This window comes from Callospermophilus lateralis, chromosome 8 (genome assembly GCF_048772815.1).
Source record: "Callospermophilus lateralis isolate mCalLat2 chromosome 8, mCalLat2.hap1, whole genome shotgun sequence".
In the NCBI taxonomy this organism is placed as follows: domain Eukaryota; kingdom Metazoa; phylum Chordata; class Mammalia; order Rodentia; family Sciuridae; genus Callospermophilus; species Callospermophilus lateralis.
Window position 1 is genome coordinate 39,984,126 of NC_135312.1, and position 72,089 is coordinate 40,056,214.

Here is a 72,089-nt window from a genome sequence, read left to right on the forward strand (position 1 = left end):
TAAAATGAAAAATGTGAATAAAAGAATAGAAATACAAAAATAAATAAAATTTCCTTTTGCGTTTTTAAATGTTTCATGTATAACCAATTGTCATTTGTCTTTTAACTAAAACAATACAGGTAAGTAGGTAAAAACATCTTTAGTGCCTACCACAGACATCCTAGTCAACTGGGTCATAGTTATTCAGTTGAATTATATCTCAATGTGTATATATGTTATATATGTATACTGGAATCTGAGTCAAAATGAAAAAACTTCTGTGACAAGTTGCTGGATATAAAGCAACATATGAGCTTTAGTAAATTCTGCTAAATATGTGCATTTACAGGAGTAATTTATTAGAATTATTTCTGCCTTCTTAAAAACCTAAACAGTATCACTGACAATACTTTTTAAAAGCTGCCCTCATTTTAAAATTGATAACTAAAACAAGAATTTCAAGGTCCTTTTTTCCCATTCTTTTGTGGTTGTTTTTGCTTTTGCAGCACCAGAAATAGAACCCATACATGCTAGCTAGGCAAGCACTCTACTGCTAAGCTACATCCACCCCATTTTCCTATTCTTTTTTCCAGCTATTTTGCAAGTTCATGAACACATTTTCTTTAAATGTACTATACAGTTCCTAAGTTTATACCATGTCAATTTAGTTATTTGATTCCTAGACATTTGTGTTGGTCATGGCTACTAAAGTTTTTGTGTGGTTTTATTCCATTCATTTGGTCATTTTAACAGACTTTACTAGTTTGATCAATTCCTTTAAAGTGAATTTATCTCTAAGTTCCAGCATTCCTTTTCCAATTCCACCTAGGTTGGCCTAAAATTTCAGTACATTCTTCAGAGACTAAATGCTGTGAATATTATAGTTTTGAACATAGAATAGTGTTGCAATCACATATTGCAATAGCATCAGTTAAAAACAACACTAACTAGACAAAGCAAGCAAATTTAAAAAATAAAAATAAAATCCTCTAGCTCAAATTAGGTCTCATTTGATCACTAAAAAAATCCCAATCAGCAAGAGCTTAATTTTATAAGACTAAATATACACAACCAATAATGCACCAAGTCACTTCAACTACTAGCCCATCTACATTACTTCTTCACAAGTACAAAGGCCAACAAATTTTTATCTACACCCCCATTTCCATTTTAAGTAAAATAGACCATGTCTGTCTGTCAGTGGTTTTAATTTGTTAATGATGAAAGAAAAAATAACACATATCTTTGAAATTCAATCTTTTATTTTTATCAATGCTGTTTTCATTTTTTTAAATGTTACTGGACTTAACCTGAATGTTATTAGAATTACCTAAAGCACAACTAAAAGGAATACTACTCTTGGTTCTGCATAATTGATTACCATCAGAAATTTCTGCTTATTCGAAAACTATTCCAAGCTCATTTAAGTGCACAGGAACAAATTCCTATATTCTCTTATTCAGCAGGTTTTTCTAAACTTGTCACATTTAAATTATAAAAGATAAATAGAAGTACACTTCTTTTGTTTTTAAAGTAGTCTCTTTTTGAAGGACATGGTAGTAGAAGAAAAATATTTAGAACAGTATTTTTCATTAAAAAAAATATCCAATATAATCATGGATAAGAATGTGTTAATGTGTAATGCCTGACCATTGTATAACTTTTATCTTTGCAAACCAGTGCAGGATAACAATGTAGTTATTTCTCTTCGCCAGTAGATTTGTTAACATCTTGCCTTCTAACCATGTATACCTTGCTTCTACTGCCATAAATGCTAAGCTTCTCAATAATACACTCTTCTAAGAGGATAGAACTCTATCAGCTTCAACAAAAGTTAAGAAATAGAACTTAAAATGGCTTTGATAACTTGAGGGAACACAAATTCCTGTTTATGAAGACTTTGTAGCAATGTAATAGGATTGTTTTAACTACCTAATTAAAATAAACTGTTACTAGAGAAGATCTTTAATTTTAGTACAACAGGTTTCTCGGAGAAGCAGAAGACTATAATCCTTCTAGACTTTAAATATACATAGTAATTAATATCAAGAGAAAGAACTGGAATTAGATCAAGACCCAGTAGAAGACATGATAGGAGATATATTGCCTCTCAATATGAGAGTAGACAAAATACCCATCTATCACTTATCTTGTTGAAGGCTGACAATACTATGTTTCTTTAAAAAACAACAAAGCAATAAATAGCTTAGTTGCAAAAAATTAAGAGTGCCCTGTGTGCTTAATTCATTGAAATATTTCTGAGATCAAGAACTACAAAAGCAATTTTGTCTTTTTCATAAAAGGAAAAAAAAATCTAGTTTGAGTTAAGAACACCATGTTTATGAAAGCAAGGGGAATGTAAAAAAATAGGTGACTTTAAGTATCTTAAAATATATTTTAAGTGTCTCATTAGAAAAAAATTTTAAAAAACCTAAACAGTATCACTGATAATACTTTTTAAAAGCTGCCCTCATTTTAAAATTGATAACTAAAATAAGAATTTCAAGTATTATATTTAATGTTTTCCTAATTTGTAAAATATGTTAAGTACATATAGGGAGTACCCAGCCACTTTCATTTTAAATGCAAAACCTGACAGTAACCCGAGTTTATGCTGACATTGAAAATGAGTCATAAAAAGCTAATCAATCATCACCATTAAATATGTATTTACTTTTAAATAGGTTTTAATAAGTAACAGGAATTACTGAAACTATCATTTCAAAACAAGATAACACCATGAAGCTTGGGGTATGGCTCAGCAGTATAATGCTTGCCTAACATGCATGAGGCCATAGGTCTGATTCACCATACCAAGAAAGAAAGAAAGTACAATGAGGTAGTCACAGCATCTTCTTGTTTTGGGAAATGAAAATAAAAGCAAAGAGACCAAGTCATTTGATGATCTTGTAGAACATCAGAAATGAAAGCCAGATCAGGATCAGCATCCTGACTTTGTTTTCAATATTAAGATAAGTCTTGCTTCAATTTGTCATCTTGGGGGAGATACTGGCCTCTATTATAGAATGAAATACACAGAATTATGATTAATAATATATACAATATTTAAGCTTTTCTTAAATTTCTATCTAAAAATCTTTGTAAATTTTCAGAACAAGATCACTCAAGATTTAAAGACATACTTCAAATCTCAACTTGTATAAAAAAGTATGTTCCTAAAACAACATGAAGTTGGCTATATCAATTAAAAGAAAAAGTTGATTTCCTTTTTAAAAAGGTTAAGTGTTTATACACAAACTACTGTGGGATGATTAATGGTATGGTTTAGGACTGGCCTATCCTTTCCTAAGCAAAACTAAACATAAATCACTTCCTTCAAAAACTGGTCTGAGAAGGAGTCTCTGGTTCATCCTATTTCCTTCTCTTTCCCTACCGGCCCCCAGCTCTCAGAAGTCTGGATATGATGTATTGAGAAGAAAAACACCAACTGCACCAATTAAGAAACTCCCTTTTTAAAAAATTCAAGTATCACTTCTGCAGAATTGAGGGTGTTTAGCCATTCATCACTTAATGTGACTCACTTTAATTGGTCTTCTAAACACCTAGCTAAGAATGCAAAAGAAATAACATGCTCACTGGGAGCTTTGGGTAAGAAAGACAAAAAGACAATTCTGAGCTATGTCCAGGTGCTTCAGAAGAACAGAAGAAAAGAGGGTCCAGGACTAGATGCTGGAGTTTGGTCAAAGACAGTTTCAAATACGTTGTAGTTTTGGATTTAGTACTACTGACCTAGAGCAAGCCAAAGCAAATATTCACAGTGAAACATCAGGCATGTAGCTAACGGGTATAATTGTGAGGCCAAATACCATGAAATTTCAAACAGTCTGAATACATATATAATGTTATATAATGTAGTAGTGTCTGAACTCATGCATCTATAGGTCCAACTGTACATATTGTCACTTAAAATCATTTTGCAGCCAGTGATTGAAATGGAAAAGATTTTTGAAATTCTATACTTAATATCATCAACTATGAATCTTATGTTAAAATATTTTTATTTTATTTTGAAAAATTACTATTGACAGAAGTCGAAGTCTTATATGGCTGGCCTATGTCTACTAATACAGAAGTTCTCTGTAAATAACACTGAAAACACAATCATAGGGAAAGGTTTGGCTCTTCTTGATTTGAAAGTATTCAATTACAAAACTAACTTTTCTAATAAGAAAAAGAAATAATTGTTTATGATTATTTAAGGTTTTATTAAATGTATTTTGTGGATTTTAGGCTCAAATTACAAGTTTATATTTTAAATGACTGAAATCTGGTCATTAAAGAGTCTTAATAAAGCATCTGATGATGGTTTTAGATAGGTAAGGTGACTTCTTGCCCATCTATGTAGTAAAATACAACAGGATTTGCAAAGTACATTATTGGAGGAAAAAAGAAAAGTTTCTATACAGGAATAGTGACTGCCTATAAAATGCAGGTGATGTATTTTAAAAGACCCTAAGTTGTTCACTTAACCTATATAAAATCTTTACATTGGATTTTCTGCCAATATCTTTTCCTGGCCAGTTTAGAAAGTACCTTTAATTCATATCTCACAAACTTTAAATCAGAAAACAAGAGCTGAAGAAAAAAATTGCCATTTTAAATATTTTCTTGGACTAATATTCATATAACATGGGCATCTCTGACATTTCTGATTTACAGTAACATGGGTACTTAAATTCATGATTCAAGAAAAAATAATATACTGGAGAATCCTTATGAAAATCCAAGCATGAAATTCTAACAGCTCAAAGTGGCTTATGGTAATGCAATATATTAAACATTTATGGTTCTTTTCTACACACACATTGGAAGTGTAATGCATATTCTCAGGGAATCTTTACAACAACTGACTTACCTTTCAATAAAACAGGAAAAGCTTTTTGAAATTCTATACTTAATATCATCAACTATGAAACTTATCTTATGTTAAAATATTCTTACAGGAATATAATTTTGAAAAATTATTATTGACAGAAGACTAATAATGGGAAGAAAAATATATCTAAATAAATAAGTTCTTTTTATAAAGCTGATTTCTACAGCATTATATGGATTTACACAATTTTAAACAGGGAACTCTGTGTTGCATAGTCTACACTGTCATTACATTTTTTTTGCTCTTTCTGAATCCTGAGGCAGATTTAGTATTATATGGAGATACAGTATTTTCCACACTGAAACCAGACAAATACTGGAGTTTTTGAATAGCGTTACTTTTAATTGCACTATAAAGTGGCAGGACACACTTCAGACACAAGTTAAATAGAAGTGGAAGTATTTGAATTCTTTGTACTTTGAGTTCTTCATAGGAAAAGTATTCTATAAATTCAAGTTGTTAAATTATGTGGGGGACAAGGCAAATAGATCATTCTCTGACCAAAAAAAAAAAAAAAAAAAAAAAAATAATAATAATAATCCTAGCTTTTAAGATAATTCCTAATGTCCAGTATAGTATATAGGATGCAAGATACTGGCATTTAACTATTCAAATTTATGTAGAAGTACAGTACTTTGGAGAAGTACAAAGAAATACCTTTTTTAAAAAATACAGGTATATAAATTAATGAAACCGTATTTAAAAGATTTAATACAAGGAAAAAAGGTATTGTATAGTGGTACCAATTCTTAATACAAATTATTAAGCATAGTTTATATAATTTCAAAAGTTATTCACATTATTGCTCGATACCACAGTTGCATGGAACAAACTCTTGACACACATTAAAACTTGTATAATTTCAGGCTTATAAAAACAAAAATTTACACATAGGCCATATAGATATCTAAAAAGTTTTTAAATGCATGGAGGCTATCTATAATCAAAAAGACAAAAAAAAGTATGTATGTGTGTAGTATATATTTAAAAATAATAAACTAATGATTCATGTCACAGTCGCTCTCAATCAAAAAAAGTAACATAACTGACTGAAAGTGAATGCACAGATAAAAACAGTACTAAATATGTCCTCCATTTCTTAGTAGGAACTTGTTCTAAATACCATTGGGATATTAAATAATAGCTTACTTTTAATCTAGAACTTTTGTTTTCCTTTCGAAACTCTTTAGAAACATATCCATTCTACAACTACATTTGATTGGGAGGAATATTTTTTCTTAGAAATTTTTAAAGGAGTACTGCCATAGTTTTGAATATAAGATATGGTGAACAATAAAAATAACCCAAGTAAGGCCATTATTAATATCATCTTGACCAAAAATATATGCAGATTGTGATGCTACTATATTTTGTGATCCTGAGCTCTAGTAACCATTAGATGCATGCATACCATTCATTGATTTGCCTATTCTAATAAAAATAATTTAATTCTGCCTTACTACCTTTGAAGACAGAAATATTTTCAAAACTTTTTGATAGGTCTTCATAATGTTAACAGATAGATCTGCTGTAAAAAGAATATTTAGGAATTATATGACAAAGGGTATGCTATGTTCCAAAGGCTATTAAAGAAAACTTATTATTTTAAAGTAATTTCTATGTTAAATTTTAAAAAGGAAGAAAAAATAATACAAAGAGTGTGCTTGTTAGAATAGATAAGTAGCGTCTTACAGAGGTGATTTTCTATGTTAAGAAATTTATAAATAAAGAATTGTGTGTACCTTGGTGATAAAATAAAAAAGGCTGGCCACTTTGTATGCTAAGTTCAAATGTATTTTTTTGAGAATACAAAAAGTAATCCTTGAAAATCAGAATACATAACAGAATAAAGCACAATAACTTAAGTATTAAACATCTGTATGAAACAACTTGCAAAGTTTGACAAATATGCACACACAGAACATGCGGTTATTTAAAAAAAACAACAAAAACGAAAACAAACAACAACAACAACAACAAAAAAAAAACACCACACAATTCTGTAGAACCAATGTTATGTCACCACCAGGAGAGCACCAAGCAAGGCACCATTGGAAAGACAACATACTTGGAAAGTCTCTATAAATAAACTAAATGCTAATCTGGTCGAAAAATTGGTGTCTTTGGTAAAAATTCTATGAGGATGACCTGTAAAGGAAGAAGAGAAAGTTTTAAAAGAACTAAAACAGTTTTTTATCTTAAAACTTCACTTTCATCACTTAAATTTTTTTGAAAATTCATTCACATATCAAAACTACAAATTTTCTTAAAGCAGACATTTATTTGACACCCCAGAACCTCATCATTGAGAATTTTTCTGAATTTCAGTTCTATGAAGAAGCAGGCAAGTAAGTGTAAAATAAGTCTGAGAAGGTAAGTAGAGGTGGTTGATACAGACAGTACCCCTGGCAAACTAGAGGAATGCACACACTTGCATGCACATTATGAATGAATGAGAAGACTGAGAATTACAGATGAAGTCTATTTAATTCTAGCAATTTATGAGGTATTAGCACTGCTGTTTACAAATGAGAAAATTGATAATCTTACAAGTTGTAACATTATGGACTATGGAGTAACTATTTGAATAAAAAGTTGTTTTAACTCCAAAGCCTTATCCTTTCTATTGTATTACGTGACTATAGTTGACCCAATATTTTCCTTCCGGCTTCTTCCCTTTTTCAACCCAATTCTGTAAGTTTTAGATGTTCTCATTTTACCACAGGATACTGGTCTTTCTACTTCTTTTAATTTTTTAAAGACCTTTTCTTCTTGAGTTAGCAAAATTAATTAAAATTTGGGGCTGGGGATATAGTTCAGTTGGTAGAGTGCTTGCCTTGCATGCATAAGGCACGGGGTTTCAATCTCCAGCACCATCAAAGGGGAAAAAAAAAAGATTAAAATGTATTTGTTTCAAAGGAACTTTTAATAGGAAACTAAAAGAAAAAAACAAAAGCAAAACACAACAATACAAATACATACAAGTTGATGACAGCTAATTTTTATTCTGAACTTGAGTCATCTTAAATTTTAATTTAACTCTCTCCCTTGCTCCATCTCTGAATGGACTAGTGCTGACTGAAAAGGCATTTAATCTGAACAATTTCCAAGTTTGGTGACCATGTCAATTATTTTTTTCAGAAATTATTATTTTTTGTGTGTGTCTTGATATGATCTCCAAATCTGAACACACTTACATGTTAATCCATTTGAATAGAAAACTTTGTATTCCCTTGAGTTCTACTGGTTTCTTTTCCAGGGTTTCCCTAAATTGCCCAGACTGGACTAAAACCTGGGATCCTCCCGCCTCAGCTTTGAACAGCTGAGATTATAAATGAATGAATCACAACCGACTGAATTATCATTAGTTTTTAAAAAACATATCCTACAAAACTCTTTTCGTTCACCAAGCACTCATAAAAATTGTGTACTTGTTTCTTCTAAATCATATCCCTCTATTTTATCTGAATAAAAAAAAATTAGTATAAAGTTGGTATTTTTTCTAGATTATCTCCAAAATTCAAAATACTTCAGGAAGAATTATTTTTCTTTTTAACTAATAAATGACATTTCTGTAAGTTATAGAAAAGCTGAGGGAAGGAAGGCTACGTGACAAAAAAGGCTTGAATTCCTTAGGTAAGGAGGCATTCACTCTCTTCTTACTGGATTATATGCTATTTTAACTTTTAAAACTTACCCTTAGGGACTTTTTTTTTAATATTTAGTTTTTAGTTTTTTTTTTTCCCCGGTGGACACAACATCTTTGTTTGTATGTGGTGCTGATGATTGAACCTGGGCCGCACACATGCCAGGCGAGTGCGCTACCGCTCGAGCCACATCCCCAGCCCCCTCAGGGACTTTTTGAAGCTATGTTATTTTTGCTTTTAGCTATAAAAATCACATTCTTTGTTAGCAATTTTTAATTTTTTTTTTTGTTGTACTACTCTCTAGATATCTTCTATGATAATACAATCATTTTAGAAATGCTTAATTATCTAAAAATTCAAGGTAAACTATTTTCCAAACAAAGCATAAAGTTCAGAATGTTTTAGAAGTTACTAAGTTATTTTAATTTTGGTTAATAAAAAAAAGTCATGAAATCTTTTAAAAAAAATTCATATACCCTACTTGAAAATTACAGCATTGGAAATAATAATTTTTTTTTTTAGTGCTGGGGATCAAACAAAGGCCTTGAGCATTTAGGTAAGTGCTCTTATCACTGATTTATATTCCAAGCTCAGGTATAATTTAGATGTTTTCTTTTCCAAAGTAAATTTAGAAATGTACAAAAATAATTAATGCCTCCAACTTAAGCTTACTTGTTTGGATTTACAGATGTAGCAAATATTTCTTACAAAATACCTTAAATCTCCTAAATATCTATTCCTCCCCACAAAATGTATACACAAAACCCTCTTACTATCTATAATAAAAAATATGACTAATATTTTCATAGGTCAACCTTAAAACAAGTTACTCAAATGTGCTTTTCTTATGATTATAAAGAAGTATCAAGTGTCTTTCTCATCATCATAAATTAACATGTTTGATATAATAGATAAAGAAAATCTACATTATTCTGTTCATTGAATAGAGCTAGTTTATGGGAAAAAAAAGACACTTAAAAATATCTTTTTTGTTCAAGGCTAGAAATGGGATTTGACGACATGTTAATGAAAGAACCGGAAAATGCTAATAGAGAAAAATGATTTTATGATAATTTCCAACTATTTAAACACTGTTTTAATCAATCTTTTATACACACATACAATCTATGATGGTTATATTGTTTCAAAGAAAAGACAAAATTCATCAGAAATGTTATAACAGGTACTTCACAAAGGCTGTGGTTTTAATTTTCAACAATTAACTCTTCCTTAGATCTTTTTCTTTTAATGTAATAACCTTTCCATATTTAAAATAAAACACTCAAGTCACTCAAGTTCAGGGAGAAAATAAATATTCATAATTTCCTATAGTTATTTTCAACTTTTCAAAAGGAAAACAATTGTCCAAGTAAATCAAGGAGTCATTTTAAAGTTCTAAAATAAATTGTATATACATTCAAAATTAACTATCTTTTAAAGAAAAAACATAGAATAATCAGCATCTCCTTTCCTGCTTACTTTTAAGATAATTTTCACAAAGCAATATTCTAATAACACTTTGAAAGATTCTCTAAAGGCCACTGAGGTATACTGGCAGTTAAAGTCTATAAAGGCTAAAGGTTTCTTAAGCTCCAATGACTTGGCTGAAAGGTTTTCTTCCATACTTGGAAACTTGATTAGCATTATATAAAAAAGCCATATCTGACTTGCTGCGTAACCAAAGTTGTGGTTATTCTTTATACAGCATTTAAAATTTCACACTCCATCAACACATGTTCAGGCTATTTTATCTTGGCAATTAATTTATTATTTTTCAGAACACAGTGAAGCCTTGTTTTCAAGTCATTCATAACTTTATAAATCAGGCTTGCACATGAAACCCATGCATCTGTGAAGCGTAGAAAATCCTTGCACTCAGGAGATTAAGCTCCTGACACCTTTGCTGATTAATAATCATGGAAAGAATAAGATCAGAAGCAAAATAAATGATCATTTAATAGAGAAACTCACAAAACAGCCCTTTAACTTACATATTCCATCATGTTATTCGTTTCACATTTCCTTTTGCTCAGTCTCCAGTGCAAGCACAGCTAGACAAGTAGGAGAGTAAAAGAAGAAAAATGAGCTCTATTTTATTGCAGCACACAGACTAACCCATTTGTCCACCTTTCATATTTTTAGTTCAACAAAAGCATCTGTTTCCATACTGTGCAATTCAGACCCCAACAGTACGAAGCTGCTCCCTGTGGTACTCACCTTGTGGTATAACCTATTGTTTTCCCATTCTAATAACTTCTCAATCGATCTTCGTGTCTGGAAGACAAATGAGGAAAAAGTTTACTCTTGACTGGTTTCAGAAAAACTTTGTTTTGCAGCTGCTTTTTGTGTGAAAAGGGGAGAAGTACATGACAGTGACTGAGTATAGGATGGCGTATACCACTATCAATGTTCTAGCATGAAATAGAAACCTGAACAGAAACAGTACTTTTTTAATAAACATACACTTTGGTTTATTTGCATATGTATTTTTTAACTGTTTCAAATTTACTAGCTTCTGATTTCAAAGTATCAATGTCTAAAAAATTATTTATCTGCCAAATGATATATGTTTAAGTTCTAAGTTCTTTCAAAAATATTTTTGCAATATTTAAATAGTAACAAAGGCCCTTAATACTTTAAAACAAGGATAATTTAAATATTAACTAACAAAATGCAAAAGCCCTTTAGGGTAAATCTTAAAATGAAATAACTGAACATTTTTAAAGAAAAAAACCCACCAAACTATAAAATTCAAACTAATTTTAACATCATACTTTAAAATAATGTCTACATCTTAAATAAATATTAATTATTCCAGTTAGAGTTTCTAAACAAAGTCAAAATTTTGTTCAAACCAATATAAAAGTAGTGTCTGGTAGTCAAACCAAATTCTTAATACATAGTACTCTTTAAAGAATCAACTGAGAAATTCATTTCACTTGATTGTTCCAGTATATATATGCAGCAGGAAATGTTTCTTGTTTGGAAGGATGAATAAAGGAGAGTATAATTCATGATGCCAGGTGTTAGGATGAGACTGACACAGCTGCAGGTGCAAAAGTGATAGTATTGCCACAAGGATCAACTGCAACTTGGTGCAGCTGCAGTTTTCTTAAGAAGGAAAAAAGCATCTACTGCTATTAATATGGTACAACTGTAAATAAATACTAATAATCAAATATGTAATGCCTGTCAAACAAGGATGAGCTAGGTGAAAATTTTTAGGATCAAGTTGATTTTGAATTTTAGTGTTACATAGTAAAAGATTAATACTTATTTAAATATTTATTGTAATCTAGTTCTAATATTACCTTTTAGCATGTTGAACATGCTAAAAACATACCAAAATCACGTAAGTGCCAATTATAATTCATAGCTACCAACGAATTACCACTACTTTCTTAAATTTTCCAAGCTTAGGCCATAGAAATCAGAAAATCAACTACCTTTCTGGGTGATAATACGCCAATGACTAATTTATTACATTACTTTTTTTGAACAGTCTTTTTGGCAAGAATTTTAAAGAAAAAAAAAGTGCCCTTGTTAACAATGATCAGCAGACCTCACTTGTTTCTTTGTAAAGATAGCCTTTTAGAGGCAGCTCTCCTTTTAAATGAAAATAGGGCAGCAGTTATGGTCACACTTTTTGTTAATTTAGTTGCCAGTCAGCCCCAAATCAAAAGAAAATAAGGCTGCAGAGTGTAATTAACATTCAGTTCAGTCGTTTTGTCCCTTGTCTAGCCCCCAAGCTTTGTTAAAATTGCCATCTGAATGCTGAAGGCTGTAGGGAAATCGATTTGATTCTAATCGCACCATGAAAAGAACATGATCTAACTGCTTTCAGCCCTCCGTAAATCTGTACTAGGTCTTTAGCACAATGCAACTTCCAATTTAAAAAGCACTGAATGTCTCGTCAATGACTTTGTGAAGAAAAAAGAACAAGGAGCAGACATAAAAATTCCAATAGTTGTTTAAGCATTAAAGTTCATTTGCATCACAGCGAACCTGAAAAGGGCTGACCTCTCAAACCGCCTCTCAGGTCTATGAAGTTGTAGCCTTGACAAGCTCACATTGACAGAGCTCATTGACTCTGAAAGGCTACTCTATCAATGGTGAAAAATGGCAATAGGTTCTACTATGAGCAGGCATCTGCCTGCCCACCCGCTGCTAAACCAATGGTAAAACCGATTCAAAACCTGAATCTACCTTGTAATCTTCCTTTCTAGGACCTTTTAATAATAGATTAAGATTACTATACAATTTGAGGTTTTACTTTTACTGATGGTTTAAAGGTTGGAGGGGGTGATGAAAGAAACAGGGTAGGGAGAGAGAACTAGCTTTCCAAGTCTATTGTTTTATATTAACACATTAAAAATAGAATCCAAAAGCTTAACACTACACTTTGCAAATATTTATTACTTAAAGAAAATAATATTGTTAGCATCATCTTATTGCATCAGAAATTTAAATCCATGAAAATCTACATATGAAAATGGAATTCTTTATGATGCATATATATATATACATACACATATACAAACACAATTTAAAACTTTAAAATATTTACTTTACATAACTTACATCAACTACCAGTATTTGAATAAAAAATAATTACATAATTACAAAGTATGAACCTAAAATTCCAAAATACTTATGTAGGAATTCTGAATTTATTCTTTGTCTCTAATTGAGAGTTTAACGATAAGGTTTGTTATAGTAATTGTGTCTTAAAATATTTAAGAAATCTAAACCAAACAAACCCTGCTATGCTACATTCTGAATAAGCATCTAAATATACAATATTTCTACACACTTGACAGTCTGAAGTAAAAGCTGTGAATTAGCACCATCTAATCTTGCTATAAGACTTCTTTCCTGCTTGACAGGTGAAAAAAAAAGGCACTTGCACGTGCAGCTTAATTAATCATTGCACTTGACATCTCAATGATTTACAGTGAGGAGCAGGTGAGAACATACAAAACCAGAAAGAACCCTTGATTTGAGTGGAACATTTCTTGCACACTAAGGTGACAAGTATGTAGATTCTAGCAGAGATTAAAAAATAAAAAAAAAAGAAAGAAAAGAAACTGTGCCACAAATTATTTGTTAGTAGCAACAAAAGCTCAAATTAAACGGAAAAAAAAAGCTGTAACTACTGAGAATGTTTAATACTCTGCAATTAATTTTAGTTAACAAAATCAAAATATATTTTCAAGATTAAATACAATACCAATTTGACAGATCATGAAAAAAATGACACTTAAGCATTTATAAAAGCAATTTCAAAGCTTTCAAACTTCAATTGCAGTCATTTAGAAATAAAAGTTAAGAGTTTATGTCCACAGAACTATCAGAGATCTATTTCTAATTTCAACATTGCCAAACTCTACCGTAACTAACTGGACAAGCAAACTTAATCATATAAAAACCTGTCCTGGAATTTAAATGTTTATATTGACCTCCAGGTTTCAAAATACAGCAAATTAAACCATTAGAAAAAAATATGTAGAGGCCTGCCAACAAAAAATACCAATAAAACATTATTTTTCTACGCCAGCTTTTAAAAATAAGTCATCTTAATTTTCTTTAAAGAATTTAGTGCTTGTGAAAAGCCCCGAATTGATAGTCATGGGAACTAAGGATCTTCTATTTAGCTGAAAGAACAGGGGAAAGGGCAGTGCAGGCTTCAGTACAAGGTTCCCTACAGTGGGCCTTAATCCTTTTCAGTGCTTACACCCTGGGGGTAAGAGGACAGGTTAGTGGTTCTTTACCAAGGAATCCTCAGTCCTTCTGCTTAAGATGATCAATAAGAAATCTAATTTTATGATGGATTCTTTAATTAAAAGTACCAGGACCACCAACTTACACCATGTAAGCAAAACAACTTTTTGTGAGAATGTCATGTCACTAACCTGGAAGAGGACAGCTTCAAGCATCTGGACTCCCACCCACCTCCCTTGAGAGTTCATTTTGAAGGCCCTGCCTTTTAAAACAGTAACAACATATTTCTTCATTTCAACATCTTGGTGGTTTTATTTTCCTTATTAGTGAGTTACTTCTAATATAGCCTCTTAAAATAACAAGAGATTAAAAAACATAATTCAATTAATAAATATACGTTAAATAGATTTAAATTGAGTAATAAGCAGTAGTACCATAAGGAGAAACATTTTGGCTTCTACTCTTGTTGTGCTTGGTTGCTTTGAAATGTTTGGTAAAACTGTGGGAATAAGCCCAAACATGAGAACTGCAAGAGAAGTCAAAGGATATGAACAATGCACAAAACAACTTACTTGGGTGGCTAATCAACAAGGTTAGATATGACATACCCTGTAAGTTCCAAAAAAGAATATAAAGTAAGCTTACAATAGTTTAAAAAAAAAAAAAAGTATGAAACACTGTGAAAACCTAAATTACTGAAATAGAAAATCAGGATTTCCTAAAAAACCTCAAATTTGATTATAAAATATTTTAACAATTTCATTTAACTAACTTTATAGATAAAGTTCACTACTTATAGGTTTATTTGAATTGGATTTATTCATAACATCAGAGAATGTCAAAGCCAAATTTCAAACGTTCAATTTCTTATTTAAAACAAATTTTGAATTTTAAACTTCTAAAAGTATAATTCATTAAGCTTTAACTAAAATGCTTTAAATGTATTCATAATCTTATTTTTAACTTTTAAATGTTTTTCAAATAAGAATTACACATATTTTTAGACTTCACTACAAACTGAAATTGTTAAAATAAGTGAAACAATTAATATTTTTAGTTATAAGTTATTAGAAGGAAAACATATGATTTGGAATGGATTATTTTAACTTTGGAGAACTAAAGAGAAAATTACTTGATTTACTTCTGTTTGTTCTGGATTAATGTTAAATCTTATATTCCAATTATGTGCAGAAAATTCTATGTCATATCTCAAAATTATGACATATGAAAAACTTGGATTACCAACCATATAACAAGAATATGTATTAATTGCTCAAAGGAATTTTTAACCAAATTCCCTTCCTCTACATAAAAGCTCCTTTTAAAAATTGTAATGTGAACACTGAATTTCAAATAATCTAGATATACTAAATTATCCACTAAAGTATCATTAGAATAAAGTTTTTAGTAATGTTTGTTAAAAAAGTAGTATTGTTGGGGCTGGGGATGTAGTTCAGGGGTACAACACTTGTGAAGCCTGAAGAAGTCCTGAGTTCCATCCCCATAATTGCAAAAAAGAAGAAGAAAAAGTACCTCTGTTAGAGATAAGCTAAACAACTGCTAACATTTGTGGATCAAAAATATCCTCGAGGCAGCACTGAGCCATCACTTATAGGTGCTAATCTTAAGTAATGTATGATTAAACTGAATTTCATCAAGAGTTTATGAGCTAGGCTAGTGAGTGGCTCATAACTTTTAAAATTACACCATTTTATAAATGATTAAAGTTAACAGACTCTTTCTCCAGAAAAAGAGGCACATATACAAAATGCTACACAAAATTTCAAGGGAGTGATCCACTAAATCCCAGTTACATTTAACAAAATACTAATAATGTTTCAGGAAACTAAAACTGAATTTCAACTGAAAGAAGAAAATTTAAAGAACTATTCATAAGACAAATTAATTTCACCAAATAAGTACTACTACAGGGACTTTTTGAAAAACTAAATATAATTTTTAAAGGATGAATCAGTGCTTAGGACCAAGAAGTAGAAAAGCAGTTTAAAAAAAAAAAAAAAATCAACTGTTCATTGATTAAAATAGACAACTGGAGAAATAAGAATGGATTAGGAATTATTGTTTATGGAACCTGATATGGGGTCTGACCCATGCTAGTATATTCCTTTTGTTACCTTATTTATTAACCTGCACAACAAAACCTATAAGGTAGATTGTATTACTTTCATTTTACATATAAGAACTGAACCTTAGAGAGGTCAAGAAACATTAAAGCTACATTAGAAAACAGTGGAGCTAGGATTTGAAAATTAATATGGCCTACAACCTCATACTTTTTCTGTGGTACCTATTACAGAGCTATTGAGTTTGTAAAGAATGTGTCAGATTTAACAGATGATCTTGAGACAAATAATATATCTATGGCATGCAAATTATTTAAGTCATCAACCAAATTATTACTTACCGACCCTAAAATTATGATTAATTAATATCCAAGAAAACAGAGAGTAAAGACAGATGGAAAAAACAGAGAATTTAAAAAGGGAAGTGAAATTTATAAAACATGAAATGGGTATCCTAGAATTGGAAAGCATAATATTTGGTAGTAAAAAATCTCACTGGACTAGTTAACAACAGATTGATGACAGGAAGATAGACAAATCTTCCTATAAACTACCACATCAATAATACCATGCTAGAGAACTGCAAGTCAGCCAGATTTGAGAAAAACACATTTTCTAAGAATTCTAACACATCTTTATGAAGTCCCACTGCCACCTCTGTACATTTAAGGCTCAAACTTCACTTTTATCAGTATCCTCTTTATAATGAGAATTTAGAAACACGTTTTTACCCTAATTAAAAACAAGTTCTCAGTGCTGTTCACACTAACGATCTCAATTTATATAAGAACCAGTTTTCTACCTTTCAAGGCTAGAATAGTCTTTAAAATTAAATAGCAATAAATGTATTCCTCTAGTTGTAAGAAATCTTGTATGAGACCACTTTTGCAAAGTGAATGAAATAAGGTTTCTTTACTGCAAGTGAAGAAGAGGCAAAAAAATAAAAAAAACAAAAAAACTTCACAACCTAAAGTAGGGTTACAGGAAAACTTAATTCTTCTTTTCATCTTTCCAACTTTGCATGGCACTTATTACATGTCATTTTTAATCACTCTGAGAGTAAATACATGTTTCAAAAAAAAATAAAAAAGAATGCAACATTAGTGAAAAAAGAGCTTTATCAGAAATCATGAGCGCGTATTTGCTAGGGAGTAGGAAGCAAAAAATTTTTCAAAGACAGGTCTGTTCGTTTTCATTTATTTTTTTTATAAGGCTTGAACAGGAAAAGCAATACATCAACTCTGAGATGTATAAAATCTTATTAAAATATACTTTTATCCCATATCCACTTTACCTGTTTTACAGTCTCTTTCCTTTATTGGTTGTAGCTTCAATAAATGCAAAAGATAGAAAAAAAATTGTAACAGTAAAGCTGTGAAAAACTAAATAGAGCATTTATCATTGGAAAATGACAAAACAATGCTTATATGCTATTGCCATTTATCAACTAGATAAATTTAGGTAAATTATAACCTAGTATTATGAACCTGAATTTTCTAACTTGAGAAATCTTTCGAATTGCTAAATTTCTCTAGTTTATAAACTGAGAAACCTCAAACAGGTTACTTGATTTTTGAGTCTTAAAATAGGAATAATATGAATGTCTCTACTCCTGGAATTTTGGGAAGTATACAATACAAATAAATTGGTTAACTCAATCCCTGAGATACAGAAAACACTCAATGATTACTAGATGCTACCATGATATTTACCACATAGGATTGTTGTGAAAATTAAAGGAGAATATATATTTTCTGCCTTGTAAGTATACAATGATTATTCTCCTCTTCATTTGCTTCTTGAAGTCTATTATTCCACTGTATGTCAATACAGATTTTACTTTTTAAGCAATATATTTTAAGTTATACAAATATCAGGAATTTAGTGATTTGAAGTAACTGGTATTATAAGCCATTACACCTTAAATTATATTACATGTAAATGTCAAAAATCTAAAATTATGTGATGGACTTTTTTAAATGTAAAACTAAGATATTTCTAATTTAAATACACAAACTTAGAATTCAAGTTGTTTTTTTTTCCCAGGTTTTCTTATTGAAAATTTCTGAAAATTGTATTTCAAATTGCTAAAACTATCACTTTACCATCAACTTTTAATGTATAAATGTATTAGAATAAACTTTTCCACTACAACAAAGACCAGGTGTTTCAGAACTTAATAAAAGCATGTAAAAGTCAAAAAAGAAGAGTAAAAGATTAAGATCATCAAAGCAAATTAAAATCCTTATAAATATATTTACTAAAATAAAGCAAATTGGATAGCATTCTTTTAAAAAAAGGTTAGCACTATATCTTCAATCAATAATAACAGTGTTACTAGAATATACTTCATTCATTATGCCTTGTTCATTAGAAATTTTTCAGGAGTCCTACTTCACTAAAATTTTGATAATATCCTTTCAAATGTGTTTTGCTTTATTTCATTATCTGCAATATGTTAGAGGCATTTTTCTTATCTAATTCTTCTTCTGAATGTTCAATGCCTTTCTCGTTTAGGATTCAGAATTAATGACTACAAATGTTCAAATCCCAAATATAGAGGAAATCAGTTTGAAAGTTCAGTACCATTAGTATAACTGCATATATTTTCAAATTCCTTCCATATACAAATATACTTAACTTTCTGCTTAGTTTCTCCTGGTTCACTTTCCCTTGACGTTCTTTAAGATTTTCAAAGCTACCTGCTGTTTCAAAGTAAAAAATAAATCACTACTCTTTACCTCTTCCATTAATTTTTTATTCCATCTAATTTTCTTTCTTCCCTTCCCTCCCTCTCTCCCTCTCTCTTTCTCTCCCTCTCTCTTTCTCTTTCTTTCTTTCTTTCACTGAAGATTGAACCCAAGAGTGTTTAACCACTTAGCCACATCCTTTTTTTACATTTTATTTAAAGACAGGGTCTGAGTTGCTAAGTGTCTTGCTAAATTGCTGAGGCTGGCTTTAAACTCACAATCGTCCTGCCTCAACCTCCCAAAGCTGCTGGGATTATAAGGATGTGCCACCATAATATTCTATAATATTCTCAGTGCTGGGGATTGAACCCTGATCTCACATGGGTAAGGTAAGTGGTCTACCACTGAACTACTCACTCAACCCTCTGCCGTTTAGATTCTCAACTCCTAATACACCTTAAACCAGAGTGACCTACAGTTATTGGATAAGTAGATTTGAGATTGAGAAAAGATATTCAGAAGTAACCCTAAGTATACTAAAACTTTAAGTAAAACAAGGACTTAAACTCTATTATACTATTTATTTGTATGCAAAAGAAAACTTTAAAAGTAAAAACAAGGTTAAGTTGATATTTAAACAGTGTGAAACTTTTTAGTTCTTTGTTGAGAAAAGATAAGGGCTAAAAGCACATATAAACAAAGTCTATAAAGTCAGGATATGATATATGCATATATAGAGAAACAAAAAGTGAAACAGTTACTTAGAACAGAAAACAATAAAAGCAAAATTCCTTAATATAATACACAATAAAATTATGAAACATGTTTCTTCAAAGAATGAGCCAGCCCAGGCACAGCGGCATATACCTATAATCCTAGCAAATCAGAAGGCTGAGGCAGGAGGCTCACAAGTTCAAGACCAGCCTCAACAACTTAGTGACACCCATCTAAAAATAAAAAATAAAAAGGCTGGGGATATAGCTCAGTAGTTAAGTACCCATGGGTTCAACCCCCAGCACCAAAAAAAAAAAAAAAAGAAGACATGGATATACATTATACGTTATCTAACCTCTAACACTATGAATTGGGCACAGCCCAGAAGCAAAGCATAAACAAAACTAAGCTTCTGCAAAGCAAATATCATAAAATCTATTTAATAAAGCTGAAACATTTTATTTATTTGTAAGCTTTTCAGGCTCTTACAAAGAACATGCTGAAAGGCTGAGGTTTACTGTTTTATTGTCTTCTAAGCACTAATTACAACTTAAAATTATTTTATACTTATTTTATTGCTTTTGCCTACCTTTTAAGTCCACAATAGAAACTACATAAACTCAGCATCAAAAACAGTACCAAGCCCACAGTGTTATTTCAGGAACATTCACTGAATTAATGAATAAATATAATCCAAGAGGCTTGAGTTGTATCTCAGTGGTAGAGTGCTTGCCCAACATGGGTAAGATCCTGAGTTTAATCCTCAGCACTGTTGCGGGTGATGTGGTGGTGAAGGGGACCCAAGAGAACAGTACACTAGCAGCATAAAGAACGCTTACCAATTTTATAGGAAAAATTCCTCCCTCCCTCCATCCTTCCTTCATGGTACTGGGGACTGAACCCAGGACCTCACACACACAAGGCAAGCACTCTACCATTAAGTTACATCCCCAGTCCTGAAATGACTGTATGAACTTAAGCTCAATAAACTATTACTTAAAAAAAAAATCAGGAAAATGGAAATAAACAACTGGGGTGAGGGGAATACTAAAATAAAAGAATTAAATCTAGCCACATCAATAATCAAAAGAAATGTAAAAAGTCTAAAATCCCTAATAAAAGGGTAGCAATTATCAGGCTAAATAAAAAGGAAACACCCAATTCTACTGGGTGTGGCGGTACATGCCTATAATCCCATCTACTTGAACAGCTGAGGTAGGAGAATCTTTACATTCAGGCCGGTCTAGGCAACTTAGCAAGACCCTGTCTAAAATAAAAAAGGGTTGAGGGTATAGCTGGGGGTATAGAGTTCTTGCCAAGCATAGGTAAGGCCCTAGATTCAAACCCGAGTACTGGGTGAAAAAACTAAAAACAAATAATAACCCCAAATTACCTATACAAAATGAACTTCAAATAAAAGGCACAAATAAGCTAAAAGGAGAGAAAAAGAAATACCATACAAACTTTAATGAAAGGAAAGTCGGAATGACTACATTAACATACATGAAATGGATTTCAGAGAAAAATAAAGGTCAATTCATAATGATTAAGCAATCTATGAAGTAGACCAAAAAAATCTGAAAAATTAGGAAGCAAGTTATAAAGTGTCAAAATATATAAATCACAAACTGAAAAAATAACTGATAAAATTAATGGAGAGAAAAATCAATAAAAATATCAATCTCCTCAAAAATCTAGGAATGAAACCACCATTCGATCTAGCTATCCTACTTCTCAGTATATATTCAAAGGATTTAAAATCACCATACTGCAATGACACAACCACATCAAAGTTTATAGCAGCTCAATTCACAATAGCTAAGCTAGAGCTAGAGCCAACTTTGAAGCCCTTCAACAGATGAATGGATAAAGAAAATGTGCTATATGTACACAATAGAGATTAGCCATTAAGCAAAATGACTTTATGACATTTCCAGTAAATGGATAAATCTGGACAACTATCATGCCAAGTGAAATGAGCCAGTCCCAAAAAGCCAAAGGCCAAACATTTTCAATGACATGTGGAAGCTAACCATAATAAGGGGACGAAAGGGGAAGAACAGATAGGTACTCAGTAGATTAGACAAAGGGGAATGAACAGAAGGGAGGGGGGATAGTTTTCCCATGTAAATATATGAATACACAATAATGAATCCCACTATTGTGTACATCTACAAGAATGGAATCCTAATTAGAATAAGATATATCGCATGCTTATATAATTACATCAAATGAATGCTACTGTCATGTACAACTAAAAAGGAAAAATTGAAAAAAAAATTAACATAGCTGACATTTATTTTTTTTAAAAATTTGAATAACAGGTAAATACACACTCTTTTTTTTTTCTCTCCTTTTCTTTGGGAGTAGGGTATACCAGCCTTCTTTTGTATTTTATTTAGAGACAAGGTCTCACTGAGTTGCTTAGCACCTTGGTTTTGTGCAGGCTAGCTGTGAACTCATGATCCCCCTGCCCAGCCTACCGAGCATATCTGGCTTAAATACCCATTCTTTTTAAGTATATATGGATCAATTATTAAGACAGTTTATATTCTTAGTAATAAAATAAGTTTCACTAAACTTAAAAAGATTCAAAACATATGAAACAGGTTATCTAATCATAATTAAAATAATGTAATAGAAATATCTCTAGAAATTTCCCAAAATATTGAGAAGTTAAATGCAATACTTCTAAATAATTCATTGTTCAAAGAACAAATCAAAGGCAAAGTACAAAGTAGAATGAATCAAATGAAAATTAAAACACAACATATTAAAATTTATGTGATACTAGTAACGTAGTACTCAGGAAGAAAATTTATAGTACTAAACACACTAGGGAAAAAAAAAAAAGGTCTCATATCAAGGTCCCTTATTTCTACCTTAAGATACTAGAAACAGAAGTATGAATCAAACCCAAAATAAGAAGAGAGAAGTGTACAATGAATCAAAATGCATTGTGCTGTCATATATACTTAATTAGAATGAACAAATAAATAGATAAATTTTTAAAAGAGAGGAAATAATAAAGGTCAAAGTAAAACCAATGAAATATAAACATGAAACTAATAGAAACAATCAGCAAAATCAAAAGCTGATATTTGAGAAGATCAATAAAATTAATAAACCTTTACTCAAATTGGTCAGAGAAAAAAAGAGAGAAGGGATCACTGGAGGATCACTGAATTTGCCTAAGCAAATTCATAGATATGATACTAAAAGCAGAATTCATTTTTTTAAAATGATAAAGTGAACTTTATCAAAATCAAAAACATTTGCTTTGTCAAAGACATTGTTAAGATTTTTTTAAAAAGACAGGATATGGCCTAGAAAAATACATTTGAACATAATCTGACAAAAGACTTGGATTCAGGGCTACATTCAAAACCCTTCAACAATCAATAAGGAATAACAATTTTTAAAATTAAAAACTGTTTTTCATTAGTTTTTATGGTGCTGGGGATGAACCGAGGGGCCTCTCGAATACTAGGTAAAGCACTGTACCGCTGAGTTACACCTTCAGCCCTCAACACTTTAAAAAGGAAGATGTACAAACAGCAAATAAGCACATGAAAAGGTGCTCAATATCATTAATTATGAGGGTAATGCAAATTAAAACCATAATAAAATGCCACCACTTACATGTCAGAATAACTAATATTTCTAAAACTAACATTACCAAGGTGTGGCAAGGATGCTGAGCAACTAGAACTCTCATCCATTACTGGTTAGACTGCAAAATGGTTTACTCACTTTGGAAAACAGTTTGGAAGTTTTTTAAAAAATTAAGCATACACTTACCATAAGACCCAGCAATCCTACTCTAAAAATAAAAAATCAGGTTCACACAAAAATATGTATTAAAAACATTCACATACAAAAATATGTATGTGAATGTTTTTAAGCAAGCTTTATTCAAATCAGCAAAAATTAGAAATAACCCAATGTCCGTCAAATGGTGAGCAGATAAAACAAAATATGATATATCCACAGAATGAAATGCTATTAGCAATAAAAAGGAAAAAACTAATACATAAAACAAAATAGATAAATTTCAAATGCACAATACTAAATAAAAGAAGCCAGATTCAAAAAGCTACATATATTTGCATAATTTTATTTATATAATATTCTAGAAAAAAATAAAACTGTAGGCATAAATCAGATTAGTGGAAACCAGGGCTTAAGAAGTGAAGAGGGTATGACTACAAAGGGAAAACACAAAGAACCTTTTGGAGAGCACTGTGATGTACTTTGATTATAGTAGTAGCTTTACCTAAAACTCTATGCATTTATCAAAAATGATAGAACCATACATCAAAAATAAGTTTTTCGGTATACTAAAAAATAATTTTCTTCCTTTTTTTCTTTTGTGATACTGGAGATCAAACCTAGGGCCTCCCACATGCTAGGCAAGCAGTGTACCACTACGATATATTTAATTTCCAGTGCAAAAAATAATTTTCAAAAATAAACTAAAGATCATTTTTTTTTAAAAAAAGGAAAAAACAGAAGGTTGTTAATAATAATGAAGTCAAACAATAATAATAATAATAGGATAAATTAAAGCCTCTGAAACAAGAACAAGTAATAAAGAGATAGCAGTAAGTTGAAGATGAGTTTCAAAGGAAAGACAGAAATTTAGTTACCAAAATTTGTGACAAATGTCAGAAAAATGAAAATGGTGACTTGAATATAAACTATACATTTGGTCCTGATTTGTCCTGGAATCTGAGATAATTCTAACTGTATAAGAGGATTCTACATCACAGATAAAGGAGAAAAGAGGCTCACAGACTAGTAATCGGGCAGGGCTTTAGACTTTTTTAAAATACTAGCACCTCTAAATGAAGGATCCTTTGTTTTCTGGGGTTTTTTAAAAATATTTTATTTAATTGTTAAACATTTACTTATTTGTTCTTTTTGTTTGTTTGTTTGTTTTTAATTTATAGCAGTACCTGGGATTGAACCCAGGAGCACTCTACCACTAATTATGTCCCTAGCCCTTTTAACTTTTTATTTTGAGACAGGGTCTTGCCAACTTGCTGATGCTGGAATCAAATTTACATTCTTCCTGCCTCAGCCCCCAGAGTCACTGGGTTTATAAACATGCATGACTGCACCTGGTTCAGGGGTTCTTGATACATAGTATCTAGATAGAATTCTGGAAGTTCAGGAAAGCAGATAGTATAAAAATTTATCTTCATTTTTAACCTCTAGCTATGTACTATATTTCCTTAGACTGTGAATATATAAAAACAACTATCTTGACTAAACAGGATTTTTGCCTTTATTACTCAAAGAAATCATAGTGTTCCTATTGTATGATGGTATCATGGATCTGCTACTATTTTCTTTTATATGCATTCTGAAAAAATAATTTTCAAAAACAGACCTAAGATAATTTTTAAAAATTCAATTTAGAATGTCTAATTATAACAGCAGAGATTAAAAACAAGGTCTCTGGAAAAAGTCATAAAAACCGGGCATTAAGGTAGGAATGAGTTTCAAAGGCAGGCAGAAATTAAGTTATTCAAATTGGTCACGAATGTTAGGAAAATGAAAACACTGAACTGAATAAAAGTGTGCCTTTGGACCTGATTTGTACTGGAGTCTAAGACTCATAAATTTATTATTATTATTTTGGTAGTAGGGATTTACCCCAGGGGCATTGAGCTACACCCCAAGCCCATTTTTTATTTTGAGACAATGTCTCTCTAAGTTGCTTAGGGACTCACTAAATTGCTGAGGCTGTCTTCGAACTTGCCAACCTCCTATCTCAGCCTCCTGAGTCACTGTAATTATAGACAGGCGCCACTGCACCCAGCTAAAGCATAAATTTATAAATCATATATTTACAAATCATATATATGAAGTTTTTTAGTACTTTGGTAATTACTCTGCTCCCATCTTACAAAGCTCCTCTTTCTTTTCTTTTCGTTCTTTCTTTTTGGCATATTAGGGATGAAATTCAATGGTGCTCTACCACCGAGCTACATTCCCCAGTCCTACATATTTTTTTTTATTTTGAGACAGGTTCTTACTAAGTTGCCCAGGCCAGCCTCCGTCTTCCAATCCTCCTGCCTCAGTGTCCCAAGTAGCTGGGATTACAGGTATGCAGCACTGCAACTGGCTCAAAATTTCTTTCTCCAGGTTCTCTAATATTCTACATATATCTATGAAGTTTCACTATCTCCATGGTTATATAACAGTTTACACCCAAGACAAGGAAATGCACAGCTTTTTTTTTAGAGCAATAGTTATATTTCTTTATTCTCATTAGATAGTAGAGTGTATGTAAGTAGATACAGATATATAGATTTATAGATAAATATATGCAAGTGCTCTACCACTGAGCTACATCCCCAGTCTTCCATGTAAAATTAAATCCATCAAATAAATGTTCCATCTAGTCATACATATATAAAAAGAGAGACCTGACACTGAATACTATAGGGCTAAATGAAAAGTACTTTCTGAAACTACAGATAGAACTAGTCTAAAAAAACCACATCTAGGGGCTGGGGGATGTGGCTCAAGTGGTGGCGCGCTCGCCTGGCATCGTGCAGCCCGGGTTCAATCCTCAGCACCACATACAAACAAAGATGTTGTGTCCGCCAAAAACTGAAAAATAAATATTAAAAAAAATTTTTTTCTCTCTCTCTCTCTTAAAAAAAAAAAAAAAACCACATCTACCTTATGCACAAAAAGAAATTTAATAAAGGTATCTCAAAAAGGATTTTAAGTTGATAATGTGTGGGGAAGTGTAAAATGTTTACTTTTGTCTCCTAAATACACTACACACTCATTGAGATATCTTGCATTATTGATTTAAAAAGTGAAAAACACAGGATCCGAAACCAAAACCAAAATAGCTAGACCTTAAAGGTTTCTACAGTAATACACTCCTCTGGTTCTTTGGGTTAAATAACAGCAATTATCAACCAAGTGAGATACAGCAGTTATTTAAACAATGCAAATGTTTAAATGGTAGAGGGGAAAGTAAGGGGATCTAAGGGCAGCAATTCAACTGTGGATCAAACTACCAGAGAGAAAAAAAGAGTTTTCTGCAGTCTAGAGATATCTAATGAGAACTATGAAAAAGAGAAATGTTCTTAGAGATAAGTAAATATTATAAATATAAAAGAAAATATTTACAAAAGTAATTTTCTTATAAAGGCATTATTTCCTTCCCATCAATAAAATGTACTAGTTAAAAAAAAAAAAAAAAACTTCAGATACACCTCTTATTTTATAACAGAAATCAAAGGCCAAATAGAATTTGCTATTCCATATTTCCTTACCATTATTTGGTGACAAAATGAAATGTGTAAATACAGAACAATTTAATTTCAACTGAATACTATTTCATTTGAATGGGGCACTTTACCATTGAGCATATACCATTTAAAAAGTTTTTTAACAAAAACATACAATATATTCAATCTATACTAATTTGCCCTATATCCATTAACCTCTTAGGAATCTTTTATTATAAGCTGTCAAATTACTGAGTTTTTATATGATTTTTTTTCTGATTGCATAGTCACTACATGTTCATTACAGAAAACTTACAATAACAAAAGAATTCCCCATAATCTTACCAACTACAAATAACCACTAATTATTTTATTTCTTCTGAGTACTAGCTTACTTAGTAAAAATGCTACTAATCAATACTTTTTGCCCACTTGTTTTCAGTTGTTCAGCTAAGAGCTTTATAAACACTATTTTATTATTATAACAATCTTATTCAAGTAATAGGTGAATATTATCATTACAGTTTTTTTTCAACTACAGTTTAAAGTGGTTAGGAAATATGTCCATAGTCACAGAGATAAGTGGTAGAGTTGAACCCAGCATCTTTGATCACTATACAATATCATCATTGATATAGATGATAACATATTCTTCTCTTTTTCCTAAGTAATTTCCTATATTATAAAAATTATAATTTTAGATGGCTATCCAATATCATTTGAATATATAATAATTTACTTAACCACTCCTCTATTAGATCAGATTATTTCTGTATAATATTTGTAAATGTGATCCATTAAATAGAAAAAATAAAAACTAGGATTGGGGATGTAGCTCCCAGGTAAAGTTCTTGCCTAGGAAGCATGAAGCTCTGGGTTCAATCCCTAGTACCATCAAAAAATAAAATAAAAACTAGGTACATGCAAGACTTGTTTGATTAGTTTAAACTTAAAATTAAATATATGATTCAACTTACTCTTTTACTGAGGCATATAACTGGCCACATACTGCAACCTAATGTGCAGCAGCAACAAAGGCAGCCACAAAGTAGCCAACGTACATTAACAGGAAGGTTCTTCTTAAGACAACTGTTAACTCTGTTGATGCTGGCTTTAAATTCTTCAGGAGCTACCTAAAGAAAGAGTTTAAGAAATAACAACATCGAAATATTAACAAACATGTCTCATACGTTTTGTCTAATTTTCTAGGAAAAACTTTTGTTTTGAAACATCTAAACAGGAAATAAATAATTGAGCCACTCACTTTTCCAGTTAATGAAGAAGGGAATTCTGATTCAAATTTGTTGCTCAGTCCAAATCTATTTTTTAAAAAAATAAGAAGAAAATGTTATTATCTATCACTGTTATAAAAAAATAAAAAATGTAAACATTTAGACTAGCTCTGTGGCAGAGGCTTGTAATCCCAGAAATTTGGAGGCTGAGGCAAGAAGATCACAAGTTTTTTGTGGTACTGGGGATTGAACTCAGCCTGATCACTTAAAAAGACTATCTCAAAATAAAAATAAAGAGGGCTGTATGCTGGGGTTGTGGCTCAGTGGTAGAGCAATCAACTGGCATGTGTGAGGCACTGGGTGCAATCCTCAGCACCATATAAAAATAAATACAGTAAATGTACTATGTCCATCTACAACTAAAGAAAAAAAAATTAAAAAAAATAAATAAATAAAGAGGGCAGGCAGCAGGGCAGGGAGGGGGAACCTAGATCAGTGATATAGTACCCTGAGTTCAATCCCCAGTACCACAAAAAATAAATATTTAACTTAAAGATCAGAAACATCAATAGAATGTAGATTAATATATATACAAGTTAGAGTCAAATGAAAGAATAAGACACAAGAGCTTCATAATAATCAATTTATGAAATTTAATAAGCAATTATTTGTCAATGAATCAAAACTTTCATATAATAATATGAGACTGAATGTTACCTAATCAGCAGTATATAAGTAAAAGAATAGATGATTCATTTAATTTGAGCTACCACCTCCTCCTTAAAAACTTCAAAGCATTTTTTTTGGGGGGGGTGCTAGGGATTAAACCCAGGGGAACTTAACTACTGAGCAACATCTCTAGCCCTTTTTATTTTTTATTTTGAGACAGGGTCTCCCTAAGTTGCTTAAGGACTCACTAAGTTACTGAGGCTGGCCATGAACTTGCAATCCTCCTGCCTCAGCCTCTCGAGCCTCTGGGATTACAAGTGTGCACCACAAAACATATTACCTTTATAGACATGATAGCCAATTTTCTAATTTTGAATGTTAGTGGTAGAAATAAGCCATGGTTTTGAAGGTTAATAGGTGTCCTTGGTAGACACAAGTAATAAGAGAAGAAAAAAAGTGGGAAGGAGGAATAGAAGAGCGAAAGGAGAGAAAATATAAATAAAAACAAAGTAGGGCTTGACAAAATGCTACCGAGAATTATCTTAGGTGACACTCAATACCTACTTGATTGTCAGTGTATTAAATGGTATGAAAGAAAACCCAGACACCTCCTCTATTGCCATCTATTCCTATTACCTGAAAGATCATTCCTTGAATTTGGACTAAAATACTACATGGCTTTAGAAGTGATAAACGATTTTCAAAGATTACAAAAAAATAATAAACTTAACACACTATGATCTTACCTATTAGAAATATACTAATACTTAGAGAAAAGGGCATTCAAATTACAAATACTGAACATCTTCTATGAGATATGTCCTGATGATCCTATAATGGGAAGTTTTTAGAACTTTTTTTTTTAAAGAAATAATGTACAAGGTCAATTTACTTTTATATAATTTAATTTTTAGGGGGCTGAGATGTGGCTCAAGCGGTAGCGCACTCGCCTGGCATGCGTGCGGCCCGGGTTCAATCCTCAGCACCACATACAAACAAAGATGTGTGTCCGCCGAGAACTAAAAAATAAATATTAAAAAAAAATTCTCTCTCTTTAAAAATAAAAAAAAATTAAAGTTCATGCACACTCGTACATTGCTCATGGGACTGCAAACTGGTGCAGCCAATTTGGAGAGCAGTATGGAGATTCCTTGAAAAGCTAGGAATGGAACCACCATTTGACCCAGCTATTCCCCTTCTCGGACTATACCCAAAAGACCTAAAAAGAGCATACTACAGGGACACAGCTACATCAATGTTCATAGCAGCACAATTCACAATAGCTAGACTGGGAACCAACCCAGATGCCCTTCAACAGATGAATGGATTAAGAAATTGTGGCATTTATTCACAATGGAATATTACTCAGCAGTAAAAAATAACTAAATCATGGCATTTGCAGGGAAATGGATGGCACTAGAGCAAATTATGTTAAGCGAAGTTAGCCAATCCCTAAAAAATAAATGCCGAATGTCTTCGCTGATATAAGGGACATGACTCAAAACAGAGTAGGAAGAAAGAGCATGAGAAGAAGATTACCATGAAATAAGGAAAGAGGAGGAAGGGAAAGGGAGGGAGAAGGGGAAATGCACAGAAGACGGAAGGAGACCCTCATGGGTTCACAAAATACATATACGATGGTGTGAGGGGGAAGGAAAGGGGGAAAGAGAGAGAGAGAGAGAGAGAGAGAGAGAGGGAAGTGTTACAGTAGTGTGGGTAGACAAGAGGGATGGGAGGGGAGGAGAGGGGAGTGGGGCATAGGGAGGGCAGCAGAATACAACTGACACTAGGATTGCTGTATGTATACACATGGATGTATAACCAATGTGATTCTGCAATCTGTACACGTGGGAAAATGACAATTCATACCCTATTTGAATCAAATGTATGATATGTCAAGATCATTGTATTATCTTGAACAACTAATAAAAATAAATTTAAAAAAAAGTTCATGCAAAACACTAGGCAAAGCTTTGAATGTAACTTGGCGTTTATGTAGAAATTAATTCTTGAAATAGGCTTGTTTTATTCATATTCCACATACTTCCAGTTCACTATGTCCTCCTTCCTACAATCTACAGCCATAACTCAAAGTGTAAACTAAGCTGTTACCTTGCTTTCTCATTTCATCCAATTCAGCCTTTCCCTTTCCTGATAGAGCCTCCCTTTTAAAATCTCCTTTATTCTTTCCTTTGGAACTCCTAATCTGCTGTTATGCTGCTACCAGTATACCTCCTTATATCTTCTCTTCATCAAAAGAAGATCAACAGAAAAGGAAACAGATCAGGGGAGGGAGGAGGGGAGGGAGGAGGGAAGGGAAAATACTGGAGAATGATATTGGCCAAATTATATTGTTATATTGTGTGTATATATGAACAGGTAACAACAAATTCCATCATCAGGAGCCAGGCACTACATGCCTGTAAATCGAGCAACTGAGGAGGCTGAGGCAGGAAGATCACGAGTTGCCAGCCTCAGTAACTCAGTGAGGCCCTAAGCAACTCAGCAAGACCTTGTCTCTAACAAAATGCAAAAAAGGGTTGGGGATGTGGTTCAATGGTTAAGCGCCCCTGGATTCAATCTCTGGTACAAAAAAAAAAAAAAAAAAATTCCACAATTATGTGCCTCTACAATACACCAATAAAAAAAAAATGTGGGGGAAAAATGCCTCTTTCCTTAGGAATTCTCAACTGTAACACATTCCTAACTTAATGAATTATGAAGAAATTAAGCTCCATCTAATTCAGCAGCTTACACACTGTAATATAGTCCGGATACTGTTATCATTGGGACTGTGTCACCTGAAATTTTGAACTGTAAAATTCTATTACTACTATTAAACATTCCGTGTCTTCCATCCTTACACCAAGGTTTTTGGGTCTCTGATTATAACTTTTTTTTTTTTTTTTTTTTGCTGCTGGGGATTGAACCCAGGGCCTGTGCATGTGAAGCAAGCACTCTAGTGAGCTATATCTCAAGTGAGCTATATCTCCAGCCCCTCTGGTTATAGCTTACTGCTTTTCACCCCTTGAAATCTCCCAATGGCTCCATTTCCTTCCCTATGTGTCAGAACTATATACTCAATCATTTTCATATGTTGTTGGTTGTTTTGTTGTTGTTGTTGTTTTACAAAACTTTTAATTGTTTTGACCATACTCCAACAAATATCCATTATCATCTTTACAGTATCTTCTGACAACCCAGGTTCAATTAAACTGTTTACTTTCTTCACTTCAATTCTCACTGCCTGGAGCTACTAGGAAAAAAAAAAAATCACCCTAACTTATAAATATATTATTTCTAATTTCAGTATTATTGCCTAAGCAATATTTTTTCTGTTCTATTAAATTACCTTACCCATATTCCATGGTTGTTGTTCCTCTTCATGTACTCAGCTTTATCCTCACAACTCACAGTTTTTGCAGATAACCATACTGGTTAACTCCAAGTGGGAAAAAAAAAATCACTGAATATAAACTGCTTTAGCTTCCCTCCTTTTAACTTTTAGATTTAGCCACATGTCTTCTATATCTTTCTCCCTCTCTCTTTGGGTACTGGGTAACCCAGATGCTTTTACCACTGAGCCCCAGCCTTTTTAAAATTTTATTCTGAGACAGGATCTTGCTAAGTTGCCCAAGTTGGCCTCGAACTTCTGATCCTTCTGCTTCAGACTCCCAAAGTAGCTAAAGGCTTGCTACCAACTATCTTCATGAGTTGCTTAGGGCCTCACTGAGTTGCTGAGGCTGGCTTTGTACTTGTGATCCTCCTGCCTCAGCCTCCCCAGTTGCTGGATTTACAGCAACTATTTTCTCAAAGCTAACTATTTGCTCCTGATTGCATATCCTCTGCAATCCCTGTCTTTGTACACATAGACTAAAAACCTGCATAAGTCCACATGGCCTGAATGTTTTATAGGGATTTTCTTCTCCCTCAATGTATGATAACATCTATCTCTTGTTCTCTCTCAGAGTCTTGAAAGAGTTCTTTACGTCCACTATCTTTAACTCAGATTCCATTCATTATGCAAACTATAACAATCCAGGCTTTCAACTGCATCTTTACTGATGAAACTGATCTCATCAGAGCAGTTAAAAAACAACTCTTTTCAACAAGTCTTCTTTTACAGTATGCTTTCTCCTAGTAAAGAGCCTAGGCATCAGAAAGTCTTATTTGGCAAGGCATCGACAACTATTCCTTTGCTATATCTTTCATCTTTGCCGAAGCAATACTATCAGTCAAGTTTTTACAAGATCATTGTTTTTTATTAAACTGATATGAAAATCCATACTGCATGTTTGATAATAACTGTAAAATATCATCTTTGATGGTTTTGATTTTCTATAGATTGCTAAAGGTTTTTTTTTTTTCTTTTTCTTCTTTTTCTTTGTGGTGTGGGATTGAACATGGGGTTGCTTTACCACAAGCTACATTCTCAGCCCTTTTTAATTTTAACTTTGATCTCACTAAATTGCCCAAGTTAGGGACTGGAATTGTGACTCAGAGTTAGAGCGCTCACCTAGCATGCGTGAGGCACTGGGTTCGATCCTCAGCACCACATAAATATAAAATAAAGACACTGTATCCACCTATAACTAAAAAATAAATATTAAAAAAAATTGCCCAAGTTAGTCCCAAACTGGAAAAGTAGCTGGAAAAGCAAGTGAGCACCATCTTGCCTGGCATAAATTGCCTAGTTTTATACCACCTTAAGCTCTGACTTTTTTTATTTTTTAAAAAATTCAGCAGGAAGCAGATTTAGAATGGAATTAAGATGAACGTTTAAGTTTAAATTAACAGCTTTACAAATTACTCCTTCAAATGGTTAAAAAAAAAAAAGTAACTTAATTAGAAGATAAATGTACAATTGACCTGGGACTATATTCAAAAAGCCAAATTTTATCCCATAAAGTGATAATTTGATGTGTTGAGTGAAGTGTAATAATTCCAACACTGGGTAGAAAAGTGAATCTCAACTCTAATAATCTAACATTCCATTAATCCAAAAAGCTGGAAGTAGCACTTAATTTAAAAACATACAATTCAAGGTAGGCAGTATCTTAATTCAGTTATCTGCAAAGACTAATAATAAGAAAAATAAAATTTAAAAAAATTTTTATTTTGGCAAGAAGGTCTCAAGATGGAAAATTTCATGCATTATATCAATAAAACTATAAATTATCACCACCATTCCAGAAATTAATTTGACATTAAAAATTGTTATACTTTTGTCACAGTAAATTCTCTTTTAGAAATGTAAACCAAAAAATAATGTGAAATATGGGTAAACATTTATTCATAAACAATTCAGTGAAATTTTATTCACAAAAATATTTACTCAGAACACTATAGTAGATAAATATCTCCATAAAAGAAGACAACACCTAAAAATGAAACCTTCAAACTAATATCACGAAAATTACAAAACTGTAGCTTAGCACAATCTCAATTATTTAAAAAATACAAAGGGCTTAGGATGTTCTCAGTTCATTGTAAAGTGTCCCTGGGTTCTATCCCCAGTACTGCAAAAAAAAAAAAAAAAAAAAAAAAAGAATGAGGGCGGGGATTATAAATTGCTATAATCTTCAACAGTACAATCTAATAGTGTATAGAAAAAATATTTAAAAATATTCCCAGGGTCTGGGCACAGTGGCACATTCCTGTAACCCAGCAACTTGGGAGGCTGAGACAGGAGGATCATGAATTCAAAACCAACCTCAGCAACTTACCGAGGCCCTAAGCAACTCAGTGAGACCCTGTCTCATATTTAAAAAAAAAAAAAAAGTGCTGGTGATGTAGCTCAGTGGTTAAGGTCCCTGGGTTCAATCCTCAGTACAAAAAAAAAAAAAAAAAATTCTAGGCTGGGGATGAAGCTAAGTGGTTAAGGTCCCTGGATTCAATCCTCAGTACTTAAAAAAAAAAAAAAAAAACCTAGGCTGGGGATGTAGCTCAGTGGTAAGCACTTGCCTAGCAAATATACCAGGTTTCAACCCAGTACCGTAAAATAAGAAACAATAATCCATAAACACATATAACATATGCTTACCTTTAATAGTGTGTGTGTGTGTGTGTGTATGTGTGTGTATATATATATACACATATATAATGCTTATCTTCTGACCCAGTGATAATTATTGTTATTATTGGCAGTGTTGGGTATCAAATGGGTCCTTGCAAATGTTAGACACAGTCTACCATTGAGCTACATTCCCCAGCCCAGTTGACCCAATAATTCTACTTCTAGAACTACATCACAAGAAAAAACACAGTGGTACAGATATGTGAAATATTCTACTGTTTTGGGGAGGTTATTAAAGAACTTTTGTTTCATTTGTTGTTTCACAATTTTTTAAAACAGGACCTATTTTTAAGTAATGGTAACTGTTGCTAAATAAATACATTAAATGTATTTTTGTAATAAGTATTACAATCACAGTTTTTCTTCTATAAGAATTTTTAATTTTGTATAACTAGGCACTTAATCATAAGTGAAATAGGGACGCTTAGGTTCACTAATCAAGTCTTCTGAAATGCCACTCAATCTTTTCCATAATGCAGGTTCACATAATCACTAGCCCTTTTTATAGTTTTTAACTTTTATGTTCCTTATGTTTCCTCAGATTATATCTTTTACAATTCATTACTGCACTATCATTTTGAATTAAGAACATATTTTAAAGTTGTGAATTTTGACTTAAATACAGAAAAATAAGAATCTAACTGCTTCAACTTGTTTCACCCTTAACAAAAAGATGTGTTCAGTATTTATTTTCCTTTCTTCTGAGTTGTAGTGCTGTTGTTAACAATGAATATTTTAAAACTACAGAAATGTCTTTCAATTATATAAATTATATCAATCTGAAAAAAAAATAGTATAGCTCAAAACCATGTTTATAAGATAGAAGCCCATTACTGTGAATGCCTAACTAGGATCTCCCTACACTCTGGCTAGTTAGACCACAAGTGGCATTTGCTTTAGGAACAGCTAATCCCTGGGTTGGCTAGTAGCACATGGGATGGCAGGGGCCAACAGGGCTGCCCCACAGACAACCTAACTAACTCAATCAGATCTCTCTCGAGGTATCTGCAAGACAAATAGTTGGAAACATGGATAGAGACTAAGTTTAAATTAAAGTCAAAATACAGTACAGCCATGAATAAGTGAAGTCAATAATAAATGGAAACCAATAGTAAGCAGAAACTATGAGGTATAGGGGAAAGAGGTCTGTCAGTTCACAATGCAACAGCAGAAGCTGGAACTGAAAGTAGGTGAATCACTGTGACAACAGCACTAGAGTAGGGAGCAAGGGACACATGGTGTTGACAAAATGACAGAATAACTAGATCACCAGAGCAGTACTAAATCCAAAACAATAATTTTTCGGTCTCCTGGAGCCTGGCTGTAAAATGGCAATGTCTCCTAACTTCTTTAGTCCCCAGGCATTCTTATAATAAATTTCCACTGCTTAAGGCCAATAAGGCGGTTCTGTTCTTTGAAATCTAAAAGACCCTAATACTTTTTAAGAACCCATAATGATGCTCCAAATGAAATATTAGATAAAAAATGTAAAAAACAAAATATTAGTATCACGATTTTTTAATAAAAATCTTTACATGCAAAAACAAAAATTTAATCCATCAAAATATGAACAGTAGTTAATCCTAGGTAATGGAATTAAGGATACTGTATTTTTTATATTTTCATGTTGTTACAATTTCCCTAATAATATATATTAGTATTCAAATAAAAAAAAGTTTCTAGAAAAAAATAAAATTAGAACAACCAGGATATATAATATGACCTTTTCCTCTTGGTGATTATAGGTTATTATTTTATTTTCCACTTCACTGGAATACAACTTCTCAATTTCTAAATACTTTGTTTTCTGTTTTGTTTTTGTTAATGCTGAGAATTGAATTCAGGGATTCACACATGCTAAACAAGCAATCTGCCACTGAGCTACATACATCCCCAATTCCTTTTTAAATTTTATTTTGAGATAGGGTCTCACAAAGTGTGGCCTCAAACTTTCAATCCTCCTTTTCAATCAGGATTAAAACCTGAAGTAAAAAAAAACCAAACACTTTAGATGACTAAAGTGTTTGGTTTTTAGTCACAATAAAGAAATGTATGTGTAAATGACATATCTAGATTTAAAGACAATTCTAGTTTCAAAGTATACTTCAGGGTTTTTTGAGAATATTTTGAAGACTATCTACATTAAGTATATTATAAGGAAAAAATTAATTTTTAGTTCCACAACAGCAGAATTTCATAATCTGACAGCTAGAAGAGACCACAGCTATCTGTGTCTAAACATTCTATTTTAGAGATGAAAACTGATGCAGAAGAGACAATAACTTAAAAGAGTTTCATGATCAATTAATAAATGAGATCGAGGCTAGGGTCCTACTCTTGAAACTAATAGCTTTCTCTATAAGAATAGAAAATGCTAATCCACTTGAAATAGAACATTCTAAATTTAGAAACTGAGAATGGGGGGGGGTCTTCTTTTTCTATCAACAGATGTTATAAAATTAAAATTAATGCACAAATTACACTGAAGTTCTGATAGGATCTAAGAAAAAATCTCTTTTTGACCTTTCACATTTATACCTAACATGCTAAGATATATGAGACTTTGTTACAATGTTCATGTTAAAATGAGAATACTTAGCTTTGTTGGTTTGGTTCAATAAAATAAAAGAAGTAATTAAGCAAACAGACTGTAATCATACTACATAGATTAAAATAATCCACATACATTCATGTACTTCCAAAACACTTCCATATACTATGTATCACTCTAATCAAATTTTTACCTTTTCTGAGCCTCAGTTTTCCTACTTATCCACTAGTAATTATACTGCTAAACTCACAAACTGAGTTCATATAAAGCACCAAAAATATGTGACGTATATCTTAGCTGCTTTTATTACTATAAAACAATGTTTTTTTATTGTGGTGATCATCGTTTTAGTAAAATGGGTAATACTATCATTTAATAACCACTATGAATAACCCAATAAATTAGAGAATGTCCAGATCTCAATGACTTTACAAGTATCATCAAATAGCTTCCAAATAAAATTGCCAATGATCAAATTGGTTAACGTTAACTGCAAAGATTTTCTAACTTTTTAGCAAATAGGATACACAAGGGAGATGTGGGTTTCAAGAAAACCACATAATACCAAAGAGTTGACAGCTAATATGGGGAAGCTTTTGGCTAGGAATCCAGGCAGGCAACACAGAAAATGAAAAGCACAAAGAGGCATTGTGGTGAAGTTAGAACAACAACAAAGAACAACTGAATTCAAAAATCTAGGTTTAAATATCAACTAGATATTATTTTATGAAGTGTATCTTCCTTCTGGTTTTATTTGCCTCAGATAAGGCAAAAGACTTCTATCAGTCATAGATGGCCCAAAAGTCAAATGCTATCCCAAGTGGGCATAGTAGCACATGCCTGAAATGCCAGCAACTCAGAAAGCTGAGGCAAGATGATCTCAAGTTCAAGGCCAGCCTCAGCAACTTAAGGAGACTCTATCTCAAAATTTAAAAATTAGAAGACTGAGGATGTAATTTAGTGATAAAGCAACCTTGTGTTCAATCCCCAATACTAAAAAAAATTTTAAAACACACACTTTCCCAAAGTTGGTTTTTTATTTGCTTGTGTGTGTGCCTGCATGTGTGCGTGTATCTCAGTAATAAGAATCAAATCCAGAGCTTGTGCTAATTCCCAACCCCGCTCCAAAAAAAAAAAAAAAAATTAGCAACGCTTTCTAGGTTCATTTCCTAGATGAGACAGCTGCTATAAAACCATAAAATTTTAAAATTTCCATTCTTGTCCAAAAAGGTTATTCAAAGTTTTTCTCTTTATAAGAGATGTTTATCAGAAGCTCATACTATAACAAGTCTGGCTCATCTCAACTTCTAACAGTGGAAGCACTATGAAAAAAGAAAAAGGTAGCAAAGAGTAAGGGGAAGGTGGATGAGGTGGAATTCTAAATAGGGAGGCAGGTAAGACTCATTTACAAAGATAGTGGAAAAAAATTTGAAGATGATGAAGGACCTACCCTCTAGATATCCTGGGAGAGTGTTCAGGAATGTGGACAGCCAGTACAAAGACTGAATCAGAAATATGCCAGGGGCTGGAGATGTGGCTCAAGTGGTAGCGCGCTCGCCTGGCATGCGTGCGGCCCGGGTTCGATCCTCAGCACCACATGCAAACAAAGATGTTGTGTCTGCCAATAACTTACTAACTAAATAAATAAATATTTAAAAAAAAAAAAAGAAAGAAATATGCCTGGAGTAACTCATGGAATAAAAAGAAAACCAATATGACTAATGTAGGGTAAACAAGTGGAAGAGGAGTCAGAGAAGTAACCATGGGCCATGATGGATCTTAGAGACTATTAAAAGGACTCCAAAGGAGATAAGGAGACTTTGGAATGCTGATACAGAAAATAGACATAATCTGATTTATATTTTAATAGAATCACTAAGGCTCAAGTACCAAGAAATCCATAAACAGGAGAGGCAAAGGTGGCAACAGGGGAAAGTATTAAGTATAAGGCAGAAGAAAGAAACAATGGCAATTCACACCAATGGTGTGTCAAAAAGGGGTCAAATTTTGCAGACAGAGCCAACAATTTCTTGAAAGAAGGAAATGTAGAGAGAGACATCAAGGCTATGCCAAAAAGAAAAAAAAAAAGGTCTAAATAAATAGGACTCTGGGTCTGCCATCAACTGAAAATAAAAAGGTTGCAGTTGAAGGGGTGGGAGGGAAAGAGAAGGGGCAGGAAGTTAGCAAGGATAGAGGAATGTGACAGACATCATTGTCCAGGGTACACATATGAAGACACGAATTGGTGTCAACATACTTTGTGTACAACTAGAGATGTGAAAAGTTGTGCTGTATATGTGTAATAAGAATTGTAATGCATGGGGCTGGGGTTGTGGCTCAGTGGTAGAGCACTTGCCTAGCACATGCGAAGCGCTGGGTTCAATTCTCAGCACCACATAAAAATAAAAATAAAATAAAGGCATATGTCCAACAACAACTTAAAAAAAAAAGAACTGTAATGCATTCCACTGTCACTTATTTTTTTAAATCAATAAAAAAATAAATGAATAAACAAAGGTTGCAGTTGAAGCTGATAAGAAAGGAAGATTACAAATCAGTTTTATATATTATGAATTCTGACACGCTCAACCTGTAACAAGTCTGGATTCACAGAACTTTATCTTCCATGGATATGAAAAGACCTATGAATATATGAACTAGAAACTTTGGACTCAGACTGAATATATGAGTTATACAGATGGTAAATAAAAACAGTACTTAGTTCCATTTGCTGAACTCTAAGTTCAATGGAATTAGATTTCTAGCTATTTTTGGAGATTACTATGGTATGGATCTGGTAATGTCCCCCAAAGTCTCATGTTGAAAGCATGATCCCTATTACAACAAGGTTCAAAGGTGGGGTTATTAGGCAATTATTGGATCATGAGGCTCTAACCTCATCAGTGAATTAATCTATTTGATTATTCCACTGATAACCTGAATGAACTATTTGGGTGTGGGACCTGGTTGGAGGAAGTAAGTCACTGGGGGTGTAACCTGGAAAGATTTATTTCTCCCCAGCCTCTTCTTCACCTCCATACCCCCTCCCCGCCACTCCGCCACTTCCTGGATGTCAAAAGCTGATCAGCTTTCCTTCATCAATCCCTTTTGCAATGATAATCTACCCTCACATCAGGCCCCCCAAAATGGAGCAGGCTGACCATGGACTCAAATCTATGAAACAATGAGCCAAAATAAATATTTTCTCCTCTAAGTTATTCTTGTCAGGTATTTTGATGACCACAAAAAAAAAAAAAAAAAAAAAAAAAAAAGCTGGCTAACAAAAATGTAATACAACAACTATGAAAGAAATAAACGGATTTTGATGCCTATAAATCATGCTTTAAATTTATCTGTCTGTCTTAATATATGTCTGGCTATCAATGTAGTTCAAGAACTAAAGGATAGAACTGAAAGTGTACTCTTTCCACCCAGAAGACACATGCCCCTGCAGTTTTATATATATGTATTTTTTTCAACTATATAGATATAGAGATATGTCTTAGAATTAGTCTAAAAATTTTAATTCTGTGACCACACTTTGAACAATGTTTGAGTTCATTCAGCTCTCTGAAAACACAGTATAATTCATGAAAATGTTTTATAATATTCTAGCATTAGCATTTTATTATTTTTTTTATTTCTTTTTTTTATGGATTGAACCTAGGGGTGCTCAGGATGCTGAGAAAGGATCATAAGGTTTGGGCCAGCCTCGTGGACTTAGCAAAACCATGACTCAAAATAAAAAAATAAAAAATGGGAGCCGAGGATGTAGCTTAGTGGTGGAACACCCCTGAATCAATTATCAGTATCACCATAAAGAAATAAACTAATAATAAAAAAGGTATGGGGACATAGCTAAGTGGTAGAGTGTCCTGGGTTCAATTCCCAGTACCCCTCCCCGACAGAAATGAAATAAAAAGACTTACTTGAAGACCTATAATATTCTAGACACCACATTAAATAGTGGAGAAAAATAAAGACCAATAAACACCATCCCTGCCCTCAAAGAATTTTACAGCTTGTGGAAAAATATCAAGAAGACCCTCAAAAATCTCAGAACAGACAGGAAGACTGTAAGTTTGATTACAAACTAAAATAAAAAGAAATGGAGGTGTAGCTCGGTGGTAGAGTGCTTACTTGGCATGCTTGAGGCCATGGGTTCCATCACCAGCATGATATATACATCAAAAAAAAAAAAATCTCAAAACAAGAATTTTTATCTTTAAAAATGGAACATGCCTAGCAGAGTGCTATAGTACAGGCCTGAAATTCCAGCACTTGGCAGGCTAAGGCAGGAGGATAGTTTGAATTCAAGACCAGCTTGGGCAACACAGAAAGATCCCACCTCAAAAAAATACTTACTTAAAATATTTATAAAGAAAATGGAATATGTCTCACCTATTATGGTGGGTGGGAGAAAGAGGTAGGAATTATGACATTTTAATAAATCATTTAATTGCAGCAATTTTGTAATTTGGACAAACCATGTTGAATTCCTATGGCTAACCACAGAATCTAGTAGCAGTCTTGAGATAATTATAAATTTCAAGACAGACAATATTTTATTACCTTTATCATTTGAAAGGTCAAAAAACAAGTGTTCTTACAATGTCTATATAAACGTCATGCTGCACCCCAAAACAGTTTCCAAACTTTTTCATTTCAAGTCACATTATTCAAAGTCTTCAATTTTCCTCATCTCACTAGCTGAGATGAAAACAAGAAAAGGGTGGTATCCCACAGCCATTAATAAAAGCTGGTGCTGAAAAATGAGGAATTACTTTTGGAGAGGGGAAGAAGATTATACCTCAGAAGTACATGAAGATATGATAATATAGTAAAATTAGAAGAGTATAACATTGGAAACAAACCTCTACAAAATAACTCTACAACACAATTTAAGTTAGAAGTCATAGATTATAAATACTTTAGGAAAGCCCAAGTTTGAATTTGATATGGATATCTATAAGGAAGATGGGAGAGAATAATGGCAGTCATAATGACAACTTGGCTAGAAAATACTGGCCTCAAATTACTTTTCAATATCTAACTCTTAGATTAGCACATCACTTAGAGTTATCATACTTATGAAAAATCAAAAGTCTTCAATAAATGATCAATATATTTTATACAAATTTTTTCTGAGAAATAAAAAAACTCCATAATTTAAAAATACTAGCTAGTATGGCCAACAATATCTAATAAGTTAGTCATTTTTTTCCCTCATTTTCATTACATAATATTAGAAGCCATGGAAAGAAAAATCTATTTTTTAACTGAATTGCCAGTTCAAGCCTTTTAAGTTACATGTAAACAAATATTATTAAATATTATTAAATCTACATTTCCTTTCATTCCATTACCACTTTTCTTCAAAATATGCCTTTACACCAGATTTTTCCCTTCTGCTAAATACAATCTAATAATGAAGAAAAATGTTACCCATATCCAGAAGAATGTCAAGAAAGAACACTGCTCACAATAAGAGTAAAATTAAGTGTCTAATTTGGGGTCATATGAAAATATTGTATTAAAATCCACTTCAAAGCAGACTTTGTTCACAAAAATTAGACATTTTGTATCCTATGCCCCTAAAATCTGATTATGCTTCAAAACTAAGCTGGACCTGCCTATGTAGTACAAAATGAAAGATAACTTACTTTTTCACATCATCCCATGACATGCCAATTATGTCATACAAGAATACAATGATTTCTAAAATAAAACCAGGATTAATACTAGAATATATTAAAGTAGAAAAAAATGAAGAAATATTCAACTACTCAGTCCAATCTATAAAAAATATAGAGACAGATTTATACCCTTCCAGAATGACCTGAATTAGATGACTTAGTTTACACTATCATTTACTTTCAAGTTGGTAAGGGAAGACTGCTCTGATCAGTGACTTAGTTAAAAGGTTGGGGGATTATAGTCTTACTAGAACTTGTAATTGCCCTTCCCATTTATATTTAAAGGCAAGAAAAACTGAACATGCTCAACAGTTATAGTAACATATAAGCATCAATTTCAAAAACCTTTACAGGTGCTAACTGGGCTACCCAATCTAGTATGACTGGGTAATGTGCTTGTCAGTCATTTAAAAAAAAGTTTTATGCGGGGCACAGCAGTGCATGCCTGTAATGCCAGCAACTTGGGAGGCTGAAGCAAAAGGATTACAAGTTTGAGGCCAGCCTCAGCAACTTAGCAAGACCCCGTCTCAAAATAAAAATTAAAAGGGCTGAACCAGCACGGTGGCGCACACTTATAATCCCAGTAACTCAGAGGCAGAGAGGCAGGATGATCACAAGTTCAAAGCCAGCCTCAACAAAAGGGAGGCACTAAACAACTCAGTATAAAATACAAAATAGGGCTGGGGATGTGGATCAGTGGTCAAGTGTCCCTGAGTTCAATCCCTAGTATCCCCCAAAATAAAATAAAATGGGCTGGGGATGTAGCTGATTTCAATCCCCAATAATAACAACAACAAAATTATACTACTATTATTAAGGTAAACTGCCCCTGAATTCAATCCTCAGTAACAAGAATTCTTATTCTGATTGAAATACTTCACAGTTATTTAAGGTTATACAAGTTCTTTAAAAAATGGAAATATCAAACTAAAGTGAATCATTGTAAGGTTTAAAAATGGCAGTTCAGATTTTTTAATGTTATTTTACATTTGTGTGTCTCAAAGTGGAAAACTATACCTGAGAAGGATAACAAATAAACACTTTCAACACAAGTATTTACTAAGCACAGCACTACACACTGTGATGAATCTAGGGACTAAACTATCCCTATCTGAAATGAAGAGACAAAGATAAATAATTTACTCAAGAAGTGGTATAGGTGGCTTTGAATCCAGAGCCTAGAACCAAGGTAATTAGGAGAAGAAGGAAGTGGTCAAGAAAGATTACAGAAATATTAACTCCTAATGTAGAATGGCATATTGTTTATTGATGGCAGTTCTTCCTTATATCCTGGAATAGCAGGTTTCAGTTCTGTCTACACATTAAAAATCACCTGCAGAATTTTTTTTTTCCCCAACTATTCATTTACGGGATCCCTCACTCAGATAACCTGGCCTTCAACTGATCTGGGGAGGGCCACAGGTATTATTTTTTAAAGAAGCACTCCAAATGACTCTAAGGGGGCAAATAAGATTGAAAACCACTAATAATTCTTTCCCACCCTATTAACCTTTCTATCCAACTACAATCAAACTTATAGATCACCTATTTGGTTCTGAGCACTCTATTATACCTTCCATTTATCCAACAAAGTGCTTAGCTTTTCCTCCTCTTAAACAGAGGAAGCATTACTACTACAGTTGAACCTTTATTTCTTGCAGTGCTCCTAGAACCTGGCCCATGCTAGGCAAGTAATCTACCACTGAGCTAACATCCCAAGCCTTAGTTGAACCTTCTAAATTTTAGCAGCTTTCCTTTGACATCAGGAATGCAGAGGAAAGGACAGAACACATGAAAAACTTTGGATGCTTCCTTCAACATCCATATACTTCTGAGGTTTAAAACAAGGCAAAAAAAAAAAAAAAAAAAAAGTCTTAAGAGTCAAACTAAAAATGAAATGACAGGTTATGACACTAAAAATGTTCTGTGATATATGTTAAAAATTTTAATATATAGCTGGGCATGGTGGTTCACACCTATAATCCCAACCAATGCAGGATGCATGTTTGAGCCCAGCCTGGACAACCTGGGGATACTATGCCTCAGAATAAAAAAAAAAAGGGGGGGGGGTAGCTCAGTGATTGAGTGTCCCTGGGTTCAATCCCTAGTATAAATAAATAAATAAATAAATAAATAAATAATATTTGATTTTATTTCTTAATTAAGTTGATAATGACAGTTAAAGCACTTACTGTTATTGTGGTGATAAACTCCATTGTCTTGTCATGATGCTTTGAGTGATTATGCAGTATTTTTACCCTTTAAGTCACCTGAATATAAACTAACAGGTGCTAAAGGAATCAAAGCATTACATAAGCATACCTACACACCAATATGGCTGGTCAAAAAATGTACTGGGAAAAACAAGGATTCTGCTGACAATTTTATATGAGAAGTCTTACTGTTTCACTAAGTTACTAAAAGCACATCCCACTCACCCTATACCAAAATATAATGAAAATAGTTCCAGGCATTCTCAGACTTTGCTGGCTTTTAGTGAAAAGGTGAAATGCAGAGGCACAGGAAAAGTATGGAAATTTGAATAAGAGATCTAACATGAAAGAGTATCAATACTTCAAGTTGGACAAAACTCTGGACTTCAGAGAAACATTACAAAACTTCCTGTTTCCGGACAGCTCATTATTTGGTCCAAGTCTTCACATTCCTTTATTAGTCATGACCTTTTCAGAAAGCTTTCATTCCTTATTGTTTGAATAATTTGGAACTTTTGATGTTTCCAAAAAGACTTACAAGAACCTTTATCAAACGAAGAAGCCAATCAAGAGTTCATGCCCCAAGGTACGACTTACATTGCTGGGAGCCCTCAGTAATGTCAGCAGATTGTAACTTTTATTTTTTTAACTCATTGTAAACATATATATTTCTGCGTAACTTAAATTTCTGCTCATCTATATATTTTTATCACATATAATTACAGGAACTTGCATCAACTCCGCAGAAATTAACTCTGTTGGGGAAGACCTGTGGGTATGTGTGAAACACAGATCTTCGACAGTAAACCTCATTGCCAATGGTCATTGGGGTCTTGCACGGGCCCAGATCTGGCCTCTGAGCCATATGTCACTAGGTTCAAAGGCACAGAGAACCACAGGGTAACTGGGCGAGAAAACGAGGGGGAGGCACCTCATAAATACGTGCACTTCCAAACCGAGGCTGGAAGGGGTGCCTGGAAGGGCAGACCCTAAAGAAAAACCTTTCCTATTGGGATCCGGCACATCGCCCAGGCCTGCAGGGCCTGGTGGACGGGGGGTGGGGGACGGCCCCCTCTTTGGAGACCTAAACAAACGAAAATAAGGCAAGTTCTCACTTCCTGGTCGCCTGCTCTTCCCGAAGGTCCCCGACACCGGCAGACACCGGGGGGAAGGGGACTCCCGGGCAGTAGGTGGGGCCCACCCCAGCCCTGCACCTCCCGTCCTCGCCCTCCTCCGGGCCTTACACGGTGACGTGACCGGAGCCGCGGACCACCACCGGGTCCGGCGAGTACTTGAGCAGCTGCTCTTCCAGGGCCCGCTCCTCGTCCTCCTCCTCCTCGTAGATCTCGTCGAAATCTGCCATTCTGTGCCTCCGAGCCCCCCTGCCCCAGGGGCCTGACTCCAGGGTCTGGCGCCGGGGTTCCGGCTGGCGAGGCGGCGAGGCTGAGGGAGTCGCTGCCGCCGGTTCAGGCCGCGGAGTTCGCTGTCGTCTGTCTCGGCTCCGGCTAGTGAACGGATGGGGTCCGAACCGTCGCCACCGCCTCCGCCATTACCATCGGCAATAACAACAACACAATGTCAACATCCGCCCAGGGGCCGACACCTCCACCAGCACCGCCGCCGCAGCAGCAACTCAGGCAACCACAGCAACAGCCGGAGCCACCCGCAGCGGGACCAGCCGGCTACGGCATCGCGAGACTTCCCGGGAGTGGGGGCGGGAGCGTGCGTGGGCGCGCCGGCTGGCGGGCGGGCGCGCGCGCGCGCACGTGAGGCCTCGCGCGCTCCCAGGACGGCGTCCTCCTTCTCTTAACACCCACCGGCACTCTGGGGCGCGCGCTCCCGCCGGCGCGGCCCCGCCCGCCAACTCCTGGGTCGCGGACCCGGAAGGCGATGGCCGTAAGGATTGGAGGCTATGACCTCGACTTGAGAAAGGAGTTTGGAGTGTCCGGTGGGACGTTCAGTTCCCCAAAGAAATCTCTAACCCAAACAAACAACCGAAAATAAAAGCCCTGGTTGGAATAAGGAATGAATCATGCGTGTGATTGCCAGTTATCTAATAATCTCGATTTTTGTCAGTTTTTTTCTTTTGAGTTTGTGATGAGAACCAACAGTCTGTACTTTCCCAACATGAGGAGTGGGTATGTGTGAAACACAGACGCATTCCTGTCCACTGTACTACAGGACTTCCCAAAACCTCCAAATTCAAAAACTTGTCCCTTTTTAGCCCTTTGAATATAGTCTGATTTGTGAGGCCAGTGGTACTGATAATTATTTCTTGCAAGAAATCTCCACTAGTTATGCTATGAAACAAAATTGATAAATTTTCCAAATTCCAGATTAGAAGATGCAGTTTCCTGCCCCAAATCCCTTACAAAACATCATCTGTTTTCTTCTGTTAAAACCTTAGAGAATTTTGTTTTCTTTCTGACCAAAAACTTAAAACACACACACACACATACAGAGAGAGAGAGAGAGAGAGAGAGAAATGTAAAGAAGGGACAGAGAATGTTTTGCTGTTTATGTGGGAGGAAGGAAGGAAAGACAGTTGTCTTCATAGATTCTGCCTATCTGCCTTGTAAAGGCCCAAGAGTCACCTTGGATACTTGGTTTCATAGTCAACCACCTGTCAGGCAAACAATACAGGGGCAGAAGTGGGCTCCTGAGGACAGAGTCCTGAATAATTAGGGTCTACTTTTAGGGGGATGAAGGGATTTGACCCAGTGTGTCAGACTGTTATCCAAGTATAGTGTTCACATCCTTGAAGTTTACTTTACATGGGTCATTGTCCAAGTAGAAAAAGTGGAAAGGAGGTCAATAAGGACAGGGAGAAATGCCAAACAGCCTCCTATTGGAAGTGGCTGGAGAAAATGTGCATAGTCAATCAAATAAAGGTGGAAGAAAAACAGTGGTTGTTATCAGACTTGTATACCATCTTAGAGGTTTTATTCATTCAACAAATAGTTAATGAGCTTCAACTATGAATCAGGAACTCTACAAGAGTGTGTGTGTGTGTGTGTGTGTGAGAGAGAGAGAGAGAGAGAGAGAGAGACAGAGAGAGACAGAGAGAGAGATTGAGCATGCACACACACTCAGAGAGCATGGTGGGGCACATATGTCATCCCAGCTACTCCATGGGGGCAACTTAGCTAGACTCTTCTCTCAATAAAAATAAAAAGGGCTGGGATATAGCTCATTGATAGAGCATTTGCCTAGCATATTCCAGCTCTGGGTTCAGTCTCGAGTACTGAAAATATATCACCATCACACACACACACACACAAAAAAAAAAAAAAAAAAAAAAACACAAATAACAGGGGTGTGTGTGTGTGTGTGTGTGTGTGTGAACATGACTCCTTTGCTTTCAGTACCTTATCTACCATTAAATGAAGCAATTATAGTTTTCCATCAGGTGCTCAGAAGTCTGTGTAGATGTTTTAGTAGAGCACAAAGGAGACAGCTTGGTCTGGTAGTTAACAGTGGATTCTAGAACCTGCCTGCCTGCTTTTGAATCTTGGCTCTGTCACTTATTATGTGACCCTGAACCAGTCACTTACCTCTCTGTTCTTCACATGTAAAAGAAGGATAGAAATAGTACCTACCCCACTGGGCTGTTCAGATTAATATGTAAAATATGAAACGTTTAGAAGAGGACCAGGCCCTCAGTAAAGAGTGACAATAGGCATTCTAAAGGGCCTGTCCAGTTCATTAACTATGAGAATTACAATTTTTTTTCAGTACTGGGGATTGAACCCCTGGGTGTTTTACCACTGAGTTACCCTCGTAGCCCTTTTTATTTACAGACAGGGTCATCACACTTAAGTTGCTGAGACTGGCCCCAAACTTGCCATCCTCTTGCCTTAGCCTCCTAAGTTACTGGAATTACAGGTGTGTGCCACCAAGACCAGAGAGAATCACTACACTTTTTTGGCATTATGTAATGTTTTGTTGTTTATGAGTGACATATGTAATATATCATTGGATATTTTCCCCAAGAGCCCTGTAAAGTAAGCAGGAAGATGTTTTTTCTTCAGTTTCAGAAATGCCATATGACTCTCTCATGGCCACACAGTTATTTAATGGTCACTCAGGGCTTCAGCACCAACACATTGGATATGCCAGGCTTCTGAATTTCCTTCTTAGCAGGAACCAGGAGGATAATGGCTACACTCAAAGGAGTGCCTTCAAATGGGAAGGTAAGATAAAAGCGTTAGGGAGGAAGGTAGGCCTATTCCCAGCATAGCCCACCCCCGTCTGCTGTGGCTGAGAATTCACCTTTTTGTAGAAAGAGTGACCAAGACAAGGGGCTGCTGCCCGAAGTACCTTAATCATCACAAAGCTGACCATGACCCAAGGGCAGAGCGAGCCAAACACAACTCTTTAAATCTCCAGCCATTTTCACAGTTCCTATTTCAGAGAAGGAGCTCCATAAATGTTGTGTGAATTGAGCAATATGGTTACTGAAGCTATTTCCAGAAAGCTATGAGTTAACTAAGCTTTGGAGGACTGTGGGAATCTCACCCCTATCTATCTTAACACTGGTTCTATGTGGGAGAAATGTTCTTGCTCTAAGAACTATTCAACAGAGAGATCTTTGTAACTCCCACTGTTTGGGTATAAGGTAGGGGTTAATTTTTTTTTTTTTTTTTTTTTTTTTTTTGGCTCTTCTTTTTTCCTGTTCTGAAAAAACCTATCAGTGCCAGAAAAGGGGTGTGGGACCTGGGAACAAGGCCAAGAGGGTGAGGGAAGATGAGTCAAATATTTCCCTATGATAGTTGACATCATAGTTCCAAACTCCACCCCCAACCTTCCAGGGTTCAGTTTCCTGTCAAACTTCTTTCCCCAACCACCCATTTCAGTATCTTTTCCCTCCATGTTCAAGAGCTCTTCTTTGCCCTGCTGAGTTCCCATCCCTGTGTGCACTCCTCTCCATTTGAGCTCCCCTTCAACTCCTGTCTCCCATACTTTCACATTTACCTTCAGACCAAAATGACTCAAAGCCAAACAGGATAATGCTTTGGGAGGCAGCCAGTCTTCAGTTGCTGGTGAGGCAATTGTTCCTGGACTTGAAAGCCTCCAAGCTCTGTCCCTACCTAGCTGAGAAGCCTTTGGAAGATCAATGGCCTAAGTTTATTTTTCTTCATCCTAAAATAGAACCTGTGTCATGGGGTTATCAAGGATCAGAGGAGATAATACAAGTGCTTTAGACTGAATTGCACCCCACCATGTGTACACTGAAGCCCAGACCCTCAACGTGATGGTATTTGGAGATGGGGTCTATTGGGTTTAGATGAGATCCTGATGGTGGAGTCCTCCGGTAGGATTAGTACTCTCAGAAGAAGAGACAGCAGGAGCTTGCTCTTTTCCTCCCTGCCATATGAGAAACTAGCAAGAAGATGGCTGAGTGCAAGCCAGGAAGAGAACCCTCACAGGAAAAATTTTGGATGGCACCTTGATCTTTAATTTGCTAGTCACCAGAACTGTGAAAAATACATCTCTGTTGTTTAAGCCACACAGTCTACAAAGGACTGAATGTTTATGTCCTCACAAAACTTGTCTGTTGAAATTCTAATCCCCAAGGTGATGGTATTAGGACGAAGGGCCTTTGGGACATAATTATATCATGAGAATAGAGCCCTCGTGAATGGGATTAATGCCCTTAGAAAAGAGGCCCCAGAGAGCTCATTTGCTCATTGCTATGTGAGGATATGGTAAGAAGACAGTGATTTGTGAAAAAGAAAGTGGGCCTTCAACAGACACCACATCTGACAGTCGGTGATTGTGGACTCCCTAGGTGCCAGAACTGTGAGAAATAAGTCTTTGTTGTTTATGAGTCACCCAGTTTATGATATTTTGTTATAGCAGCTTGACCAGACTAATACTCAATCTGTATTTTTTTTTGTTATGCATATAAATCCTCATTTGTTCATTCATTTGACAAATGTACACTGAATGATTCCCATCTGCCACACACTGTGCTAGGAAATGGAGACTTAGCAGCAAGGCAGTACATGAGACATAGGCCCTGCCTTCATGGAACACAAAGTCCACTGGGGAGATAATTGTGAAAATAAATAATTATTGGAAGTGTGATCAGTCCTGTGGAGAAGTACAGGAGCCAAAGAGAGCAGTAAACAAAACTAACTCACTCTGAGAATCAGAATTTATTCTTGGAGAAGAAGAGATTTAAGCTGATGAACTAAGCAAAGTGGTAGGAGTAGGGAAGAAGAGAGAAGAGAGGGGAAAATTCCAGACAGTGGGAACAGTATGTTTAAAGACCCTGAGGCAGAAAAGAAGATGGTACATATGAGGTACAAATCAAAGCCAGTGTGGCTAGATCATGTTGAGGAAGGCAGAGAAAAGATTTCTCACTCTGGTCAGAATGGCAGCTATTATGAAGACAAACAATAATAAGTGTTGGTGAGGATGTGGGGGAAAGGCACACTCATACACTGCTGGTGGGACTGCAAATTGGTGCAGCCAATATGGAAAGCAGTATAGAGATTCTTTGGAAAACTGGGAGTGACCACCATTTGACCCAGCTATCTGACTTCTTAGTCTATACCCAAAGGACATATAATCAACATACTATAGAGACAGAGCCACATCAATGTTTATAGCAGCACAATTCACAATAGCTAAACTATGGAGCCAACCTAGATGCCCTTCAGTAGATGACTGGATAAAAAAAAAAATGTGGCATATATACACAATGGAATTTTACTCAGCAATAAAACAGAACAAAATCATGGCATTTGCAGATAAAGGGATGGCGTTGGGGAAGACAGTTCTAAGTGAAGTCAGCCAATCCCCAAAAAACAAATGCCAAATGTTTTCTCTGATATAAGGAGGTTGATTCATAGTGGGGTAGGGAGGAGGAGCATGGGAGGAATAGATGAATCCTAGATAGGGCAGAGGGGTGGGAGGGAAAGGGAGGAGGCAGGGGGTTAACAAAGATGGTGGAATGTGATAGACATCATTATCCAAAATACATGTATGAAGACACAAATTGGTGTCAACATACTTTATATACAACCAGAGATATGAAAATTTGTGCTGTATATGTGTAATAAGAATTGTAATGCATTCCACTGTCATTTATTTTTTTAAAAGATTTTTAAAATCAATAAAAAAATCTAAACAATTAAAAAAAAGATTTGAGATACAGTCAAAGAAGTTCATGGAAACCCGATGGTCTTTGTAAGAAGTCTGAAATTCATCCTGAGAGTAAAGATGCTGAAGATGGGAAGTTGGGCAATGACACTATTAGATGTGTATTTTTAAGTCCCCAAATTGGAACCCAGTAGTCCATCCACCGTGCATGTATCATCCTCTCCTGTTCTGCAAATAGTATGCATTCTGCATCACAACAGCAGAATCTTTGGTAAATCCTATCTCCCCATTTTCAGGTCACATGATTGGGTTAAGCTGATTGTACCTCCAATTCCAGTAGTGAACATGTGACCTAAAATATGCAGGATATGCCCCAAACTTAGAGAGTTTTTGGTACCCAGGGAATCATGGGAAACAAAGCTGCTGCTCCAGTGCCCCAGGTTTGAGGAAAGCCATGTACAATACGACTCCACAAAAGATCTCCAGGGAGCAACAGGTATCTTCTTCAGCTTCCATACAACTGAGGCAACTAAGGGAGAGGGAAGGAAGATGGTGTAAGCTAGACTAGGGGCTTCCTGAGGGCAGAACCGATTTTGTTTGGGGGAAGAACAAATGCTTGTTCATCACACACATAGTGTGGCAGGCACTCTTCTAAGCACTGTGTAACATAACAACCCCGTTAGCCTTACGAACATCTGTACCACATAGGTACCCTTTTCATTGCTATTTATATGTCATGAAAACTGAAGTGCAAGGTAACCTGGCCAAAGGCCACATAACTAAGAAGTGGTAGAATCAGGACTTGAGCCTAAAAACTTGTTTCCCCACCCCCCATGATACCACACGGGTTTAAATTCCAGCGGGGAAATAGGTGACATACCTCTATCTTCCCAATAGCTACACCATTTAATTAGTACTTAATGAATATTAAATAGATGGCTACATTGTATAAAATCATTCTTTTATTTTTTTCTAGGTAATTTCACACTGAATATTTAGTTCAAACTATATCCCTAAAATATTTTATAATAAATCTATTATAAAATGTGGATTTTCCCATTTGAGAAACCTACATGGGTGGGCATTAATTCTTTTAAAATAATATGTATATCAAAATATTATCTAAATACAATCCAATTTAAACCAACACTTTAAATATGAAATACAAGTTGTGCCAGGCTCTCCTCACTACTATGATTTCAGTTCATAAAGGGACTGTCGGTTGCTTCCAAAATCATAGGCTCATCAATCAAGAATGGAGCCCAGAAGTCATGCAGTCCATACTGGCCTTCAAAACCATATAACAGTGTACATCATGTGGTGCTTCCCTAGTGCCTAAACACCTCCAATAATTATATGAAGTATCTAGAGCATATTGAACTTATGGGGAAATACTCTTGTGTTCTTCCACATAAAAGACTGGATTCTTAAAGTCTGGGATTATGTTTTGACTTTTTTTTTTTCATTCCAAGTCCTTGAATATTACCTAGAATCCAAGAGTCATGGAACCTATCTTCAACTATTCTCATTTCAGTCTCTGGGACACAAAACTAGTCTATTCCTGTGTGATAGGAACTAGAGTCCCCATCCCATGTCTCTTTTCTTTGAGCTAAATATGCCCATTTACTTCAACAACATTTCCTCCAGGAAGGTAGTTTTAAGTCCCCAAATTGGAACCCAGTAGTCAGCCAGTAGTCAAAGACTGACTCTTTGACTCCCATCAGCCTTTGTTTGTCCAATAACTTTCTTAATACTAGGGGCTCAAAATCACAAAATTGAAATGAGTGTTATCGTTAACCTCCAAGATGACCTCCTATGAGACTACTCATCTGCTCTAACACTTTTCTAGTACCCTCCCACACTGAATAGAGCTAACGTATATGACCAATGGGGTTTGTGAAAGTGACAGTGTGTGTGGCTTCTACGATCTCAAAAGGCCTAATTTCCAAATGGGTCTCTTAAATCACCCACAGTGGAAGCAGTCAGGTCCAGGTCTTGAGGATACTCAAGGAGCCCTGTGGAGATTCACACCAAGAGGAAGTGAGGCCAATGATACGAGCAAGCCATCCCAAGTCAGATCCTCCACCCCAGTCAAGCCTTCAGATGACAGTCGCCCTAAATAACACCTTACTGCAACCTCGGGAGGGATCCTGTGCCTATCTATCTAGCTAAGCCACTCTTCAATCCCTAACCCACAGAAATCATCAGAAATAATAAATGTTGGGTTGAAGTTGAAGCTCAGTGGTAGAGTGCTTTTCTAGCATGCGTGAGGCACTGGGTTCAATTCTCAGCACCGCATATAAATAAATAAAATAAAGGTCTATGGACACCTAAAAAAAAATTTTTTTTTTTAAAGAAAGAGTAGGGCAGGGGTTGTGGCTCAGAGGTAGAGCGCTCACCTAGCATGCGTGAGGCACTGGGTTCTATCCTCAGCACCACATAAAAATAAAATAAAGATATTGTGTCCACCTATAACTAAAAATTAAATATTAAAAAAAGAAAGAATAAATTTTTATGGGCTAGTGATACAGCTCAGCAAAGATATGGGGTTGAAGAAGAGGTAGAGTATTTGTCTAGCACATTTGAGACCCTGGATTTACTTAGCAGTATTGTTTTTGTTTTTTGTTTTGAGACAGGACTTTGCTATGTTGCTCAGACTTGTTTCAAATTCTTGAACTTGCGGTTTCAAGTGATTCTCCTGCCTCAGCCTCTCAAGTAGCTGGGACTACAGGTGCATGGCAGCATGCTCAGCTTGTTACTGTTATTTTTAAGGCACTACATTTTGAGTGATTTTATGTAGCAATAGATAATTATTATGGTCAAGGCCAGAAGAAAAGGAGATTAGCCCTTTCTTCCTAACTCAAGATATCATAAGAAAGAGTAAAGCTGATGTGGAAGTACATGCCTTTAATCCAAGTTACTCTGGAGGTGGAGGCAGGAAGATTACAAGTTTGAGGCCAGACTCTGTAACTTAGAGAGACCATATCTCAAAAGTAATAAATAAATAAATAAATAAATAAATAAATAAAAGAGCTGGGGATGTACCTCAGTTGTTAAGCACCCCTGGATTCAATCTCTAGTACTGCTAAAAATAAATAAATAAATAGATAGATAGATAGATAGATAGATAGGAAGTGTAGAAAGACAAAGAAAAATAGATTGAATAGATTGATTAAACTCTTAATTTGTGAAGTTTTAAGTTTTTGCTATTGTTGTTGGTTTGTTTGGGTTTTCCTATGTATAAAAGTTTCTTTCTTTCTTTCTTTTTTTTTTTTTTTTTTTTCATCAGTAGGGATTGACCCAGGACCTCACACATTCAAGTATTCTACCACTGAACTATATATCCACCCTTTTTAAACTTGATTTTAAAGAAAGAGTCTTGCTAAGTTGCTCAGGCTGGCCTCAAATTTCTGATCCTTCTGCTTCAGCTTCTTAAGTATCTGGGATTATAGTCGTATGCATCACATCTGGAAAAGTTCCGTAAGGCATATTTTTAAGGAAAATTGTTTTGTCTTATGCCTCTGTGGTATAGCCATAGTGCCACACTTACATAGACAATTGGAACACAACTTTCAAGATACTGGATTTCACCTTAAAGGCCTGAGAAGTACCAGCAAAATTTGCTTATGAGCAGATAATATAAAAATCCACTTTCAAACTTTTTAGAACTCTCCCTGGAAGCCAATGTCCTTACTTACCAGTGTTAAGATTTTTCTATAGTTCTTTGCATATAAATATGGAAGGGGTTGGAGTTGATAATTATTATTATGTTGGCCTTCGGACTTGAATTTAGATAGTATTCAGTTACATTTGGGACATTAGAAGAGGACTTTCCCTAGATTTTTTTTTTCCGAATATGCCTACATTCACATTTTTCAAATTTCTTTCTTTCGTCTGTTCTTTCTTTCTTTCTTTTCTTTTGTATCAGGGATTGAAATCATGGATACTTTACCACTGAGATACATCCCCAGCCCTTTTAAGTTTTTACTTTGACACAGGGTCTCCCTAAGTTGCTGAGGCTGGCCTCAAACTTGCAATCCTCCTGCCTCAGCCACCACAGTCACGGATTACAGGAATGTGCCCCTGAACTCGGCTTACTTTTCTATTTTCTGGTATTTGATCTTCTTCTTCCTCCTCCTCCTCTTTTTCCTTTTCCTTCTCCTTCTTTTCTCCTCCTCCTTCTCCTTCTTTTTCTTCTCCTTCTTCTTTTATTAGAGCTTTATAATTATACATAGTAGTTGGGTTCTTCCCAATAAACTCATATGTGCATGGAAATCTGTTTCAGCTCACGATTCCCTTTTGTCCTTCTCCCTTTTCCCTCCTGTCCCCCTTCCTCTCCCCCATTCTCCTTCCTCTACTCTCCTAGACTTTCTTTCAGATGTCTCTTTATTTATATTTGATTGATTCTTTTTACTTATATATAATGATAAAATTCCCTATAATACATTTATATTCAATCTCTTCTTAAAACATGAGTTACTCTTATGCAGAACTGTTTTTAAAAAAACAAGTTCTTTCAAATCAGTTAACTTTAGGGCTTCAATATTCAAGGTATTATATTTCTCCTAGAGATGTTGAACACAGAAGGAGATATGTGAATGACTTTAGGCTTTAGAGATCATCTGAAAATTTGTACTTCATGAATTTAAAAAGACCAATGTATTCTTTGAAACTGGACTAGAGATAAATTGGAGGATCAGAAAATTAAATCACTTACTTACAAAGATAATAACTTGGGCTTGCAAGAACAAAATAGTTCTAAGTGAACTTCTTGAGAATTTCTCATTGCTTTTATTTTGTTGTTGTAGTTAATAGCACCATTTGGAAGATATTTGGATGTGAACATGTTTGGGAATACAATGGCTTTATTAAAAAACAAATGTAAGGGAAAAGATAAGGCAAAGAAAAGAGTTGAAATAATATTATATCAATAATATGTATGTCAATGTTTACAATTGTTTTACATCTTACAAGACATGTTCATTACAATGTCACATCTAACACTCATGACACCCTAGGGATCTAATCAGAGAGATATTATTTCAAATGCATAAACTTCAGCAGAAAATGAAGTTAAATGACTTACTCCAGTTTAATGGTTCCTAAAAGGGTGAAGTACACCTAGGATCTAAGATCCCTAGTGTTTCTATGGGTAAAAGTTTCCACTAAAGGGAGAGAAGAAGGAAAAATTGTAAACTTGATGAGAAAATGAAGCTAAGTATTTTGATTCAGTATAATGAACAACTGCTAGGTAGTTATTTAAAAGTTCATATGCACTTCACCAAATATTTAACAACCTCAGAATCATGTATAAGAAACTGGGGGAAGAGTTGACTCAACACTTGTTGTCCTGGTCTGTGCAGTAGAGCTAATTATAGTGCTCACTCCCAGAATGTTGCAAGGATTAAATGAGATAATGCATATGAAGAATGATAAGCACTCCATAAATGTTAGTTGTTATTGATGATATTGTTGTTGTTGTTAATCAGGGTGGAGAGAACCCTAGATAAAAAGCAGTACACATGTGTTTTCACGCTGCATTATAATCAGCCAACTCTAAATTATCTTTCAGTTCTTTTATCTAAAGAATGAGACAATATTCTTAACTGCCTCCTTCACAGAAATAATTCACCATAGTGGACCATGTTCTGAGCACCTTGTAAAAATACAAGAAATTTTTTCTTTTCTTTTCTTTTCTTTTTTTTTTTTTTTTTTTTGGTACTGGGGATTGAACTCAGGGGTACTACCACTGAACCATATTCCCAGCCCTTTTTTGTGTTTTATTTAGAAACAGGGTCTCACTGAGTTGCTTAGTGCCGCTTTTGCTGAGGCTGGCTTTGAACTCACGATCCTCCTGCCTCAGCCTCCCGAGCTGCTGGGATTATAGGTGTGTACCAACGCGCCTGGATACAAGAAATTTGTACAACCATTTCTCCCTTCCAGTCTTTCCTTCCTGTTGTGAGCAAAGCCATACCATGGGGCAGCAGAAAGGGTATATGAGCCATCATCCATTCAGACCTATGTGGGTTGGCAGTTGAAGAATTCAATGACAATCCTCCTCTCTTAGCTCAGAAGGCTAAAACAGGAGGAGCACAAGTTTAAGACCAGCCTCAGCAACTTAGCAAGACCCTAAGCAACTTAGCAAGGCTCTGTCTTAAAATAAAAATAATAAAAAGGACTGGGAATATAGTTCAGTGGTTAAGTGGCCCGGGGTTCAATCCCTAGTACCAAAATAATAATAATAATAATAGTTATTATTATTATCATTATTATTATTCAATGACTGAACAGGACAGAACAGTTAACTTGATTTTATTATTTTCTGAGAATAAAATGAACAGTGCACATTTATCTATGAGGGCTCAAGGAAGTGGCAATGCATGTATTATCTAAGGAAAGACAGGTTGTTTATCAGTAATATTTATGGGATTACCATAGTGATTATTAGTGCTGAGATGTAACTCAGTGGCAAAGTGTCTGCCTTGCATTTGCAAAGCCCTGTGTTCCACCCCCAGTTCCAAAAGACAGAAGAAGAAGAAGAAGAAGAAGAAGAAGAAGAAGAAGAAGAAGAAGAAGAAGAAGCAGCATAGTGATTATTAGCCTATAAGAAGAGATATGTCCTCTAATATACTCACTGCACACTCTAGATATGATCCCAATCTGGCCCAAAGATTTCCCTCTGCCAGTGGTTCTACTAGGTCGTTTTAACTTCATTCTTATAGCCACCATCCACCCACCCCACTGCCAACCACAAGGACTTGTTGTTCAAGGGCATGTCACCTGAGTAGGTGATCATTCTTGGCAGTGTCTTAGAGTAGCTTATCATCCATGATGAAAGCATTGCTGTTGACTAAATCAGGGACCTTTTGGACCCATCTACATCCTGTGACATTAGCATGTGGTTCTTTCCTGTGCTGCCTGATCCAAGATGTTTTAGAGATGATGTAACTTGGCAATTGAATCCTAAATCAAAATCTTTTTAGATGATAATCTTGGATTAACTAAGAGTCGTGCCAATCAATTTATGAACATAATGCTTCTCACATGTTGATCTATAATTAGTGTTCACTAATAGAGGCTTTTTCCCCCATATTACCGAAATGAGTTTACAAACTAGATAGCTTGGGATCCTACTGTCATATGCATGTGAAATGTCATTTTATAAATACTATTGCCAAAGGATCAGATATGATTCTCTATTTTTATTTCAAGGATGATCCAAAACAACATTTCAATGGTTGGCTTGAGCAGAGCAGTCTGGTCAGATTAAATCCAGTCAGATTAGGTTTATGCCATTTGGGATAGTCTTATAATCCTTTTTAATCATTTGTTTCTGGATGATCATGAAAATAATATAGGAACAAATTTATTAACATAGTTTGAATTATATTTGTGCATATTAAACATTTCATTTTTCTGCTCACTCAACCTTAAGAAAGAAAACTGTTGTGCTTTTACGAACTATTATCATTACATCTTTTCCTATATGACATTAAATTATGCAATCTTGGAAATTTTACTGTATTCTATCTTGTACAAGTAATTGTTAAAACTTCTTCTTCCATCTTTTATTCATTTTCTTTCCATGAGATACATAATTTCTTTCTTTTGATCATCATCATATTGACCTTTTTTCTTTTTATTCTTTTCCTTTATTAATATTTCAAAGGCATTTTCTTTGCTGAAAAAACATGTCAAAGATTTAAACCATGTGCCCTTTTTGAAGATTAGTATTTAGGGAGATTAATTTGCACTTAAAATGCATATCAGTATATATAAAATTATTCCTTATAAAATAGAAAAGATCTTAGTCACAGTGATACATATTTTATCCTCTCTGGGACATCAGTTAACTGTCAACTGTCGAAATCAGTTTTCAATGTAAATTTGTTTTGAGAAAATCTAGTTTTATGAAATGCTTCTAGAGAAATAAAAAGAGAAGGATAACTTCTTTAAAGTGGAAATTACTCTGCTTTGAATTGCAATTACCAAAATTCCATGCAAACTATCTCAATAAATAAAGGCACTTATTGACTTCACTGATGATTGAAGTTCAGAGGCTGGACAGGCAAGCACAATATGATCAGTCTTCTATTACCATTTCTTCACAACCCTTTGGGCTCAATTTTAGAATAAGTCGATTCTTCCCTTTTCTCTGCAAAATGAATACAGAAGATCCAGCCCTCACATTTACAGAACTCACCTCTTAACTGAAGCACAGTCTTAAAAATACAGAAGACTTTGAACCTGGAAAATAAGTGTTACAATGACACCACCCCAGTGACTTTCATTATTGCTAATATTTAACATAAGGAATGGCTAGAAAGTAAGTCCATTAGGAGAAAACTTATGTTTTGTTCACCATTTTTCCTTGGAGTCTTGAAAAGTACATAGCATACATTAAATGCTCAATAAATATTTGTTGAATTAATGAAGAACTGTTTTTTTAAACAAAGGGCCTTTTATTTGAGTATTAGAAAGCTTTGTTCTCAAAGAGAGGAAGGATGATCTAAGTAGTCCTTTCTGAGAAAACAAGGGAAGTGACTTATCCATCTTTCCATGAGACTTGGTTTCATTGAGTCAAGTCCTACATTTTCCTTTACTTCCCTGTATATCATTAACCAAAATACCCAATCTTCAGAAGAAAATTGAGCATCCACATGTTCTTTAACATAGAAGAGTACATTTATTTAGAGCATTCTGTACACAGCCCTGTGCAAGAAGGCATGAAGAGACATCAAGAAGATACTAGAGGGTCTAAGGAGGTAGCTCAGTGGTGGGTATTATGCTTAGTACACGCGAGGCCTTTGGTCTGATTCTCACTGAAGAAGAAGAAGGAGAAGAAGAAGAAGAAGAGGAAGAGGAAGAGGAAGAGGAAGAGGACCATTTTTGTCTTTTAAAAAAATGAATATTGGCCAGGTGTGGTAGCACACGACTTGGGAGGCTGAGGCAGGAGAATGCAAGTTCAAAGCCAGCCTCAGCAACTTAGCAAGGACCTATGCAACTTAGCAAGACCCTGTCTCTAACAAAATACAAAAAAGGGCTGGGGATGTGGCTAGGTGGTTCAGTGCCCCTGGGTTCAATCCCTGATGCCAAAAAAAAAAAAAAAAAAAAAAGAATACTGGGGCCAAAGATGTAGCTCATAGGTAGAGCACTCACCCAGCATGCCTAAGGCTCTATGTTTAATCCCTAGTACTACAAGAAAATAATAATTATAATAATAAATTATAATTTTTGAAAATGATCACTAAAATATTTGAGCCACATAGTCTCAAAGACATGTTTTTGTTGTTATTGTTTGGGGGGCAGGTCCTAGGGCTTGAACTCAGGAATGCTTTGCCACTGAAAAACATCTCCAGTCCTTTTTATTTTAAGACAAAGTCTCATTAAGTTGCTGAGGCTGGCCTTGAACTTACAATCTTCCTGCTTCAGCCTCCTGAGTTGCTGGGATTACAGGTGTGTGCCATCACACCCAGCAATGTTTTTGCTCGTTTGTTTGTATTTTACAGTGCTAGGAATTGAACCCAGGACCTATCATATGCTAGGCAAATGTTTTGGTCACTGAGCTACATCCCTACCACAAAGACATGAGTTTGACAGACATATGTGGTCAACTAATCTTTTTTTTAAAGTTGTCTATGGATTTTTATTATTATGTTTTACTTATTTATATGCAGTGCTAAGAATCAAACCTAGTGCCTCACACATGCTAGGCAAGCAGCATTCTACCACTGAGCTACAACTCCAGCCCCATAATCTTTGACAGAGGAATCAAGAAGACACAATGTGGAAGGGTTAGTGTTGGAAAAACTGGATATCCATATGCAAAAGATTGAAATCGGGTCCATGTCTTATACCATATAAAAATTAGCTCAAAAATGGTGTAAAGAGTTTGCTATAGTTTGGATGTTGAATGCCCCCAAAGGCTGATATATTAAAGACTTGGTCCCCAGAGTGGCACTAATCAGGAGGCTATGAAATCTAAAAGGTGGGACCTAGTGAATGGTGTTTAGATAATTGGGAGTGCACCCTTTGAAGAAGATTGTGGGACCCTGGTTCCTTTTTCTTGCTCTTTTGCTTCCTGACCAGGAGGTAAGCATGGACCCCAGAATAACAGGCCAATGAATCCTTGGCTAGAATCTCCAAAACTGTAAACTAAAACCTTTTTCTCTTTACAAGTTGGTTATCTTGGGTATTTTGTTATCATGACAAAAAGCTGACTAACACAGACTTAAACATAAGATCTGAAACCTAAAACTCCTAGAAGAAAACAAAGAAAAGGCTGCTTGACATTTATCTTACCAATGATTTTTTTTTTTTTTTTACTATGACACTAAAAGCAGTGATTAAAAGTAAAAATAGGGCTGGGGATGTGGCTCAATCGGTAAAGCGCTCGCCTGGCATGGGTGGGGTGCTGGGTTCAATCCTCAGCACCACATAAAATAAAATAAAGGTGTCCACCGAAAACTGAAAAATAAATATTAAAATATTAAAAAAATTCTTTCTCTCCCTTTCTCTTCTCTCTCTCTCTCAAAAAAATATTTATTAAAAAAAAAAGTAAAAATAAACAAGTTGTCCATTAAACTAAAGAGTTTCTTCAGAGCAAAGGAAATAACAAATAAAAAGTTGACCTACAAAATGGGAAAACAAGTATTTAGAAACCATATATTTAATAAAAGGTTAATATCCAGAATATATGAAGAACTCATACAACTCAGTAGTAAAAAAATAAATAAACAAATAACCTGAGCTGGGGCTGTAGCTCAGTGGTCGAGTGCTTGCCTACCATGTGTGAGGCACTGGGTTCAAGCCTCACCACCACATAAAATAAATAAATAAAGATATTATGTCAATCTACAACTAAAAATTTTTTTTGATTAAAAAAATAATAATCTGACTTTAAAGTGAGCAAAGAACCCAAATATATATTTTCCAAAGTACACATATAAATGGCTAACAAGTATATAACATCATTAATCATCAGAGAAGTATAAATTGAAATGACGAGATATCACCTCCCCCTATCAGAATGAGTCTTATCAAAAGTCAAGAGGTAAGTTTTGGTAAAGGGAACGAGAAAAGGCAATCTTTGTAAATTAGTACAACTAATGTAAATTAATACAACTGTTAGGGAAAGATTATAGATGTTCCTTAAAAAAATTAAATTAGAACTTCCATATGATCCAAAAATCCTACTTGAATTATATATCCAAGAAAAAAAAAAGAAAGAAAAGAAAAGAAATCAATAGCTTGAAGAGGTATCTGCACTCCCTTGTTTATCGTAGAGTTGTCCACAGCATCTAACATATGAAGTCAGCTTAAGTATGCATCATTGAATAAATGGATAAGGAAAATACAGACACAAAGGAATACTAGTCAGCCTTTAAAAAGAAGGGAATCATATCATTTACAACATGGATAAGCCTGGAGGGCATTATGCTAAGTACAATAAACCAGACACAGACCATTTTAAAATGGAATTTTCAAAAGTCAAATTCATAGAAGCAGAGAAATCGATGGTGGTTGCCAGGGCTTGGGATGGGGACCAGAAATGAGGACATGGTGGTCAAGGGAATAAACTTTCAGTTATGAGATGAATAAGTTCTGGGGAGCTAATGTACATCACGGTAACTATAGTTAATGCTGTATTATATGCTTGAAATTTGCTAAGAGGGTAGATCTTATTAAGTGTTCTCACCATACCACATGCAAAATGCAACTTCTGTGAGGTGTTGGAGGTGTTAATCAGCTTGATTGTGGCGATTGTTTCACAACGTCTACATGAACCAAATCATCACAGGATCACTGTGGTTCAGATATGGTTTGAGTTGCACCCCAAAGGATCTTATGCTAGAATTTTGGTGCTTAGTGTGGTGGTGTTGAGATGGTAGAACTTCTAAGAGGTGGGGCTGAGTGGGAGGTCACTGAGGGGGCCAATCTCAGAAGGTAATAAATGTCATTGAGGTTATTAACGGAATTCTCACGAGACCCTGGCGAGCTCTCCAGAAAGTGGGGTGCTGTCATGAAGGCCACCTTGTGCAGTTGGTGGTGCTTTTTCTGCTTTTCCTCCAGGTGTGATATAGGGAAGGGGCCCTTTACCAGGGGTCAATCCGTTCGTATCACCCAATCTTGGACTCTCAGCCTCCAAAACAGTGAATCAAATAAATTTTCTTTCTTTATAAAGTACTCAGCTTTGGGTAACTTAAAAGAGCAAAAGAAAATGGACTAATACATATACTTTGAATATATAATTTTTTGTCAATTATGCCTCAATAAAATTAGAAAAAAATAACCATAGGTTTGAATCCAGGTTCTGCCACTTACTAATTAAGACCTTCAGACAAATTACCTCTTTGAACCTCAGTTTCCTCATCTGTGAAATGAGGATGATACCCTTCTCACTGCTTATTGTGACAATCAAATATAATAATATATTAAAATGCTTATTACAGTGTCTGGCACAGTAGACACTCAATGAATGATAGTGTCATTATTATTCTGATGCTCTGAGAAACTTCAACTTGACCTAGTCAGATAGCCCATTCATCTCACCCATCTCTCTAGGCCATGCTGAGAGTTAGTCTGCAAGGGATTCCTAGGGAAAGATGAAAGGCATGCCTTAGGCATGTTTGAACGGCACCTTTGTCACCTTTGTATGAGAAATCATATCCCAGGATATGCTATGGAGCCATAATACTTAATATTGCCATATACGGACCACAGAGGAATTTGGGATGATTTGAGTTTTTAACATTAGGAAGAAAAAGTTTTGTGGAAAAGCTACAGTTTTTTGTTTGTTTGTTGTTCTGTGTGTGTGTGTTTGTGTGTGTGTTTTGGGGGGGGACAGGGACAGGGATTGAACCCAGAGGTGCTTAACCACTGAGCCACATCCCCAGTCCTTTTTTATATTTTGTTGGAGACAGGGTCTCACTGAGTTGCTTAGGGTCTCTTTAAGTTGCTGAGGATGACTTTGAACTTGCAATCCTCCTGCCTCAGTCTCCCAAGCAGCTGGGATTACAGGAGTGCTACACTAGACCCTGCAAATCTACAGATTTGAGTAGCACATCGAACATTAAAACTAGATGAATGAGAAAAAGGTAGAAGCACTTTAAGTGGAGAAAGGTATGAGTAGGAAGCCTCATATATGGTAAGATAGCAACCTGCACTGAGGACCATAAACAGGCCTGCCAAGTTCAAGTAGGAGACTGATCCAGAATGCAATGAGATGGGGGCAGCTGTCCAGATAATGAGGTAACTGATGAAACGTTAATAGCTATAGCTGGTGATTCATTGTGGTACTGTATATAATTTTGTGCGCTGATTGACCATGTCTCTCTCCTTCCATCTACATGGGATCTCAAAGATGAACAGTCTTCTTTCTGGAGGGAGATATGACAGACCATTTTGCAAGCCCTTCAACTTCTTCAGGAAACACAAACAAACATGCTATGACCTGGAAGATTCTGACTCAGACTGGGAATCTGAGCAATGCTGAGGAGAATGAGCTAGGACCAGGGCACAAACATCTGGGTGCTCTATTCCATGGGATTCTTGCGATGTTAAATTGTCAACAGGTTATGTGGATATAAAGTTGACTGAGTCAGAAAGTGTTCAAGGTCTACATGGAAGAGGCAGTCTTCTAGAAAGAAAAAAAAATGTAGAGCACCTGATTTCCCCACTTCATCTTGTTTCTATAAGATGGGATGAGGAAGGAAGGCTCAGGCCAATTCTTGAAGGTACATGTTTGGCTCAGGTGAATTCAAAAGGCTGTTTGCAGCTCTGATTTCCTATTCATGCCAATTCTTTCTAACTCTAATCCCATATTCACACCGAACTGCCTTACAACCTTGATCCGGTATCCCAGGTTTATTCCAGCCCTGCTGTCAAGTGGTAAATACTAAACCAGATAGACTCCCCAAAAGAATAGATGATTCCTAACAGCAGGGGAGTGAGATTCTTGAACTGATTCAGTTTTCAACCTGTTACATATCATGTACCAACCAGTCTGGCAGGTAATGAACTCAAGTGACTTTGAGGTCTTTCCTGACCATCGTCCTAACCACCAACCCAACTCTGTGTAAATTCATTTTTTCCTACTACTTCAAATACTACATGTAGTTTTGCTGGGTGCAGTGGCCCAGGCTTGTAATCCCAGTGACTCAGGAGACTGAGGCAGGAGTTCACAAGTTCAAGGCCAGCCTATGCAATTTAGCATGACCTTGTCTCAAAATAAAAAATAAAAAGGTTTGAGGATTTAGCTCTCTCTGTGGTAGAGTGACCATGAATTCAATTTATAAGTACTGTAAAAATAAATAAATAAGTTTAAATATTATAAACTTGCCATTTTTTATTTCCAATCTCAGTATCTCTTAAATTTAGATTTATCTATCTAACTGCTACTATACATCAAATAAAAATTCTCCTGGATTGTTCTTAAAGCTCATAATGTCAGCCAAGCACTGTGGCGCACACCTGTAATCCCAGTGGCTCGGGAGGCTGAGGCAGGAGAATGGCCAATTCAAAGCCATCCTCAGCAATGATAAGGCGCTAAGCAATTCAGTGAGACCCTGTCTCTAAGTAAAATACAAAATAGGGTTGGGGATGTGGCTCAGTGGTCACGTGCCTCTGAGTTCAGTCCCAAGTACCCCCCCCCACACACACACACACAAAGCTCGAAATGTTACCTGAGTGTTGGTACACACCTATAATCCCAACAACTCAGGAGGCTGAGACAGAAGGATCACAAATTCAAGGTCAGCCTTAGCAACTTAGCAAGACTCTGTCTCAACAAATAAAAAGGGCTGGGGATGTGGCTCAGGGTAAAGCATCCCTGGGCTAGATCCCCAGTACAAGAAACAAACAAGCAAACAAAAAAGCTCAAAATGTTAAAAACCAAATAATTTTCTTCCTTTTCAACCACTCTACCCAGACCGCATTTGAAGGGATGAAAAACAGTTTATCTTCTACCTGTAACCACGGTATTTGTCAACACCATCACCATCAACACAGATACCTGAGCTAGAAACCCAAGGCCCTGTTGGATCTTTTCTCTTTCTGTACTCCATCCCATCTCATGAGTAATCCAGGCTGTTTATGCGACTTTAAATTTATCCTCTCTTATCCATTCATTCCACTATGGATTAAAGGAGCCCTCATCTTCTCAAATCTGGACTTTTGTACTGTCTCTGGTTTCTCTCTGTTCCAATCTTTTTTTGTGTGTGTGTGGTGCTAGAGATTGAACCCAGGGCCTTGTGTATGTGAGGCAAGCACTCTACAACTGAGCTGTATCCCCAAACCCCCAATCATTCTTTGCAATGATTATAATATATGGACAGTGCTCAACTTACCAGGTTTGATTTACCATTTTTTGATTCACAATGGTGCAAAAATGATACATATTCAGTAGAAACTAGATTTTGATTTTTTCCTATTTTTATTAATTTTTTAAATTTATAAATGACAGCGAATGCATTACAATTCATATTACACATATAGAGCACAATTTTTTATATTTCTGGTTTTATACATAGTATATTCACACCAATTCATGTCTTCATACATACACTTTGGATAATGATGACCATCACATTCCACCATCATTCCTAACCCCATGCCCCATCCCTTCCCCTCCCACCCTTCTGCCTTATCTGGAGTTCATCTATTCCTCCCATGCTCATTGTTCCTACCCCATATGAATCAGTCTCCTTATATCAGAGAAAACATTCGGCATTTTGTTTTTCAGGATTGGCTAACTTCACTTAGCATTATTTTCTCCAACTCTATCCATTTACCTGCAAATGCCATGATTTTATTCTCTTTTAATGCTGAGTAATATTCCACGGTATATAATGCCATATTTTTTTAATCTGCTGAAGGGCATCTAGGTTGGTTCCATAATTTAGCTATTATGAATTGTGCTGCAATAAACATTGATGTGGCTGTGTCCCTGTAGTATGCTGTTTCTAAGTCCTTTGGGTATAGACTGAGGAGAAGGAAAGCTCAGTCAAATGGTGGTTCCATTCCCAGTTTTCCAAGGAATCTCCATACTGCTTTCCATATTGGCTGTACCAACTTGCAGTCCCACCAGCAGTACATGAGTGTGCCTTTTACTCACATCCTTGCCAACACTTATCGTAGCTTGTATTAGATTTTGAATTTTGATCTCTTCTCTGGCTAGCAATATGGAGGGCAACATTCTGCCGTGATGCTGGTTGGCAGTGATCCCAGCTCCAAGTCAACCGCACTTTCACAAAGGTAAGCACCCAGGACCCTCCAGGTACACTGTTGCTAAGATAGGACTTTCAGTAGATTAGGTATACAAAATGCACATTTTACTCATAATACTTTCAACTGATGATGGGTTTATTGGGAAGTAGGCCCTCTGAAACTGGAGGAGCATCTATAATCATCTCAATTCTATGCTTCCCATCTTCCAAAGACTGTTTATTTAATATGGAGACACTTCACACTCCATGTGCCACTCGGAGCCCTTGTTTTCTGCCACCAGCCACTCCTTGCTACTTCTCTGTCCTGCATGCAGCTCTGCCACCTCCATCAGCCTCAGGCTCATTCATCCTCTGGGCCTGTGTGTCCTAGACCTTAGGCCTAACATTCTCTTCCCCTGTTCTTTTTTGTTGTTTTTAATCTAAGAATCTCTTCTGAATAGTTCAAGGCCCAGTCTTAGCAAAACTGATACCAGCAGGAAGAAAGAGCTGCTCTCTCCTCCCTGATTCCATAGATGGGTCCACTGTCACACCCATCGCTGGCTATGGTTAAGTTCTAGTCATCTTTGTGGCCCCAGCGCCTACTGCACGTAGAAGCTTGGTAAGCAGTGGTGAACAAAACTGATCAGCAGCAACTGTCTTCTATTGCCAGAAGTTCTTCTAACACTATGACTCAGGCCCATATTTAAAGTAGCCATTATTCTGATGTGTGTGTGTGTGTGTGTGTGTGTGTGTGTGTGTGTGTATGTGTGTGTGTGTAGTGAGGTTTTTTGTTTTTTTGGGTTTTTTGGTACCAGGGATTGAACTCAAGGTCACTTGATATCACTGAGCCACATTCTAGCGCTTTTTATTTATTTATTTTTAAATTTTGAAGAAGGGTCTTACTAAGTTGCTTAGGCCCTTGCTAATATGCTGAGGCTGGCTTTGAACTTGCAGTCCTCCGGCCTCAGCCTCTGGAGCCCACTGGGATTATAGGCATACACCACCATGCCCACGCCCAGATAGTTGTTATTTTTGACAACTAAATACCCTTAGAGTCCTGTTTGGGTCAATATCATTCTCTGGCCAATACCTGTGGCATTGTAAACATTAGTAGCCATACTATGTGTAAAAACATGAACTTGAATGATCTCAGGAAAGGAAGGGAGGGAGGAAGGGAGGGAGAGAGGAAAGAAAGAACAGAAAGCACAGATGAAAAAGCCCTCTCGGGGCTGAGTTGGTAGAGTGCTTGTCTCACATGCACAAGGCCCCGGGTTCAATCTCCAACACCGGAGGAGGAGGAGGAGGAGGAGGAGGAGGAGGGGGAGGGGGAGGGGGAGGGGGGAGGGGGGAGGAGGAGGAAGAGGAGGAGGAGGAGGAGGAGGAGGGAGGAGGAGGAAGAGGAGGAGGAGGAGGAGGAGGAGGAGGAGGAGGAGGGGGAGGGGGAGGGGGAGGGGGGAGGGGGGAGGAGGAGGAAGAGGAGGAGGAGGAGGAGGAGGAGGGAGGAGGAGGAAGAGGAGGAGGAGGAGGAGGAGGAGGAGGAGGAGGAAGAGGAGGAGGAGGAGGAGGAGGAGGAGGAAGAGGAGGAGGAGGAGGGGGAGGGGGAGGGGGAGGGGGAGGGGGGGAGAAGAAGAGGAGGAGGAGGAGGAAAGAAAGAAAGAAAGAAAGAAAGAAAGAAAGAAAGAAAGAAAGAAAGAAAGAGAAAGAAAAAAGAGAAAAGCCCTCTCAAGATCAGCAGCAAGGGCTTTGACTATGGCTCAGCAATAGTGCACTTGCCTGGCATTTGTGAGGCACTGGGTTTGATTCTCAGCATCACGTGTAAATAAATAAAATAAAGGTCTATCAACAACTAAAAAAAAATATTTAACCACCACCAACAAAAAGATCAGCAGTGATGCACTTCACTTTTGGCTACCATTACAGTTTACATCAATCATTATTGTCTCTGCTGCATTAAAGGACATAAAACAGGAAATTAGTGTACACCTGAGACATAATAAATTCCAAATAAAAATAAATATTCAGCGAATAATCAATCATTGAATTAATATTTTCATAAACCATTAAATTGTCCTTTTCCTTGCCTTGTTCAAGAATGTTTACAAGCTATATTTCCCCATTCACATAAAAAATAACAATTTGAACTGGGGGTATAGCTCTTGCCTCGCTTGTGTGAGGCCCTGGGTTTTATCCTTAGAGCCCTCCAAAGGAGCAACAATTTATGTCATTTCAATAATTTCAAATAATTAACTGTCAGCGGGGCATGGTGGTGCACACCTGTAATCCCAGTTGCTCAGAAGGCTGAGGCAGGAAGATCACAAGTTCAAAGCCAGCCTCAGCAAAATCGAGATGCTAAGAAACTCAGTGAGACCCCTGTCTCTAAATAAAATTCAAAATGGGCTAGAGATGTGGCTTGGTAGTCAAGTGCCCCTGAGTTCAATGCCCAGTACAAAAAAAATTATATATATATATATATATATATATATATATATATATATATATATATATATAAACTGTCATTTACTTTGCTATCTCCTTCAGGAAAAAAATATTATTTTCAAAAATGTATTCAGAGCAGGGCATGGAAGTAAATGCCTGTCATCCCAGTGACTTGGGAAGCTAAGGCAGGAGGATTGCAAGCTTAAGACCAGACTGAGCAATTTAGCAAAACCTTTAGCAACTTACTGAGAGCCTGTCTCAAAATTTTAAAAAGGACTGGGGATGTAGCTCACTGGTAAAGTACTCAGTACGTACCCCCATTTTCCCCAAGGCATTCAGAATTGGTGATTTTATTTTTATATCTGTCTCCTGAATTAAATTGTTTTTAAATCACTTTTTCAGTTTATTATGATAAATTATTGTTCCAACAACCGTTATTGATTGATTATGAGATATCAATGGCCTCGTAAGGGGAATGCCAATTATTATTAAGCATCTGTGGAAGACAATGGCGCTGTGTGTGCCTAGAGAATTAGAAACATTGTCTTTCTCAATCAGTTTGCAGTCAATGAGCTCATCAGCTAAATCTGATGGACTGACAGAGAACCCAAACATGAGGAAGAAACAGTAATACACTGACTAAGACAGTGTAGTCCCCAGAGCAGTGAGATGAGGGAGGGCACCGAGCCAAGCCCAGGGAATCAGGCCAGACTCTAAATGAGCTCTAGAAACAAGACAAGATCTCTTGTTTTCAACCCTGTGTAAATTACAAAAACAAAAGGATGTGGCCATTGTGATGCATTCCCTAAGCACCACCCATTTAGCTGGGGTTTAAGCAGCTGCGTAAAACCCCAGACAGATAGTGGAGGAAGGACCCTAACCTTAATCTCAGGGTCAGATTTTAGAAGAA

The 72,089-nt window shown here is 35.4% G+C and overlaps 1 protein-coding gene across 1 annotated transcript; it reads right to left on the minus strand.

Annotated features, from left to right (window-relative positions):
- Positions 1–3,981: 3,981 nt before the first annotated feature.
- Chic2 (cysteine rich hydrophobic domain 2) lies at positions 3,982–47,139 on the minus strand. Its single transcript, XM_076864234.2, has 6 exons — positions 46,673–47,139; positions 28,256–28,310; positions 27,969–28,124; positions 10,741–10,797; positions 10,515–10,574; positions 3,982–7,024 (listed from the first exon to the last, which is right to left on the minus strand). The coding sequence occupies exons 1-6, from the start codon at positions 46,789–46,791 to the stop codon at positions 6,974–6,976; spliced, it is 498 nt and encodes a 165-aa protein (XP_076720349.1). The 5' UTR covers positions 46,792–47,139; the 3' UTR covers positions 3,982–6,973.
- Between the last annotated feature and the right edge of the window lie 24,950 nt (positions 47,140–72,089).

Coding starts and splice junctions, on each gene's coding strand:
- Chic2 (XM_076864234.2), bottom strand. CDS start 46,791: ATGGCAGATTTCGACGAGATCTACGAGGAGGAGGAGGACGAGGAGCGG. Junction 28,311..46,672: donor GGCTCCGGTCACGTCACCGT/GTAAGGCCCGGA, acceptor TTTAAAAAATAG/ATTTGGACTGAGCAACAAAT. Junction 7,025..10,514: donor CGAATAACATGATGGAATAT/GTAAGTTAAAGG, acceptor CTTCCTTTACAG/GTCATCCTCATAGAATTTTT.